Raw genomic sequence first — 72,089 nt, forward strand, 5'->3', positions numbered from 1 at the left:
CAATAAGGCAGAAAGTGTATGATACAATATTGTGACATAACAATGTTCTGAATGATTTACCAGAAACTAAGAAAATGCAAAGATAGACACTCAATAAACATAAACGGAGAGATAAGATTTCTTCTGTGCTAGACGTATATGAAAGTCCTTTAACTGTCTTGTAACTTAATGTATAGGATATGGTACAATATGGAGACGTATACTTTGTAATGATGTGTTTAGAGAATTATGACGTTGGTGTTTTCCGTTCAGCTTGCTAAATCTGCTCAAAAAACATCTGTGGCGGATCAAACAGACACCAATAACATATATTTTTAACAGTCCCTGCAACAGGGCGCTGCCACGTAATATGAGCGGCAGTCTCCCCAACAGTGAATGCATTTGAACTTGATATGAAATATCAAACCTGAAGAAAAGACATAATTTGCATTGCGTTTACATATTTTAACAAAAACTTCGCATAAAAAGCAGAGTTCTTACAATGAAATGGCTCAGACCTGCTACCCACCCCTTTTTTTTTATTATTTTTTGCCTGTTTGTAACTTTGTGTTTTTTTTGCTGCTGTTTTTTCTTTTTAAACCCATTGTTATGCTGAAAAAAAAAACGGTTTTGTGAAAGGCAGCGAACAAAATTATTTTCAATGTGTTTTTTGCTGCTTTTAATTTTTTTTTTCATTTTAATGATTTTTCTAAATTATTATTTTTTTACTCCTTTTTTTTGGTAAAAAGCATTTACAAAGTTCTAAAAACTAATAGTATAAAATGTCATTAAAATGTTTTTGTTTTTTTCTCCTTCCTGATTCGTGTTGCACACCTTATTTAAACCTCAATTGCCTTTGTTAAAACTCCTCTGCATTTTACATCATCAATAAATAATTCTGTTCATTTTTTTCATCCTCGTGTCCATCGTATTGCAATGTAATTTTTACCTTTGCTTTTATTTTTTTATTATTATTATTTTTTATTTTTTTTTTACAAAATGTATCATGGCTCAACATTGCAAGGAAATAATATTAATATCATATAAAAATGATTACACAGTAAAAATACCTAATTACATCCTCCCATCTCCTTTTTCAGAGCCCTCCCTATTCCCAACCCCCATATCTTCTTCTTGATATGAAATATTTTACAATTCAAGTAGTCTTCCCATTGTTTTTTTTTATGGTACAGACAAGACAGGAAAACATAAAACAACCAATAAAGTGGCAATGCCATCAAGTTGGTTGATTAGTTGACAACTGTGTAGATGACATCAATATATGGCAGATTCCAAAAACCAATAACAAAATTATAGTTTCTTGCCTTTCCCGGTTTTAGAAACACTCCACATGTGACCCTAATCTTTTGCCTAATCTTAAGCAAATTGTGGAAATCAACATTGCTGCTCTTACTAAAAAATGACATATCAAGGGTCAAACTTTCCGGCAACTTTATGTATTGGTGTATGCATGCCTTCCTGCAACTTTGACAAAAAAAACATGTTTTAATTTTAATTTGATTTTATTGTCCTATGGGTACAAAAGCCCTGAAGATAAAGATGTCATTATCAAAATATATTGGTCTGACAGACATAAAGGTTTTAAATTTGCTAGATGGCATTTATAAACCAATATATTAATATTGCCTGAAGGTGGTCTATGAGAGAAAACATGTGTTTAGAAAGATAAACTCAGTGGTTTGTTCAGCAGTTTAGCCAACCCGTTCAAGATCATCTAGGAAGAGATCCCTGAAAATTATTTGTAGCAAATATTTGCCCTGGATCTTTCTAGTTTAAACAAAATTGACAAAATTGTTCTCTGATATGACTACCACTATAAGGACCTTTAGAAAATAAAAGTAAATACACACAGATATTAACTGAGTTTGGCATTGGGATTAATACACCCTATTATTTATATAACCCGCCTATGTACCCATATATTGGAGTATATTTTTGTATGCCGCTACTTATTATATTAAACCATCTCACCCTCGCTTTCTCACCAATCTCAATCGCTCCTTTTCTGTCATACAGAGTAGGCATTCTGGTAGTTGAAGCGAGCACTAAAAGTTAAGCTGCTAAAAAAATTCTGTAATTTTTTTCCATCGTCCTGACTTTTGTAGGAATGATCAAGATCGGTTTAGCTAATTAGAACCGTACAGTTGCCCTTGGCCCTATCTTAATACGTAGACCTTACATATAGATCTGAATAGTAACAGTACTCCTTAATGAAAGTTAAAATCTAACATGGCAGTGACGTAGGGAGCTACAGACAACACTCAAAGGGTTTAATGCACCAGAAGATTGCCACCTACAGGCATTAGCTGCGACCATTGGTTCCACTACAAGCCACTATCACAAAGACCAGGGTGGTATTAACCAGAGCCAACATAGTCCGTAGGTGCCAATGAACGCCAACACAAATGGATGCCTTTACTTTCTGGTGGCAAACTAACTCTTTCATGTTGTATTGTGAATAGGGAAAAGCAAAATAATGATTTCCAATGGTTGAACATTTTTATTATAGACGGTTAAAGTCTATGACATCTATATTAGTTGTACAATAGATCATATGTCTTGAAGATGGTATTGAGGACTCGCTGTATTGTACATCTGACTGTAATGTCTTACACTTAGATTCTAAAAAAAATGCTTGCCTTTACTATTTCCATATCTGAGAACCTCCAGGAATATTTTTCCTACATGGGTGTGAGATTCAAGCAGCTCTTTAGGTTTAGTGGTTGTTAAATGAAAATACAGATGGAGCAGATCTAGTTTGTCATAAACCCATTGCAGTCTTGTGGTATCACCATATTGTGTGAAATGACAAACACAACTCTGCTATATCTGTCCAATCTAGTATATTACAGTAATATATGGTGATATAGTAAAGGCTTTATTCCACATAAGATAAGGTAGATGGAACTAAGTAATGACAAAGCCTCATTTGATCCTGGGATGTACAGTCTTTGGCTGTTCCCTAGTAAAGAACCCAATAATCCATGATGCTCAACTAGTTAGGTGCAAAAACTCGGCCATATATAACAGCTGTAAATTGCACCATCCCTTGCATGTAGGGTAAGGCCATGTTCAGACGCGGCGTAATTTTTCCGTAATTTATTACGTAACGAATCTGCACCAACATTTGCATATTTGACCGGTAATTCAGACGTTGCAGATATCACAGCGGACTTGCCACAGAGTTCAGTTTTTGCTTTGAAATCCCGCAGTGAAATTCCGCTTCTTCTCCACAATATAATGAGCATGCTGCGGAGGGGAAATTCTGCACCGCAGCCTAAATTCCGCAGTTATTTTCCACAACGTCTGAACTAAGTTTCCTAAGAATGAATAGAAACAAATGAAAAAAACGGCTGCTGCAGAATTCCACTGCGGACTGTCCACAGTGGAATTCAACCGCAATTCTGCCACGTCTGAATGTGTCCTTAGCAGCCATTTGATGATACAATCTTCTGTATGACAGTGACTCTTGCAATATAGGGGAACTCGACATCAGAGTTTATATATTAGTCAAGAACTTTCTTAGCTATGTCCCTCTTTCCTTGTAAAGGGATCGATTACGTCTTTTTGAAGGGTGGTTGAAATGGCTACAGCTACTGTATTCCATGTTGGTATCAAAAACACTTCAATCACCCACTGCCATGAACAATCCCATCCAAAAAGCTATTCTCAATAATGTCTTGGCAGAATTTTCAAGAATCAATGCTAAAGCGAGTATATAATGTGCAGTGCATTCAGCAATGCAGTGCTATAAACCGGATATCCAGTTAAACAGGATACCTATTTTGTTTTTTTTATGCGCAAGTGCTTAGCGGAAAGGTGGATGAAGTGAAGAATCCAATAAGGAGAGATGATTATTCCATTAATACTAGTGTGTACAATTTAGAAAAAAAAAATATTCGTTAAATAGGTGCTGATACTTTATATGTAAGTAAAGTTTAGTGGCTTTCTATATACCTGATTTAAAGTGTTGTCCAGAATTCAAAATTATTATTTTTTTCAGCGCCACTCTATTCCTTTGAATGGTGCTATCTGTAATACCAGACAGAACCTGGTACTATTTCTGGTTAAAAAAAAACCTGAAAAGATTCTAAATTTGGACAACCCCTTTAAGTAAATTCAGTTTTTTTTTACTCATTTTTTTTGTTTTAACTATAGCAATGTGACCACATAATATTTCTGTTTTCTCAAGTGAACTGTTTGATCTGTTTTGATTGAATCTGCATTATTTATGATACATTCTTTCCTGACTAAATGGGAATTTGGTTGGTTTAATGTAAGAATAACATATGGAAGGAGGATAATTTTTGTCATAAAAAAATTCAAAAATATTCAGTGCTGCATGTAATATAACCTAAGTCCATATGGCTATTTTGATCATTTGAGGTGGTAGCTCCATAAACGAAGTAGAATCAATAGTCTATAGTATGTACTAAAGAAATCAGTTCCGCATGGGTGTGACTAACTGCAAATATAATGATATAATGTTATTCCCTTTTCTCTAGGTACAGTCTATAAAGTGGCCACACAACAGCATTCCATATTCTCATGAATGTACGTGAATGGCTTCATTTTAAGTAACACCCTCTACACAAATCCGAGGATGGAAAAAGATACTTTTCTTAAAACGAAAAGCATTTTTTTTCAAGTTCAATACATAATCTATTATCTTCATTCTATGGCGAGGATTCATTCATCTATGGAAGCCAACACTGAATGATTTCCGTATTCTGTGAACCCTTGGCTAAATCTGACGTTTCAGTCCAGCTCTTCTCCTCATTATAACGTTAGCACCAAAGAAACATCATATTTAAAATAGCATGTCCCCTTCATTCATTGCTATACAAAAAATCCCATAAAAATAGTGCTTGACTTTTTTACCTTTTTGCAAAAAAAAAAGTAATAGAATATATAGATATATTATACATATATAAAATCATTGTAATCTGTGGCATATGTGCAAAGCAGACAGCGCTCCAACTCAAACTAAAAAAAGCATTCTGCCTACTTCTCCTTCGTTCTTTCTTTCTTCTCAATGATTAAAAAGGTGCAAATACATTTGGAATCTTGCGCTCGGCCCCCAGGAAATCAAAGACTGCAACACACCGCCATGTATAATGTTGCAAAGTTCGGTAACACAAAGGAGTCAAGTAAAAAAGAAACCCCAAAAACCTTGCATGCCCTGGAATTTGAGGCATAAAAAAGGTGCAAAAATTTTTTTGGACACTGACATTAAATGCTACAGGAAAATAAAGAAGACATTAAGTAGTGTAGAAACCAGGCAAAAGAAACGGATGAAAAGGTTCCCTTTCAGCACTGATTTTCCTCTTTCCAACCCTAACAGAATTATCAGGATGGAAATTTTACAATACCTCCACTAGTAGAACATTTTTGTTCCTCTCCTTTGTGGCACATTAGGCCTTGATGTGCCACAACAAAGATATTTTTTGCATATTTGTGTGCGTGTATAGACAACTGCTTTTGCGTCTTTGCATATATGTTCACATACACACACATAAGGCTCTAGTTTGAAATGCTGTAAAACAAAAATAAACATAGAAAAGGACACAAAAATCCACAGAAATTTTTCCCACCAAAAACAATGTTGTTCCTGCTTTGGCGTCTCTCGTTTTGCTCATTTTTTCTCTTTTGAGAGGAGTCACATGGAGTTTTTAGGCTTCTCTTCTGTTATTAAGTTTGTTCTCCCTCATTCAGAGATATCAGAAGAAAAACAATCAAATTCTAGAAACAGAAACTGAAGGCAGTGGAATGTTCTTTAGTAGTGAGCTCCGGCTCAATTGTGGGATGGATCTGAGCCTTGATGAATGAGGTGAGGCTGCTTCACAGGTAATATAGTTAGTGGCCGATGTGATATAACCTGCTGAGATTCTTCAATTTGCTGCACCCGCCACCGGTACTGGCGAGCACGAACAATGGCAGGGACCCCTCTTCGTAGACGTTGAGTGGATTTTCTTTGCCAAATGTCATACTTGGAGTACTTGTGAGAATGCTTGTGATAAATGTCCTACAAGATATAAGACATACCACAATTATTATCATCCTTTAGCAATAATAGTTGTCGGAACAACAAAATATCAATAAACGAAGAACAGGAATGAGTAAAAATAGGGAATCACTAGGAACAAAAAAATAAAAAGCTAAATGTCTTCAAATCAAGTACAGAGTCTATATAAACAAAAAATGTATTACTTATTACATAAACTTGAAGGTCGAGTGCTGACTTGTTCATGAACTTCTAAAAAGACGATCTTTAGTCAAAAACTACGATTTTAGCTTTGACTGAAGATTTGCCCTTCCTACTTCCCTTTCTTAGCCTCCCTTACTTAGGGTATCTGTATTTCTAGGATAGGATTGTGGATTTTTCTGGCCTTTGCAGGTAAGGCAGTAGTTGTATCATTAGTGAGAATAGCTACTGATGTGCCATACAAAGCCTCCTGTAGTCCAAGTCCATCAATAATGAATGATTATTTCGTTCTGTGTCCCCTTCACCCAAACTTGGAAATAAAAGAGGCTGTTAAATGGACTTGGGCCTAGAGTTTAGGGAGGGTGAATCAAACGTCTTAAATTTTCTGTTTTTGGCTATAGACTGTCTTTAAGGTACAATAAAAAGCGTTACTGAATTAGTAAATGCTTATTGAACCAAAAGAAAAATCTGAGATTTGATTTCCAGACCAAAATTAAATACTTGTTAACAAGAATGCTAAATTATTATCTGAATTTCTTTATTAACATTTTAAAACATCTGACCAAGGCGGACTAAGAGTGGTCTGGGCCCCCGGGCAATAATGGTCATGGGCACCTTAACAACCACTAGCTATAATATACTTATTTGGGGTAACGCATTTAAGAAGCACATCCTTTTTTATTTATTTTTTGTTTTTTTGCAGGCCATGCACTTGACCAAGGGACTGTGGTTCCCTTCTGGCCATGGGCCCTTGGGCACTATCCTATGCCCAAATTAGGGGATGTAGAGGTAGAAGTTGCACCTGGAGCCTGATGTCTGAGGGGGCTTCTGCCACATGAAATACATCTGTATTATAAATGACACATGGTAGGTGGGGGGCTGTTAGAGAATCTGCATTGAGACCTAGGAAAGTTATTCCTTTGACCTCAGTCCGTCCCTGCATCTAGCTTATAAAAGTTCTGCAATTACTTGAATAGTTAATAAACTTTTATCCAGATGACTAAACCCTCATTGTCTTCACAATTTCCCAGGACTCAGTACTCCATTTTACTCTTTCTTTTTACTCAGCAGATTTCTTGATCAGATTGAGATAACAGAATCCCTGACACCTGCACTCTCACCTTGTTCAGAGATGGCATCGCTGTGGCAGGTGCAGTGGATAGATCTCTCTCATTTTTCTGGGGCTTCGCACAGTATGTCTCCAATAAATCTAGGTCACAACTTCGGAAGCAGCATTCCTCAACAATCCCTCTGCTAGGCCTGCGACTGGAGCGTACAATATTTTTTTCTGGGGGAAGACATAAATGTTTTATTAACATTTTGTTAAACTGATTTGGAATTAACAACCATCAGGAAATAATTTTGGTCTCATTCTGGAATGCTTCCAGGTTCTATTATAAAGTGGAGAGACAAATACAATAGCTATAAACTGTGAAACAGTCATTTCAGAATGTTAAACGTTTTGTCCAATTTGCACAATCAATTTGTGTTAGAATGGTTCCCTGGATTTAAGCTGATTATAGGTTGTCCCGTTGTTGGGGACCCTAGAAATCAGCTGTAATATGTTGGTGGAACCCAGCAGCAAATGCTCATTTTCCCTAGAGTGCCACCACAGGAGAAATGAAGCATTACATTGAAATCAATGGGCTGTCTATACAATGCATGGACATGCTGGTTCCAGCAACGCGATGTGGGTAGATTATACAATATAACTAAAGTCACCACTTTTCCAAACTTATAGATACACATTGGGAAGTGTAAAGGTTCTCTTAACAACAGGTTACCTATTTTCATTCTTGTAAATTGGTGTATTAGAGAAATAAAAGACTATAACTGTTTCATATTGTCAATGTTAATTAAACGGGTCTTCTGGGCTTTTTAATTTAATGCACAGTCCTTAGAATAGGCCATTAATGTATGATCGGTAGGGATCCAGGTGTCACATCAGTAGAAATAAGGGGCAACTCCTCTTACTTCATTGTTTATCCAGAGTCATTGACATCCATATGAGTATGGAGCTGTGCCCGGTGCTGCAGATCAGCAGGGCTGAGCGGTTCTGAGCTGCAGTATCAGGTACAGCCACTCTTGTGTGGATGTTACTGTGCCTGGATAAATATTTAAGGGCACAATCTTCATGAATAATCTTGCTGCTGAGGCAACATCCGGGAAACCCACCACAAACCAACTTACCTATTCTAAGAATAGGTCATGAATTGAAAAACCTATAAAACCCCTTTAAGTTTTCAGAAGTAAACCGCAAAAAGGAGTCCGTCTCTTCTAAGGTTTCTTATAGGTATAGGTCCATCTTCTTCCATATGTTTATTTCCAAGGTGAAAAATGCCATGACAGGTCCTCTTTCAAAGGGACATCATGACACACAATATATGTCATTTAGTTTATTAAAGTCCAACACCTTCTCTTAAAGAGGCTCTGTCACCACATTATGTACATAAGGAGATCGGCGCTATAATGTAGGTGACAGCAGTGCTTTTTATTTACACTTCGTTAATGTTTCTGTGGTAGTTACAGCAGAGCAAGCGTTATCCCACAAAATTACGCTGTAGATGACAGGTTTCAATGAGATTACGCTTGCTCTGCTGTAACTACCACAGAAACAGTAACGAAGTGCAGAGATTGTTAATAGACATCCCGTGGAATGTCTATTCACTGTCTAAACACTTCAGTATCATTAATGTGTTAGTATAATACAGCACATACTGATCTAAAAGGATCCCTATGCGCTGTGTAAATGAATGGAGAGAAGTGTATGCCGCTGATTGGTCAGCGTCATACACTCCCCTGTACAACACCCACTTGGTCAATAGTAAAACACGCCCAGTTGTCTATTGAGAAACTCATTAGCATAAAGCTAAAATCGTTAATAAAGTGGTGAACATAGATCATTTTTGAAAATAAAAAGCACTGCTGTCACCTACATTATAGCGCCCATCTCCTTATGTATGTATAGGCACTTATAATGTGGTGACAGAGCCTCTTTAAAGAGGTTCTGTACTTTTTACATGACTAGTTATGACAACAGCCTTGCATGCCTATGGAGATTTTATTGCTTTTATTATACAGCAACAAAAAAACTGGATGAGATCCGTATACCTTTCATCTATAGAAAACACTTTTCTAACGTAATGGACCAGATTTTAGTTGGTCAGGACTAACATGACTCTTACACTAGCATTTATATCAGCTGAATAGTCCTTTGGTTCTGTGATCTTGGTTTTACAGTCTGGACTGCTCTTGCCTCTTGGAGCATTTCAACTCTTGTAGGGACAAGATTCCTGGAATCGCAGACACCAGCAGTTTTTGGTCTCATGCCAGTGCACCAGAATCTCTTTCTTCTTCTTTTTTTTTTGCGTGCTCAGGCAATGCTAAAACAAATCTTAATGTATTTTAAAGTTAAAGTCTAACATTTGACCAGCTAAACAACTATACTTGAATACACCCAGATTACTTTGAATCCCATGACACATAGCCATATAGGTGTTTTATCCTTATGTAATCCTCTAATAATGCGTTACGGAGATTTAATTCCTCTGTACACTTATCCTCCTATTCCTAAACGGGCCTGAAGATGTCAGCTCAAATACCAGCAGAGTTAGCCATGTAAACAAGAGTCTTGGATTTCACTTCTGGATAGGGGGTGTCACGCTAAGCTCGTTCAGCTCTTTTGCATTAAATTCTGCCTTAGCATTTTAACCCTCCTATGATTCATAAGTTATACTAGGGATTCACCGTTGGGTCAACAAAAAATAATGTATCTGATTAAAGAGCAAAACCATAAATCTTAACAACGCTAATGAGAATGTTCAAACTATGTAGCGCTAAACCATAGGTCTGCCCATTGTAAAAAATTCTTTTATTGAGATAATTGATTTCAGAAAGAATAAACATTGCCGTTTCCACATCAAAGGCAACTAACCTGGCCATTCACATAAGACAAAACTCGGCCAAACCCACTAATTTCATCGTGATCGGTTGGCAATCCCATATATATGGCGGCCTCTGGTTGGCAATTAACATAGTTCTGTAATTTGCTGATATAATTCCATCTGATCCAGCAGAAGACAAGTATTGTGGTTTCTTTTTGATATATTCTTTTTACAATCTAGGCAGATTTATGCGACAATGTCTCAAGGACAGATTATTACAAAAGCAGAAATAGCCTTGCAAATAATTAAGAATGGATCCTGTGGCTTGTTATAGCCTATGGCCTACAAAACGCAAAAGGGGCCTCATAGCAAACATCAAAATAGACACCATGTTAGTGCTAATTCTTACCATTATAACCCATGATCCAAGGACAGGATGGCCAATACTTGCTGCCACCTCCTGCTCCCAATTCCCATCCCTTGCTGGGGAGAAGGATTAATTTACTCTGTGTTTACCCTCTTTTTTGCTCCAGTTTGTGTAGTGGTTTAAACAGCCATAGGGAAGAGGATGGAGCTAACCATGGGCCCCATATGAGATGCATAGGCTGCACTTAATGTGCTGTATGTAAACACTTCCTTGCTTGTTTTCTTTACAAAAGTATATTTTTTTCTCTTTTAACATGAAAATTAAAAATCAAAGAGAATATGAACAGCATAAACCAATCATAGTTTCTTCACTTGGTCAGTACAGGTCTTGGAAAAGACATAGTAAAATAAACAATTTAGACAATGGATATCCCGTTGCATATAAACCAATTTACTGTCTTCCTGCCAGCACCTATTGCATACATTTATAAAGCAGTTGCCAGAAGAGCAACATGGTTACACATCTCAAAGTCATTTCTTAATGCTTTAAAAACATATATAAGTGACCCATCGGGGGGGGGGGGGTTATTTCCATTGTTTGATATGGTTAAAGTTGACTGGCCACAGAGGCAGAATGCTTCATTTAACAGGATCACAAATTTCCATTACAGATATGGGCCAGGCCTGGAGAAGAGATCTCCAAAACTTTTGGTGCTCGGAATACTCTTTAATTTGCTTCAGTACACAGACCTGCATAATGGAGTAAATGGCTGCTACATATCTCGGACACCTGGTCTCTGGGTGAAATCATAAGCTGGGAAAATCCAAATCTAGTCAATCTATTTTTTCCCCAAGAGATGGAAACTCAAGGGTTTGACCCATCAGACATTGTCAGATGGTGTGTGTATTGGACAAAACAGGAGTTATATGACCAAATAGTCATATCGAATACAGTGTAACGTCTTTGAGACAACCATCCAAAGTTGCAGAGACAAGAGGTCTTCTAGAGGAGTGGTCTCCTCAAAGAAGAGGGCCAATATACATAGGTAAAAGGTAATGTAAAAATCCGGTCTTTGTCAGAGGAGGTTTCTCAAAGAGTTGGTCAGGGCTACTGCTGTGGATATTACAATGATATGACCAGCTAATGAAGCAGCCAAGCTAAAGATAAAAATGAAAAGTGAATTGTTCTTGAACACTTTGAAGATTGAGTGGAAGTGTTGTGTCTATACAGATGTGTCCCACGTCAATGTCGGAGTGTATATAAACACATAGTGTTTTCCTGTAGAACCCCTATAGTTACAGGACTCAATGTACTGTCCATATATGTGCAGGCTTGAAATGTTGATTCAGCCTGTACCCTACAGATGTTCCATGTCATTACACATAACAGAAAGAATCCATGTCCATTTGGTTCACTGTTTACTTCACCATAGTTGCTTAAAAAGATCCCTAACTTCTAAATAGTTGGTAGAACTACAGCTGTGGTGTTTGCCCTACCTTATGATGTGGCCAAGTACCAAGTGATCAAGAGATATATTTATACATACAGATTTTTTTTTAGCATTTTCTCATAATGTTAATTATGCATATATTTATTCTAAAATCATTTTCCCTCTATAATTACAAACTACCAAAGAACAGGCCAGGAGAATAATATATAATTAACATAAAAAGTGAAAGCATTGTTTGGAAAAAGCTGTCTGACTTATAGTTGCTTGTTTGATGACTGTTTTTCATGGAACTCGGATAAGTAAAAATAGAATATAGGACACTGAGTCGCCATTTTACCTTGAGCAATTGTACATATATAGACAGTATAATAGGCGTTCTGTATTATAATGCTTTGCGGCAAGGGGCAACATTCAAGCTTCTCCTAGAATGATCATGGTCGGACCTTCTGCTCAAACTGGGAGAACGTATTGATCCTATGCTCAGATCTGCCATACATACTACATAACCATTTAAAGAGGTTTCCCCATTGGCATATCTGTTGTATGTACCATAAATGTCTGAGTGGTTAAGGTTAGACCCCCTGGGACCCCCAATGATCTTGAGAACTCCAGTTCATTTGCATTGGAGATGTCTTCATTCTAGTGAAAGGAAGGTAAATGTTTGTAGTGGGGAAAACCCTTTAAGAATCCACCCATCTTATACCAAGCTGTACTTGGACCTTGAAGCACAAAGTCCCTATGGGTACATATTATGGATCTAAAGGCACTCTGTGATGCCATATGGTGTTTTCATGAATCACTGAGTAATACAGCATGCAATGGAGCATGCTACAATTCTTTTTGTCATGGAGTCTGTATGTATCTATGAAAGAAAAAACCTCCATGTACCCCCACATAGAATTGGAGGCATACAGAAGTACCGTGAGGCCCATTATACGCTACGGGAGTAATATTTCCAATCTGTATTATATTTTATTAATCATGAAATAGTTTTATTCTGTTCTTCAGAAGTGATGACTTTAGAATGAATTTCAGATACTCAGGTGGGTGCCAACAAACATGTCCACATTCAACAGTGCAGGCTACAATCCAGGCCCGCTCAACACACAATAATCTTGAGACAGATTTCTTGGTTCCAAACAGAGAAAAAGTCCTGTTAGCAATAAAAACTTCACTTGACTGTAAAACATTAAAACAGCAGAAATTGAGTGTACTTTGTAAAGCTGTTCTGGCAACAATGATGTCACACGGTTTAGGAGCTTATTTTAAAAGGAAGAAAAAAACAGAACATTTTTTGGGGTGGAAAGTCTCTGCCTCCACAAACTAAAACAATAACTCCCAGTGATTAAGACTGGTCATTCTACAAAACAGAGACATAAAAGCTAAAATTAAAGCGGACATTGCGGACATTTTTACCTTCTATTTAAAGTGAGGCTCCACCTTCCAGTCACTTTAGTGATAACATTTAGAAATCAAGATAAGAATCGCTACCATGAAGACAAGACCTTTCCATATGCCCTATTAGGGCTTAACAAGGTCCCTAGCTTGGGATCACCTCTATGAGTCAGAGCGGAGACCTGTAGCAAGAATGACTCACGCTCTGACAGACCCAACCCATCTATCTATCAAATTGTCGGCTATTCATTTGAAAATTAAAAAATAAGCTCAATCGACAGCAACATAAAAAAGTTATGTCTCTCAGAATATGGCAACTCAAAATATATATATATTTTTTTAAAGTGTAGCTAAACGTTTGACAAACTTCTGACATGTCATAGTGACATGTCAGAAGTTTGGATTGGTGGGGTCCAAGCACTGAGACCCCCACCAATGCTGGAACGAAGCAGCTGAAACGCTTGTGTGATCGCTCAGCCGCTTCGTATCTGTATGGCATTTTCCGGAAAGCCGATGTATCGGAGTACAGGCTCATAGACTTTCTATTGAGTCCGTACACCGATATATTTATTTCCGGAAAAAGTCGAACAGACACGAAGCGGCTGAGCGCTCACATGAGCACTTCAGCTGCTTCGTTCTAGTGATTGGTGGTGGTCTCAGTGCTCGGACCCCCACCTATCCAAACTTCTGACATGTCACTATGACGTTTCGCTACACTTTAACAAATAGTTTTTCAGTTGTAAAAGTGGTAAAATATAAAACAATATAAATTTGGTATCGCTGTAATCGATCCTTAGAATAAAGTTAACATGTCATTTTTACTGCACAATGGATATGTATAGATCAGCAGCACAGGATAAATTATCAAGAGGGTGCACGTCTCCTGGGTCACAGTCCGAGTGACCCCTCAGTCAAGATAAAGAAGAAATGGAGACAGCACTACCAAATTTTCAAAGTGAAGATCCTTTTATTCCACGGTGCAACGTTTCAGCTCAATACGAGCCTTTCTCAAGCATAATAATGTGACATACAAAACGCATATATATGCAATACAGGGTCATTAAACCAATTACATACATATAATAAACTTGTGCAATAATGCTACAACAGGTATACAAAATTTTTATATCAATAGGATCCCCTGTGAATGTGCTAATACATGAATAGAAAAATAAATAAAAACATTACATATACATAGTATAAATCGTGCATTCACTGTAATAAGGCCAATCAATCAGATGGGCTACATGTGTATAATGACATGTGATAGTGTAAGAAAACAGGTGTATAAAATAAAGTTAAAAACATCTTACCCTCACTGGATCGGCTGATAGCGTTGTGCACTTCCTTACTACATGGAAACTAAGCATTGCGTAATCCTAGCACCTGTGTGTATGAATCATCGCATGATACGTCATTATACGCATGCGCATTGTCTACCAGAGGCGCTAGTCGCCATATTGAAAAAGGGCTATATACCCATAGATGTTTCTCATGAATGACGTCGGATCCTGTCCGTCTCAACTATGAGTCATTAGACATATCGTAGATTCACATCTGCGCAATGCCCATAAAAGATCGTCGGACCCATTTTGAAAAAGGGCAACATCACTCCATATGTTGCCCATACATCCCATCCACTATAGAATCTAATTGGTCAAATATAAAACGATGTGAACTATGTATACTATCTCTGTAGACTGAGATTAAATGTCTCAGACCAATAATCCCTATACTTCATCTATAATGATGAGGATTTTAGGAGCGCATATGCGTATATATAAAGCTCATAATATACAGAGATTTATACATCGTTTTAGAAATACTGTGGACGGAAGACATGAATAATGTATATGAGAAAACTTTTCAAAAAATAGGATGCATATAGTCAAGTATAAGGGTAGTGCAAATATACAGCCTCAACCGATCCTTGAGGCAAATCTTGAGAATAATATCTAGGATAAAAAGAAAAAGGAGAAAAATATATAAAATAGTTTATAGGACATTGATAATATATATCAGACCTAAATATTGTAAATAGCATACAGAATATAATTATAATATAGATATAGTCAAATTATTTCCTATTCTCCTAATGCACAGAGGAGGGGGAGGAACAAGGGGAAGATGATAAATGCACGGGCAGATGTTCAAATCAGAATGTACCACTGGATTATCTAGAGAAACTTGGAAAGATTTTGAAGTCTATATTAAGACCTCTAGGGGATAAGGTGTCTAATTTAAAAATCCATTCCAACTCCAATCTTTTCAGTTTGGAGATCCTATCTCCACCTCGTCTATGGCGCGGTACATGATCAACAATATATAACTTAAAGTCATTCTCACCATGGTTATTTTCCACAAAATGTTTGGGTAATGGTAGGTCAATTTTCTTGGTACGAATGGTGGACTTATGATTGTTTATACGCTTTCTACAATCAAGAGAGGTTTCACCTACATACAATAATTTGCAAGGACATTGAATAATATATATTACATGATCCGATTTACATGTGAGGTGATATTTAATTTTATAAGTAGAGCCTTTAATAGGATGGGTGAACACCTCGCTCCTAACCATATTCCTACAATTATTGCAACCCAAACACGGGAAACAACCAAATTTTTGGGGGGCTAATAAAGACTGATAATTCTTAGTCAAAGAGCCCACATCAGCATGAACTAAACGATCTCTCAAATTTTTGGTCCTGCGATACGCTATGCGTGGTGGGACCTCAAATTCTGGAATTTTATCAAAAGAACTCCTAAGTATCCCCCATTCTTTTTTAATGATGTTGGCAATATCATTGCTCTTATGAGAGTATGTAGACACCAATGTTAGTCTATGGGAGGGCGATTGTTTGCGATTTTGCAGAAGATCACATCTCGAAATCCCCTCCACTTTAGATTTTTTATTGTCCAATAGTTTTTTAGGGTACCCCCGATTCCTGAATTTCTGAGACATATCGCTCAACCTGACGTCGAGAGTTGAAGGATCCTGCACAATCCTTTTCACCCTCAACATCTGGCTGTAGGGAAGAGATGCGATCATAGGATGGGGGTGGCAGCTTTCAAACCTCAATAAATTGTTACGATCTGTAGGTTTACTATACAAATCTGTGGTAAGTTTGTGTTCCTGAATATATATTCTAGTGTCAAGAAAATTTAGAGATGTTGTTGAAGAATCCATAGTGAAATTAATGTCATCATCTATATTATTCAAAAAGCTAAAAAAACATTCCAACTCCACTTGAGTGCCTCAAGTGGAGTTGGAATGTTTTTTTAGCTTTTTGAATAATATAGATGATGACATTAAATTCACTATGGATTCTTCAACAACATCTCTAAATTTTCTTGACACTAGAATATATATTCAGGAACACAAACTTACCACAGATTTGTATAGTAAACCTACAGATCGTAACAATTTATTGAGGTTTGAAAGCTGCCACCCCCATCCTATGATCGCATCTCTTCCCTACAGCCAGATGTTGAGGGTGAAAAGGATTGTGCAGGATCCTTCAACTCTCGACGTCAGGTTGAGCGATATGTCTCAGAAATTCAGGAATCGGGGGTACCCTAAAAAACTATTGGACAATAAAAAATCTAAAGTGGAGGGGATTTCGAGATGTGATCTTCTGCAAAATCGCAAACAATCGCCCTCCCATAGACTAACATTGGTGTCTACATACTCTCATAAGAGCAATGATATTGCCAACATCATTAAAAAAGAATGGGGGATACTTAGGAGTTCTTTTGATAAAATTCCAGAATTTGAGGTCCCACCACGCATAGCGTATCGCAGGACCAAAAATTTGAGAGATCGTTTAGTTCATGCTGATGTGGGCTCTTTGACTAAGAATTATCAGTCTTTATTAGCCCCCCAAAAATTTGGTTGTTTCCCGTGTTTGGGTTGCAATAATTGTAGGAATATGGTTAGGAGCGAGGTGTTCACCCATCCTATTAAAGGCTCTACTTATAAAATTAAATATCACCTCACATGTAAATCGGATCATGTAATATATATTATTCAATGTCCTTGCAAATTATTGTATGTAGGTGAAACCTCTCTTGATTGTAGAAAGCGTATAAACAATCATAAGTCCACCATTCGTACCAAGAAAATTGACCTACCATTACCCAAACATTTTGTGGAAAATAACCATGGTGAGAATGACTTTAAGTTATATATTGTTGATCATGTACCGCGCCATAGACGAGGTGGAGATAGGATCTCCAAACTGAAAAGATTGGAGTTGGAATGGATTTTTAAATTAGACACCTTATCCCCTAGAGGTCTTAATATAGACTTCAAAATCTTTCCAAGTTTCTCTAGATAATCCAGTGGTACATTCTGATTTGAACATCTGCCCGTGCATTTATCATCTTCCCCTTGTTCCTCCCCCTCCTCTGTGCATTAGGAGAATAGGAAATAATTTGACTATATCTATATTATAATTATATTCTGTATGCTATTTACAATATTTAGGTCTGATATATATTATCAATGTCCTATAAACTATTTTATATATTTTTCTCCTTTTTCTTTTTATCCTAGATATTATTCTCAAGATTTGCCTCAAGGATCGGTTGAGGCTGTATATTTGCACTACCCTTATACTTGACTATATGCATCCTATTTTTTGAAAAGTTTTCTCATATACATTATTCATGTCTTCCGTCCACAGTATTTCTAAAACGATGTATAAATCTCTGTATATTATGAGCTTTATATATACGCATATGCGCTCCTAAAATCCTCATCATTATAGATGAAGTATAGGGATTATTGGTCTGAGACATTTAATCTCAGTCTACAGAGATAGTATACATAGTTCACATCGTTTTATATTTGACCAATTAGATTCTATAGTGGATGGGATGTATGGGCAACATATGGAGTGATGTTGCCCTTTTTCAAAATGGGTCCGACGATCTTTTATGGGCATTGCGCAGATGTGAATCTACGATATGTCTAATGACTCATAGTTGAGACGGACAGGATCCGACGTCATTCATGAGAAACATCTATGGGTGTATAGCCCTTTTTCAATATGGCGACTAGCGCCTCTGGTAGACAATGCGCATGCGTATAATGACGTATCATGCGATGATTCATACACACAGGTGCTAGGATTACGCAATGCTTAGTTTCCATGTAGTAAGGAAGTGCACAACGCTATCAGCCGATCCAGTGAGGGTAAGATGTTTTTAACTTTATTTTATACACCTGTTTTCTTACACTATCACATGTCATTATACACATGTAGCCCATCTGATTGATTGGCCTTATTACAGTGAATGCACGATTTATACTATGTATATGTAATGTTTTTATTGATTTTTCTATTCATGTATTAGCACATTCATAGGGGATCCTATTGATATAAAAATTTTGTATACCTGTTGTAGCATTATTGCACAAGTTTATTATATGTATGTAATTGGTTTAATGACCCTGTATTGCATATATATGCGTTTTGTATGTCACATTATTATGCTTGAGAAAGGCTCGTATTGAGCTGAAACGTTGCACCGTGGAATAAAAGGATCTTCACTTTGAAAATTTGGTAGTGCTGTCTCCATTTCTTCTTTATCTTTACTGCACAATGAATGCCGCAAAAACGAAACCTAAAATACAATGGCCAAATGGCTGTTTTTTGCCCATTTCACCCAACAAATAATTGTTTTTCAGTTTCCCAGTATATTATATGGTACTGGTGGCGTGAAAAACTAGAACTTGTACCCCAAAAAACAGACTGTCGACGCAAAAATAATAAAGTAACGGCTTTTGGAAGGAGTGGAACATAAACTAAAATGAAAAACCAAAAATTAGCTGCGTCTCCAAGGGGTTAAGGATTTGCTAATAAAGCAATTCCATAATTTGAATGTTATAGTAGTCCTAAGGTGGAAGAAGCGTCCAATACTGGAAAGATTTCACAATATAATGTGTGTAATGGACATTATTGAACTGGAACACGGAACTAACAGCTCTAAATGAAGCACCGTAGTGAGCCTATCCATTCTGAAGAACCTATTGCCATCATGGAGCACATGGATGAATGTCTGTTTAGTAGTAATAGCAGTGGTAGCAATAATAACACTACTATAAACAAAGCAAAACCTGTAATAATATGAATAATAATAATAATGTGATGTATTCAGGATTGCAAACTAACTTGGTACTTCCAAAATTTGATGAGCAAAGACAGTGATCACCAAAATATAACACTGGTTATGGTCCCTTCTGACACATAGACAACCCAGCTGAGATTTTAAATCACACAAGAGCCCATTAGCCAGCAAGACATGATCGGCCTTTTGGGCCATGCAGATTTCCTGCATTTTTTCTCTCATGACATATGTGCTGTAAATATGCTGGAAATTTCCTTTCAGCATCCTTCCCTTGTCCCTCTCTTACCTCAAACACCCTCCCTCCCTTCTTACCAAATCAATCAAACTGAGTTAAACGGGAATTTGAAGTAAACAATCACCCTCCTCCCCCCATCTACTTTCCCGGAGGAATGCAGGAAGCAACAAAGAGGGTCTTTGTGGGACCTAACTCACTGTACCGCTGTCCCCCCCATTCTGCCTCCTGCCTGGATCTTCCTTTTCTCCCCTGCCAACTTTACCGAGAAGGACACATAGGCCAAGAATGTGCATAGTCAGCACAAGTTACAGGGAACAAACTCTTATCAGCTGTTTAGAGAGAAGCACTTTCTCCTCTCATGGTCTATTGTACTATAGACAGCTGTCAAGGAATTAAGCAAATGACACTATGAAGAGTGACATCACATCAAGTCAAGACTCTATTAGCACGTTTCTTAATGCACAATTCAAGATCTAAGCAAGCTAACACACATATATATATATATATATATATATATATATATATATATATGTATGTGTATATATATATATATATATATATATATATATATATAGAGAGAGAGAGAGAGAGAGAGGACAAAAGAAGTTGAGGCAGCACACCAAGGTAGTGAGTGAAAAAAAGGGGATACGTCTATTCACCCCACAGGCCTAGGAGGAGTTGCACCCACTACTGGAGCCGTGCTGCTTTCCTTTTTGTCTACATATATATGTGTCTACATATATGTGTGTACAGTCATGACAAAAAGTAAGGACACCCCATGTAAAGTGGTAAATTCTGTCCCCACCCCTAATCCAGTCAAGGAGATGAAAATATGTGTTATGCTAATGAAGAAGCCCTCTTATCCAATCAGAAGCACCCACAAATATAATGCGTCAACTCCATTTTTGAATGGTTTTATATAATCAGAAGGAGCCAAAAGGTGAGACCCTTTGGTGTTTAATGATGGGTCAACCGGGTTCAGACCCCTTCCTTAACACACATGTAAACTTTCACCCCCCTGATCGAAGGATTGTTGTTGTTGTTGTTGTTGTTGTTTAGAAACCAACCCTCCACAGCCAAGTTGTATCACAAATAATGAGAACATGACATTGTTAAGGGTTTGATGCCCATACTCCGGTGTCAATATTTCACCCTTCTCTGGCACTTAATGTGTTAAGTGGTAATTGAAGGAAAATATGGAAACACTTCCCCAGCAATGTACTTGAGTATGTTTTTGATCCCCTCTGGCGACAACAGTCCTGGATCCCAATAGGGAGCAAAGCTCGGAAACACTACACCAGCAGCAGTTGTTGGTTAATGACATTGCTCACATTTTTCTATCTGTTTTTGTTCTATGCGGCTCTGAATTTATGATTCTACGTACAATTTCTATAGAAACAAGTTCCTTACTAGGTAAATAATATTATACATGAGACTAAAGGATTTATATAAGAGGAAAATATTTTATTTACCAAAATAGAAGCCCCGATCTCCACAAACAAACTGCAGCGTATCCACCAACTCTCCACCGCAGAGTGTCTCGGCCAGGCTGAAAGCTCCGGATGATTCTGCTGTGTATGCTATGAAGGTGTAGAGGATGATCAGGACATGTCGGTTGATTGATATTCCCGGCAGCTAGAGAAATTATGAAACAGTCAATGTTAATGGCTGCAATACCCATACGTAGTTATATTTTTATTTGTACAGAAACACAGATGGAAAACTAGTATGATTCTATCAGATCAATTCTTATTCCATGCCATTGGTATGAGACCTGTGGTTGGAGGATTTTGCCATACCACCCGTCCATCAAGCGCAGATTGCTCAAGAGGCAGAATTCAGACAGATTGACGCTGATGTCAGGGTAGGAGGCCATGAACCATACCGGCACCAAAAGGAGGTTTCCATATTGACATTGATAACATAATACCACTATTAGAAGCCCAATGGAAAACTACAGATAACATGTCATGGCATCAATGGGTAAGACGATTGCAATATAGTCTGATGAATGTACCATCAATAAGAAATCACAATATTCATAAAAAGGAGAATATTATGTGCTTGCAACAAACATGCAGATAAATCCTTAAAGGGTGGCTACAAAATGATACTGCAACACTGCAAGCGAAATGCGTTATTACACAGTGCCTATTCAAATGAATGGCCTCGGCAAGTAGAGGGGGTCTTAATATGGGATAGCATATGAAAAGTGGTTTTCGTGTTAAGACAAGTACTTTAAGTTACATAAAGTCCCTGCTGATCATTAGAGTTAAGATCCAAGATTTTCTCAGTGTTGTTCTTATCCGAAGATAGGAATAAAATGGAAATAATATAAGGGCAGAATCAAATTTTTTGCCGTCAATCTTCTATGTTTCTGTTTATGTTTCCAGTGTGCCAATGCAATGTTAGAATGAAAATTAATGAGTTGTATGAGACTGGAAACACATGACTGCTCTTTTCCAGAACCAGCGCCTCCATTGTGCATAGGCTGTGTCTGGTATTGCAGCTCAGCCCCATTTGAGGAGCTGCCATACCATATATAGCCTGTATATGCGAGAGGCGCTGTCTCTGGAAGAAAATAGCCACTTTTTTTAATCTCATGCAACCCCTTTAGCAAAACAAAATAAACCTTATCTGTAAATTGTACCATTCATTCAGGGATGTGCTTGCCGGGAAGGAGTAGTCCCTAATTTGGAAAGGTAATACTGACTTCAAACGCATCAGTGCCATAGATGGCCATCAAAATGTGGCCATTTATTTCCATCCCTATTTAGTTACCTCATGTTAAGTCTACCTCAGCAGGGCTGTATACATAAAGTACTAAAAAGGGTCTTATTCAAAGTGACTGATGTTCCTCCAACAAACAAATATGTCATTAGACCAATGCACAGTGGGAATGGAATGATTTCACTGGAAATAATCCCCTTACTTTATATTATACAATTGAAGATGTTTTTATTCTGGTAATTTGGTAATTATCATCTATAAAGTCAAACAGTCGTAACTCACCAGCAATGTGAGCCGTGTGGAAACAGGAAACATGGCGGCTAGCGCGTCTCCTGTGTATAAGTTTCATTGTTCCTTTATTTATTGTATTGGCTTCACGAGCTAATCTGCAAAATTCTGCGCCCAGTTGCTCAGAGAGATAAATTTAGCTCATAACTTGCCATTCTATTAATACCCATAGACAATGCAAATCTCCCCAAGTACTTGAGCAAACATTTACATTGTAGTCAAACCATAAATCTAAGATGTCAACCTGCAAGTAACTATTGTGATTCATTTCTATTCCCGTGTAACCTTCTGGAAGTCTTGTAAACGGCCAAGTACACATGATCACATAAATACAGTTGTCCTCAAGATGTAATAGTTGTGGCCAAAAGCCAAAATATAGTTCTACATATGAATTACATTTGCTTTGCTACCTCATATTTGCATACTGACATAGACAATTGTTTAGTTGGAGCATACACAGTGATTTATAGGTGTCTGGATTTAAAGACGTTATATAATATAATATAAATAAAAAGTAATGGTGGTTCTGGAAAAAACAAAAAAACGTATGTAATAATAACCACTAAGATTTGCCCACAATGTTTACACTGCTGAGAAGTTCAATGTAGGCGGGATTGCAGTGTGGCTGACAGCTGAGCTCAAAATACATCTTATGAGACATTCCTTGAGGAAGTGAAGAGACAAATAGGATAAATAAAACTTCAGTATGCCCTCTCTGTCCATGGATATCTCCATTCATACAATGTAATTGATTTTTAACATTAAAATGGAAGTGGGGCCTGCTCTCCACTGGTTGCCAGTTAGAACAGCCCATTCTCGGGATCGGTGAAGTCCCAGTGTCCAGGAGACCACCTATCAATGTTGCCATAAAATACTTTTGCAAGAAAACATTTTTAAAAGCCAAGTGACTAGGGATGCGGTGCAATTCCAGGCACAACCCATGGGCAATAGTGGCGCTATTTCTGAAAAAAAGCAAACCTTTTTCCTAACCTCATACAATCCTTTTACTGTTTGTTTTTTTTTTTAGTATTGGTCGGGGCTCTTTTTCCAACTGACATGCAGTAGAAGAAGCCTTTTATTGCAATACAGTAATCCTGTGCATCTCATTCATAAGGCCATTGGCTGCCTTAAAAGCCCCACAAATATGGAAGGTTGACTCCGACTACTGTAAAGTATACAGAATCGTCCCATATAGACACAGAAATGGGGGGAAAAATTACTAGTAAGTTGAACCCTAGGACAATTTTAGGCCATGTTTACATTGCGTTTAGGGGCTACGTTCAGCGCATACACTGAACATGTGCACAGAACATGGTATGAACAGAGCCTTAACGATCCAAATACTAATGTATAAGTCATACAAAATGCAAATAGAAGAAAATCAAAATACATCTGTGTTCTTCATCATTGCAATTCTGTAACCTATTGCTAGCTCCCATGGATTCTATTACAAGCAAGGATATCCCTGTTTAATCACAGATTAATTTATATAGCAGATAGTCACTGATTAGGCCATTTGAGCATATGCAGAATGGCCTCACCATGCTCTGTGCCCTAAGTGAACCTTAACTGAGTGCTGCAAGCTTTCCGTATTTTTCAACAAAATTACTATACCTGAAAAAAGTGGATAATTTTTGTAAACTACAATTACTGTACATGTTCCTTCCACCATATGTTTAATGCAAGCTTCACAGAGATAAGTATCGATGTAACTATGTAATTATAAGTACTACGGTATACAGTACATGCATACTGAGAATTCAAAGTAACCTTAAAGAGGCTCTGTCACCAGATTATAAGTGCCCTGTCTCCTACATAATCTGATCGGCGCTGTAATGTAGATAACAGCAGTGGTTTTTATTTTGAAACACAATAATTTTTGAGCAAGTTATGAGCAATTTTTAGATTTATGCTAATTAGTTTCTTAATAGACAACTGGGTGTTTTTTAACTTTTGACCAAGTGGGCGTTGCAAAGAGAAGTGTATGACGCTGACCAATCAGTGCCCAATCAGCGTCATACACTTCTCTCCATTCATGTCCATTTGTACTCAGCACAGCGTTAACTTTACTGAAGTGTCTTGAGAGTGAATAGACATTGCCTCCAGGCAGGACGCAATGTCTATTCACAATCCCGACACTTCGGTAAAGTTTGTGTGGGACTTAATCACAGCACTGTGAATTCTGTGCAGTGAATACAAATGGACATGAATGGAGAGAGGTGTATGACGCTGATTGGTCAGCGTCATACACTTCTCTGTACAACGTCCAGTTGGTATAAAGGTAAAAATGCCCAGTTGTCTATTAAGAAACTAATTAGCATATATCTAAAATTGCTCATAACTTGCTCAAATATGATTGTTTTTCAAAATAAAAACCACTACATCGCAGCACCGATCTGATTATGTAGGAGATAGGGCACTTATAATATGGTGACAGAGCCTCTTTAAAGGAATTGTCCTAGATTAAATGAAAAACAAAAACAGAAAAAAGAAAATCAGGCATACTATAGTGCATAATAATCTCTTTCTAACAAAGCTAGAACCAATCCCTTTATCTTACATGGATCCAGAGATCTCACCATTCATTGCTCCAATTGTTCTGCTAGATTCTCTTAAGGCTGGCAGCTCAGGGGCATGTCCTTTCTGCTGCAGCTCCTCCCCCTCCCTGTCATAGCTTGAATAGGCAGATTGTTCTGTTTCACTGCCCCTGCCTCCTCTCTGGGCGAAGCTTTACAAATGTCCCCCATTACATGTCTATAGATAAAGGAAGAGCCCAGCCCTATGTAACTCAAGAAGAGGGAGAGCCTGAAGCTTACACACAGTGAGGGGATGATGAGCAGAGGGGAGAGCTCCATGCTGTATGGAGGCTTTCTCTGCTGGCTCTCCTGTGTGTTTATTACTGCGTAAGTCTCCATCCACACTACAAGCTGTGTTTCTGGATGTAAGCTTCTTCTTTACTGACAAGCAGAGGAGGCATTTTCTATTGGCTGGTGGCAGTTGGAGATTGGAACTGAGTATGTGCGTCCTACCTCATTCAGCTCAGCAGGAGAAGGTTTACACTACCATACAGAGTAAACACCAGGTGGCGCCATTATAATGAAGTAAAGGGAATATCTTGCAACTGGATCATTTTTATAAAATTAGGCAAATTACAAAACAAATTTATTTTTAATGCTGGACTATATTGCAATAACATTTATTACTGGGACATCCCCTTCAACTAATTATTTATTGGCCTAGCATTTGCAATAGTTTCCCTGTGCCCTCCAATTATAAAGATTCAGCTGTACTATTTCTGACATTGGTAACATTACTTTGGCTTGGGCTGCTCTTATCACCCTAGCGTTATGGCTTCCACTTATATAACAGAGCCATCACAGTTACTGAATGCTGGATCCGTTTTTGAAATCCTAACAGACCCCAATGACTTTAATATGTTCGGTCAGGTATTTTTGACAGCAACAATAGCTATACTGACTGCACTATTCTTGCTGTCAAAAATACTGGAAAGCCCATCGGAAAAGTTTGATCTTGACAAAATAATAGGATATTCTTCGGATAAGCAGGACATTTTATGTACACAACTGTTCCATTTAGTATAACATGAACTTTCTTAAGGATAATTTAACCATAAATGGTGGTGGTTATAGTATTAGCAGGTGTGAATATTCTTCCTGTACTTCCTTAATGTGAAGTTGAAGTAGAGATCCACATCAATCACTGCTGGCCACTGCCCAAGAATTTGAGTACAAGTTTCAGGATTTCAGGATAGTTAAGCTTGCTGTTAAGGCTATTTACTAACATCGCACTTAGGTGTAAATTTGTATTACACTATAGCATCTTATATTTGCTTTTAAAGGCTATTGCCGTGTAAGCAAATAAAGCCTCATTCCTGAATAGTTGCTATGGATTAGTGAAAATGTTCCCATGAAGGCAATTTGTGACTACAAAATTCCATTTTCTATAGTTCGTAAAATAGCTTCATTATATTGTGGTAATAGGTTGGATTTTCGAATAGAACCAGCTAAGGCATTAGACTAACTGATTTAAGGGGTTTATGGTTTAGAAAATCCATCTTCTAGTACTGTATTAGGGAAATATGAGTTAACCGAAGTGGATTCCACTTTCAGGACCCTCATCTATTAGGCAAAGCAGAGGTCAACTATAAAGAGCGTCTATCACTCTGGAGGACCCAGCATACCCATGAATTATATGAATAGTCCATTGATTTAAATAAGAACTGTGTAATGCTTCATTTCACCTGCGCTGGTGCTGCAGGGGAATTAATTACTTTACGTTTCCCCAAAGATTAAAGCTGACAGCTGGGGTTCCCAGCAGCGGGAGACCGTGTATTCAGAATTGCATCAGGGGAGCCCTTTTAACAAAAATCAATTTTCCAAAGCGGGCAACCCCTTTAAACTGAATCTCTATACAAGCTAAATTGATTGATTGATTGATTAATTGATTGTTTTCTAACAGCACATTACAGTAACCTCTCTGCGCAATCTATGAATGGATTGCTCAGAGAGGTTACTGTAACGTGTTGTTAGGTAACAGCCTCCCTGGGCATTCCATAGGCAGAATACTTTCTGATGTATGTGGCACTGGTAAACTGCTGACATACCGTGCATGGCACAGCTGGGAATATGAAATCTGGAAAGCCCTTAAGAGTCGTCATGGGGTTGATAATAAAGAATAAACAGCATGTCCTGTTGTAAAGGATCTCTACTTTAAAGTTACCCCTGATATCATATTGCGACCAGGTCACAGTAAAACTGCCCCTAAGGGTAGAATGGTGGGTCAGTGGTTAGCACTGTTTTCTTGAAGTACTGGTGTGATTCTGACCAAGGGCAACATTTACATGGAGTTTGCATGTTCTCCACATGTTTGTGTGGGATTCCTCCACACTAAAAGCGTACTGATAGGTTAATTGTATCTGGCCTTTGGGTGCTATTACATGACCCGACATAGGCCGTAAAGACGAGTTCCAATCAACAAGACAGCTCGTTGATCGTCCCTCGTTTGCTCCTTTCACAAGGAGCAATGCTGGTTATGCATGGGGACGAGCGATCGTTACTACCATTGTTCGTCCACATACATTTCCATCATGTCGGCAGCCCGTCACCTTGTTTACACAGGGAGATGTGCTGCCGACAACGATAATATTTAATGCTGCATAAACTAGCAGATCAGCTGCGTTCATCGACTATTTATTGCCCTGTTTACTCAGGGCAAAGATCGGGAACAAGTGTTTATATGAATGCATGTTTGCCCGATAATTGGCCCGTGTAAAAGGACCTTTAGGCCGAATTCAGACGACCGTAGTATACGTCTGTGTGACGGCCGTTAAAACAACTGCCGTCACATGGACGCATGCATTTCAACAGGGTGTGTTAATGGTCAGTGAAAAAATAAGACATATTCTATTTCTTGCGTTTCCACGCATCCCTCCATAGACTCTAGTATATGAGGGATCCGTGATAACGCGTCCCGCACGGGTGAACCTCAGATGTGAAAAACTTACATTTTTCACGTCCGAGGTTGCTCACGCTCGTCCGAATGTAGCCTTAGTGTGTGTGTGTGTGTGTGTGTGTGTGTGTGTGTGTCTAAGATAGGAAAAATAAGATTATGAGGCCCATTTGAGACAGTGTATGATGACAATCTTTATACAATTGCTGGTGCTATATAATAAATGGGGAAAAAAAAAAGATAAGAGAACCGAACAATGATGTCAACTGTTTTAAGTTCTATACAATACCTTTTTATGTGCTTCAAAGTTACAATATGCCGGTAGTAAGTTGTGTAGTACTAGTCTACAGATAAAACTATATAACAAACAGAAGTGTCACATATGTATACAAAAATATTCAGACACATTCTGTAATAAACATATAAAATAAATAATGTATCCCGGCATAAAAACAGCATAGATGAAAACAACACGCAGACTAAACCATTATCTTTGTGTTGAAGTGCTGAAATGTACGTAGGCAGCATAGAGATGTTTTTCCCAAGAAAACATCTGCTAGCGTGCACTTATATATTGAGTATGCACCTTTAAGCACTTAGAAGCATTATTCAGTTCTCAGTAGAAGTGAGTGACTGCAGGTTTAAATAAACAGAACCATGTCCCACTAGGATAGGGAGGCCTGAAATTACTTCCTTACATCAATATCTATGATGCAAAATAAAACCTATTGAGGATTCCAAAATAATATATGTGACCTTGGAAAAATGTAAATAAACTCATTTAAAATATTGCTCAAGCTAAGTAAATGACCTCTAGGACTTCTGAAGTACATGTTTGCAAATGGCATAGTTAAACATTGCAGTAATAATGTACATAAGACTAAAATCTTAGTTCAGATCAAGTTGTCTCCAATCGATTTAAAGACGTGACCACCTTTTTTTTTTTTACCGCTTTACAACTGTTGGTCCAGTGTATATGAGTCAGGGATGGGATCTTCATAGCTATTATCTGAACATGAAGAAAAGAAGGGTCATCTGCTTTAAGGGTACCATATTACTGATGAACTAGTGGGCACAACTACACTAGATCAGTATTTCTCAATGTTCTAGCCAAGTACATCCTACTAAAGGATATTACACCAAAGTAACCCCAAGGTTACAATTAAACACTGTGCTGCCATTAAAAGTACAGCATGATCACAGTGCGAGTACCTCCTAGAGAACTGGCTACCTACCAGACGCTTAGAACCTAGAGTCTAGATGACCTTGAAAAAAGGACACGACATACAGTAGTCATTTACGTTGGTCTCCCTTCCCCTGTCTCATATTTCCTAGAACATGGACCAGGAGACAGGAAACCTTGTAAGCTGCTCAGTGGTGCCGATGGCCTTCCAGTAGGGAGAGGGGGACACTACATATGCCAATTAATAATGCTGTTAACTGGAACTGTGCGAACTGTTGAGCTGACGCAATGAGGTCTTCCAGTCTATGGTTAATAACATATAAAAATGCTTGTGACATGTTACATTTATGATATAGCTAGAGAAGAGAAAACCGGTTGAAAGTACTCGACTTAGAAGAAAGGTTGAATTTGACTGTATGACCCTAAATCCACTCGTTGCACACATTATTGCAACAGTCACTTTAAGGAATTCCCCTAGCTTCTGTAAGTGTCCACTTGATGAGTTTAGTTGGCCAAGAGGTCAAGTGATTTGCACCGAATCTCTTTAATGCTCATCTAATACCCTCTTGTTAGTTAGTTATCAAAAGTTTTACAATTGTGATTAGAACAAACTAACTTTGCTCCCTTGGTGTACATTATGATTTGAGCAAAGTTTTATGCCGGGCACCAATTAGATAAGCAAATACACTATAATTTAATATTTTCTATTTCTGGTGTGTTTGAATGAGTATTTATAGAAAAATAAAATTATTATCTTTGAAAGAATAGACTTAGTTAATATTATTATGGCACTAGTATTAGTCGGACATGTAGGTGGTCACCCCACTGGCAGGTCTAGTTAGCCTCGCCATTAACCATGAAAAGCCAGCGATAATTAAGGTCACAAAACTATTGAGTTCAAACAAGGTTATACTTCAATCCTGCCCTAACCTCCGTGACTTTTCTGTTTGAGGAGCCTGGAATTTACTTTTAGCACTAAGATTTAAGAACAAACAAAGTAGCTTTTAAGAGGTCTCCACTGCCACCTTAAAGTCGTATGGGTTTCTGATAATTACAACAATCAAATCCTGTCAAAAGTGAAAGGGTATGGAGTCAGTTTCCTCATAGATGTTGTTTTTGCAAATTCCATAATTGGCTGGTTTTAAATTATATTAAAGAAAAGCAAAACGTCCAGATTGGGACTCCAGAGGGGTTTTATTCTCTGAAATGATAAGAATTTTAGGTCAGGGCAACTGCAAACAATTAGTCATAACCTACAGTTTTACCATTCTCATGAATGAATGTCTGTGAAGACGACTGATTTATTATTTTATGCGTTATTTTTGAATGGATTAGGTATGGCTTGAGATTTACTTGACTATAGATACTGAGGCTAAAGAACGTGTTGGGTGATCATGAGTTATATAAAGGTGATCTATATACCAAAATATGTTGATACTTATGTGAATCAATTAGACTACTGCTTTTAGTGTTTAAAATTCACTTCATAGACCCTATGGTCATAAATACGTAGACCTGTATGGTAGAACTTGAGTTTTCTGTAGCACATGTTTGCACGAAGAAGCTGGAGACGACTGCATTTCTTCAGTAAGAGCTTTGAGTAGCACTAAGCAGTTCTTGAAATGCTTCCATACAACACACTAAGCAGACCAGTTATGATACACTCCTGCTGTTGGGTCCAGAGTGTCAGGATAAAAGTTCATCATGTGGCCATGAGATCCAGCTGGTTTAGTCGAACACTTTGAACCTTTTCTTGCATCACATTGCTGCGATAGTCTACTTGGAAGAAGACTGTACACATAGGCCAACAGAGGTCATCCATGGTCCTCTTCTGGCAACAGTCACTAACCTACCTGATAATGATCCTATTGATTTTACGTGAGTTAATGTCATACAAGGCGGTATTTTGGAGATAAATATGCTGCAGTATTGGACCTTGTCTTACAAGGTTCCATGTATCTCATCTATTGCTGGCACATATGGTAATATTTAAGGAGAACTAATGGTTATGGTGTTAAATTGCAGATTACATCAACATGGAACATCATCCAAGTTTATAAGGATGTAATGCTTCCTTTTTGTATTTACATTCTGTGATCTCTTCAGAAGTCATACCCTAGTCATCCTCCGCATGTCCATGACCATGTGGAAGTGACTGTCATTACTTCGACTTTCTTAAAAGCATGTCAAAGCACCCAAGATTTTGAATCATATTGATGCCGTTTTTACTTGTTTATGTATTAGACACGTGACGTAAAGAGTCTGCTAAAATGTGAGTGTTTGCATAAACATGCTCTTTTGTAAGCAGCTTAACATAACTAGCGTTCTTAACCCTTCAATGGCACATGGAACAGTAGCTTTTGATAGTTAAAGAGGACCTGTCACTAGGTCACATAAGTTGAACTAGTTTACTGACCTGAATAGCGCTGTTTCCCTGGGTCCAGCACTGTTTTACTTTTTTTTCCTGGACCCCCCTGTTCCAGAGATATGGCCCATTGCTGTGTTGGCTCCCTCTATGCTATTTTGCTGTAGTTAGCCAACAGGGCATGAACAACCCTCATGCTGCCTCACACTGATTGGTCAGCATCAGAGGCAGGGCAGCTAGCTCTACCCAGTTGGCTAACTGCAGCAAATTAGCAAATAGGGAGTCAACACAACAGTGGGACACATCTCTGGAACAGTTTGGGTCCAGGAAAAAAAGAAAAACAGTGCTGGAATTAGGGAGAAAGCGCTGTTCAGGTCAATTAGCCAATTCAACTTAATTTACCTAGTGACAGATCCTCCTTTAATATCAAAGAAGCATTGGACACAGTTACTATAGATAGAGAGATATGAATACAGAGGGAAATTCTACAGAGGTTATACAGTCTTTCTAAAAAGTTTGGTCTAGTGCCATACAGGTGTCATTAAAGTATATATAGGGGTCGGGGAGTTATAAAAACTAGTGTGGATCCGGTAGATCATTATCAACCATGTTGGTGAAAGCCTCCACCTGACCTCATAATCAGTTTACAGTGTAGGCCACTGGTCCGCTGTTGTGAACTACAACTCCTAGCATGCCCAAACAGCCTCAGGTTGCAGACCACTGGTGTAAACAAAGATAAGTCATTGAATGACACGTGAGAGATTGCTCCCTTGCGTAGCTTGAATTGGATCCAGATTAAAAGTTATGGCGTGGCGAACTGTCAAGTTCTGCCATATATGATAATGTAATGCTATGTAGAATCTATATACACTATGGAAACAAGATGATATTTGTATAGTGACATAGCTCCATCTAGTGTGATCACATCACTGTGCAATTAGTAAGAAATTTAATTTAGTGTGTGCCCCCCTTTTATATCTTCCCTGTTCTCTTAAATTGTAGGAGAGCTTATTGGCCCCAGGAGCAACCAGTATTACAATTCAACCTCAACTTGCCAGATTTGCCCTGTGCCTACTTGACAGGACACGGAACAGTATTCTCAGACCTTAGTCCCCCGTCCCTGTAACAACATCCGAAAAAAAATTACAGATCCAGTAAAATGCGAGAGGGGACAGGCAGTGAACGGGTGTGAAGCTTGCTTCATTGCTTCACCGCACCCAGCTGAGGAGGAAGATGAAATCACAGCCCATCCACTAAAGCGGTTATTAAGATTATAGTTCTGGGTCATTTACAGCTTAATGACAATTAGTGGAGAAGAAGAGGGAAAAAACACACAAGTCATGCAGGTTATGGTGGCAAAAGAGAAGTCTCTGACGTCAAAAAATCTCCTTTAATTATAGAGCCCCGTGTAAATGCTCCTTCTCTCGTCATATGTTTAATCATATAATGGCATTAAAAATGCAATGAAAGGAGTGTCCTTTATCGTCAGGAGAATCCACTGAGAAATTAATGTGTCCTTGGTTCCCAGCATACCTCATAACTCTATCTGCCCTTATACCCAGCAACCGAAATTCATTTTTGTTAGCAGGGGACCCCCCAATGATGCCCATATGCCCAAAAATGGCATATCCAAGGACTTATGAGACTTATGAATTTACTAATATATTTTATTTTTGCACTTGTTTTGTATATTTTATCTAGTAAGTGTTTCTTGTGAAGTACTTAATGCTTCTATTTGCTTGAGTGGAAATAATCTAAATTAAGCTTATCTAGAATGGAGAGGCAGTCATTTGTGAAACAGAATTTCATGTGTTCCCTTCTGTGCATGCAGCTACATTGGTAGTCACCCAAACAAACAAGTAGTTGCCAGGCAATCTAAACTAACAAATCCTGCAAAATACACTGAAAGAGGATCCATGAATAGAAATAAACATTGTCTTTTACAAAGGTATGTAACACTAGATTTACAATATGTTTAAAGTTACTGCAGTAGGTTTAGGTTTTAAAGGAGTTAAAGGGATTTCATAGTAATAAAATGGTGTCCATGGGGCAGCAATCAGGACTGGGTGCAGTTTCTAATGGAAACTCCATGATGATTTTGCTTCCATGCACCAATCATAGGATTTGGTGGTGAAGCTATAGAAGTGCACATAAAAGAGCCACCAGCAGTTGCCAACCCTACCATATTCTTATGACTTGTGCTGTAGATTTCTACAATAAAATTTCCACCATGAAATCAATGGTGATGGAAACGGAAACCTATGGTCCATTCTGACGGAAAGCTCAGACAGAACGTCAGAACGGAGCCCTGACCCAGATGTGAAAGAAGCCTAAAATTGTTCTAACACACGGTGGTGTAAGGCAACACAATGGAGAAGACAACCCCTATTCATCTCAAACTATAAACCCAGCACAGTGCAAACATTAGTGTAGCTTGTACATCAGTTCACTAAGTCGTGTACACAAGGGAAACTTTTTGGCCACTGTTGCTTCTGCACATATCAAAAGGTTTTATACTTCCTTTTTAAAGGGTTGTTTTGACATTTCATGACATCAATGTGTGATTGGCGGGATCTGATTGTTAGGACCCCCAGCAAACACTGGAACACACCGTCTTGCAGCACTTTCCGAGAGTGGTGCACCATAATATAGTACGTATGTACATGTGCTATGAGTATAAAACACCAGTGGCCATTTATATGTCAGGTTTAAAGGGGTTGTCTCATTGAGGACCCCTCTCTATAAGCAGACTAATATGAAAGGGGCTGTATGTAATGGAAAAAAAACCTTTAAATCTGTGTAAAAATCCACACTCCCCATGCAAAACAATATTAGTAATTTAGGTAAGGAGGAACCACTCATAATGACAATGCTTTTCTCTTCTACAAGGAATGGCATGGGTGGAAAAAGTTTTAAGGGCACACAAGGGTCTGGGCCCTTGTTAGGAAAGTGCCAGGATTGGGAAGTAGTATATGGTGTCCCCTCTTATCTATGTATGTAATTGCGATTAAATCTCTTGACACATTATAACCATTGTATACATGATTTTTCTAACTTTAACAAACGATGTACTATGTGGTTTTCATTTACATTGCTGACTTTACTATTGCAAAAGATCTTCTGTTCCTCAAAAGACAAAACTGAAAGGCCAAAAATCCAACATAGCCATTTTTATACAGGAAGGACATGTAATGATGTTCACCCATTACTAAAGTCCATACTTCTGTGCATTTTAAGAGTAAAGAGAGACAAAGAATTTCCTTTATGTGCATCACAAGCTGAAATCTTACAAATAAAGCAAAAAAGGAAAATAAGTAAAATCTAAAAAAATCTAAGGTTTTTTCTTATGACACTGACAGCTTCGGCAGTGACCTCTTTGATAGAGACACCGGGGATGCTTGTGGAATCAGTTGGATACTTATGGTGTTTTAGAGGGGTTGTCCACCTTCTGACAACTAATAACCTATCCACCTATTTACTTGCATACAGAACTGCAGCTCGGCCGCTATTCCGTAGCCGGAGCTAACTGCTTCCGGCATGTACTTCCAATGCACGGAGGCACCGGACCAGCTGATCTGTGTGGGGTTCAGGTGTCGGACCCCCACAGATCATGTACTGATGATCTATTAAAACATTTTTATTTACTTTTTCAGATACAGCTTCTATGTATCCTAGATACATAGAAGTTGTAGCTTGAGCTCAAACCCGAATCCGTCAGGTCAGCTGGACTGACGGCTTTGGTGACAGCGGACACCGCTGTTATCGATCACATCTAAGTTCATAACTTAGATGTGATCAATAATAGGTGGATGCTGCATGTCTGAAACAAAGAGGACCTGCTGTGACCGAAGCAGTCAGTCCTGCTGACCTGATGGATTCGGCCCTGAACGCAAGATACAGCTTCTATGTATCCAGGATACATAGAAGTTGTATCTGAAGAAGTAAAAAAAAAAAAAAAAATATAAAAACCAATTACAAAATTGCTTAAAAAACCATCATACATTGTTTTATTTAAAAAAAAAATTGTCCAACGGTTTACATAGCCTTGCAAGTTCTTCCCAGAGTGTTCTTTTCATTCAGTTTTTTACAATCATATACATAGCCTCTTTAGAAATGTTGCTGGTTGTTCTTGGAAACAGAAAGCGATTTAACGCCACACCACTGTCTGACATGTGACCTAACAGCTTGTGTTCCCACAATGCACTGCTCTTTGGAAACAGGAACCAGCAGAAATCTGGAAGTAGCTTTTGATGTGAGTGGAGAGGAAAACTTTTTGTAGCTAGAAATCAATACAAGATAAGTGATGCAACATTGTTACAAAGTCGATCAACTTTTTTAAGTGGCTTTTATGTAGGAAATGTTGTAAATTGTTGTTTCCGACTGAATTGTAAACCTATTGTGTCTATGTGGCCACGTCGGAGATACCGTTGTTGCCTCAGTGATGTGTCATTTATAGTGACGTCACTGTGGCAGTGGTCTGCAATTGTCTCGTGATGAGGCACTATATGGTATAAAAGTAGCATGGGACCCTCTGATGGCATCAAATTATAAAGGTAAGTATATTCAAAAATTTTATTTTGAGAAGAGTTTCAGACTGTAGGAATCAGAATACCCCTTTAAACTGATTTCAAAGTGGAGCACCAATTTGTAAAATTAACATCTTCTCGTACAAGAGACATAGGAGATCTTTGCTTTATTATCAACTTAATAATACATAACATCTTATTGGGTCTATATCTGGTTTATAGAAATACATCCAGGCTGCCAATGCCAGAAGCTGTTTCTTATAAGTTTTTCCATCAGTCATTTTCCTTACTACCTGCGAACAATACAGTTGCATTCAGCTGACAAAGCCATGCACATCATCAGTTTTTCTCCAACATTTTTACCTCCTAGCAGTCCTGGCTCTAAAATCCTAAACTTTCTCTGGATCAAATCATGCCGTCTGTGTTTTGTTTCACAATTAGGCCGACAAGAGAAAAAAAAATTAAAGGTGTAGAGCAAAAAATTGGAGGGGGAGTCGGCAACATCTGCTCTCTTGCTGCTACTCCTGCATGTTAAAGGTTCCCTCATATGCCCCCTATTCCCTGTTGCTCAACAATGCAGAAGCCTTTCCAACTCTGCTCGCTCTCTCTCTCCTTCTCCAAACAATCACTGCAGAGAGAAGGCAACTGGGAGAGAAAGAGGAAGAAAAACAGAATGAAACAAGCAAACAACAGACTTTTTCAGCTGGCGACGCGCCATCACTTAGCTCGCTATTCTGGCCGCTTTCACTTGTTTTGCCTGAATATACTCTCCTTGGGGACACTAATATGATGAAGGGGTGTTTTGTTTCCAACATAGCATTTATGGTTTGTCTCCCCTTTCGTTTATTTTTATATACTCTTCATTGCTCCATCCGTTCCCCTAAAAGCTAAAGAACGTACTGTACCTTCTAAAGTAACACACAAGTAGAACCCATCTTGAAATATTAATTTAAACGTCGTTTTCTTAAATCTAAATTTGCTCGACTGCCAGAAGGTTAACTTAGGGCTGCAAACTTCAGTTTTGTACATTTTCCTTGATGTGATGTGGAAAATGGCGACATTTTTACATTTAGGATGCAACATGAACTGTAGCGAAGCATGTTCAGCAGGTCCACCCTGTGATATGTGAGCGCCATTTAACATAATGAGCTGAGACATAGTGTAACTAATGAAGGAATTAATTTTTTTATCATGGGCAGATTGATACATGACCAGGCTGGCAGGGCTTTTGGGACGCACAGTTTCACAACAGCTGAAGAGATGTTGGCTGCCTACCACAACATTATTGCAGGCTGACTACATTGTGAAGTTTTTGAAAAAACAAAGTACTGTACTGTGCAATGATAACACATACAGTATAGTGAATAATTGGCAAGTTATAATCTCTCTTGGAAAGTAAAGGGTTAAATACAATATCTGCGTATAATTGGTTCTTAATCCCTGTGCCGTTCTACTCTGGAACAGAACAGGCCTTGCCTCCTCCATTTATAAGGTATGTGCTGCTCTAGAAGACATAGAACTCTCTGTGATTAGTGATGAATTTCTCCCTCCAGTGACATATATCTATTACAATTCTCCGGATACCAAAAAAAAAAAAAAAAAAGATCCTGACCAACTAACTTATATATATTTTTTTGCTAATTAAAACCAGGTAGTGAAATATATTCTTTCTTTCTAATCTGTTTTTATTTTCTGATTGTAGAATTTGAATTCTATTTTCTGTACATGCATATTGGTCGACCATCTTTGCTCTTCTCAGTTGACAGCATTTAGAGATGTGCTATACAGTCATAGAAAACAATAGTCTGGAAAAGACCCATTAATTTCTATAGGAGAGTTTTCTAGGCATTCTCGGTGACCTGTGCAGAGGTCCATGTGCAGGGAGGCAGAAGAGGGGAGCTGTGTCCAGGGCCTATTATCAATGGTGGACCCTGTATAATCTATATAGAGGTGTTAAATTTCATTGTAATCCTGCCTCTGATGATAATGAAATGACTGTTGAGAAGTGATCGCTACAGAACAGGAAGGGTCAATCTATTGTGAGGATCAGTGGTCAGAGCAAAAACTGCAAGATTTCATGATTATTTCTTTTTTTTTAATATAATGACATGGAAAATAAATAAAAAGAAAATCATGAAAAATTCCTAAAAAAGTATGTTTAACATTGATTAAGTTGATTTTACCAATAGGTCATTTTCTGATGATACATTCTGCTCCTCATAGCCAAGATCCGAGGGCCTCAGTTCTTCCCTATGTTCTAGGATGTACCTTTGATTGGGTTACTAGGGATGTCCTCGGTTCTACCAAAGCTCATAGGTCTAATCATCCTTCTGTGCTTTTTCTGCATGTAGACTGAACCCTCCTACAACAAGTTCACCAGGGAGTATAGAATCTGGCGGGATATTGGTTACACAGACTTCTGAAACATGTTATTCGGTCAGAAATTTGGGTTACCTACTTATTTTATCCAGTTTTCAGGGTTATCTGACTTACTTGTGAACATGGAAACCCCATGTTTGACTGTTCCTTAACTAGGAACACAAAATATTCCAGTCTTTGAAAAAGGGGTACTGTAGAACGAATTGTTTTCTCAGTGAGTCCCAATCATGCTCAATGAGTTTTCACTAAAATCAATAGCCTCTGTTATTGAGTGATATTTCAGAGACTATAAATTAAGGAAACCTCTAGCCAGAATTGCCGTCGTTAACCATGCAGAGCTGTGGAGAGTTGTCCACGTTGGCTCAAAGTATAATTCTCCAGAGCTTCTTTGTTGGACGCTAGTAAATAGGAGTTAAGACCCATCTGAATGTGTTAAAATGTAAGGCCAGGATCACACACACAGTTTTGATGCAGTTTTTGGCTCAGTTTTTTGAGCCAAAGCCAGAAGAGGATCCAAAAGGAAGGAAGGAAAGATATAAATAAAAGACTAATGCATCTCCTTTCTTTTGTGTCCACTTCTTTGTTTGGCTGGAAAAAAATGAACACAAAACTGCACCAAAACTCCTTTAAAATTGCGTGAGTGTGATCTTGACTTTAAGGCCAGGATTACGCATACAGTTTTGAAGCAGTTTTTGGCTCATTTTTTTTAGCCAAACTCATGAGTGGGCACCCAAGAAGGGAGATGCATCAGTCTTTACTGTTTACCTGTCCTTGCTTTTGGATCAACTTCTGGCTTTCGCTCAAGAAACGAGTCAGAAACTGCCCCAAAAATTGTATCAAAACTGTGTGTGTAATCCCGGCTTAAAGAAGTTTTCCACTTTCTGTTGACTTCTGACAAACCATTCAGACACATTAAATTATATCATTAAAGGGTAACTAAACTTTTTAAAAACTTTTGACATGTTATAGTGACATGTCAGAAGTTTTAATCGGTGGGGGTCCAAGCACTGTGTCCCCCACTGGTCGTTAAAAGTAAGCGGCAGAAGCGCTCGAGTGAGCGATGCGCTACTTTCTTTCCTTGTAAAGTCGAGCGAACGGTGTACGGACACATACACTTTCTATTGAGCCCGTACACAGCTCTGAGGAAAGTCGATCAGAAACGGAGCGGCACAGTGCTCACTCGATCAGGGGGGTTTCAGTGCTCGGACCCCCACCCATCAAAACTATGACATGGAAAAAGTTTAAAAAAAGTTTAGTTACACTTTAATAGGAAGGTCCATGAGCTTAGAGTCCCACCGGTTCCCACAATGTAGTGGCGGAGGAGATCGGTGTTGCTCAGCTTCAGAAATTTTTAAGGAGTACCACTGTTGAGTCACTGGAACTTTTATGGATTCACTGTATTAGATGAGCACACAAGGGCCATTATCAAGATTTGATGAAGGAGATTTGAAGGATTTGGAGAAGGTTTTTAGTCTAGATCATAGACAAATACATACAAAATGTCCATGCCTATTCTTCTGAATGTCTCCAGAAACCTGGATACAGATGAACTACCTGTCGGACAGAGTTATGAGAACATATAAATATGTGCCTCCCCTCAATCTTCTCAATACACAATATATAAACAAGCTAAAAAAGGCCATCTCATAAAAGTGTTCATTTTTGCCAAAGTAGAAACAAATCCAACCTTTGTGGATATTCTATCTTCAGGACATTTGTGAATCTACATTCCAACACACCCATTACCCTGACAAAGCTAAAGTGAATATGACTAGGTACGGGATTGCATTTCATTAAAGGAGTCTGTGTAAGCAAGAAAGTATGCACATACCGCACATGATCTTACTTATGTGCCAAAATAATAACCCGGGCAAGTCTGCTGTGATTGCTATGTTGGGCTCATAATGTAATACTTAGAGTGTTTGGCAACCAAGCGCATGTTGTAAATTGTAATGTAAAGGACGGGAACTCCGTGTTATTCTGAGCGCCTACCTAAGTGGTAAAACAAACTACAACCTCCGTAAGGAGACAGCTATATTACCAAACCATTAGAGTATATTGTCAATGGAATGAAGATCCCTAACAACATACACAGTAGCACCATATAACAATAAAAAGGACCACACCGGCAACATAATACTAAATAGCAGCACAGTAATGATGAATTTACTGGCTGCACTCCTAACAGACATTACTCATAACTCACAATCATATATAGGACAAGTCCCCTGATTTATTACCATTGTTTCTATTCCCGGGTAACCCTTACTCCTAAAGAGGGTTGGTATAGGGGTGTGATTTGTTGACTGGTTTGCAGCCCCAATGCCAAACATCTATGAGGCTTCTAAAATCAGTTTCCCAACCCTACTGTAAAAAATGTCAGCTTCAGCTGAACTAATCAAATATTAGGGGTCAGCGACCTTCAGGAATCCAGCTGTTGAGAAACTACAATTCCCAGCATGCCCTGACAGCCTTTGACTGAAATAATAAAGCCTTTTGCTGTCACTGCATTCTGGGAGTTGTAGTTTCACAACAGCTGGAGTGCCAAAGTTTGCTGACTCCTGTAATAGTAAAATACTTTGTAGCAAATCCCATCGGAGTCTAAAATAATTATTAGCTGGTAAAAGGTAGACATAGACAATAATATATTTTGGAGTCAGGGGCAGATTGAGAGTGGTCTAGGGCCTTGGACAGTTATGTTATGGAGCAGTAGGAAGTGAGACGATTGATATATTTTGTAGCTATAGATTCAGTATAACTTGGCTTTTATTCATTTAAACCTGTGCTCATGCCGGGCTTAGGAGTCCAGTGGGCAGTCCTACTCAGTGATTGACAGCCTTTCCTATATAATTTTCCTTCAGAGATCACTATCAATTAGTGGTTAGGACCACCCACTGGACTCCTAAGCCCGTAATGAGCAGAGGTTTAAATGAATAAATTACATGTTATCCTTAATCTATAGCTACAAAAAATATATCAATCAGTTCAGCTCCTCTTGCTCTGTAACATGCTACCCACAGATTCGACTTCATTTTCCATGTGACAGGTTCCCTTTAACACAATGCCATTGAGAAGTATTTATCTCATGTATTTTAAGACCCTTTCACGTATGTGATCAAGGGGATGTGGACCCCTTCCCATAGGCACTACCCTACTGCCCAAATGGTTTGTCCACCCCTGGTTGGAGAAACCGCTGCCCCATGTATGATGACAAAAATATTTCAGTTCTGACCAATGAAATTGGTAAATCAAAATGATTTTTCTTGGACAAATTGCTTCCATCATAGCAAAAGATCTTTGCACCCTTTAATAGAAGGGATATCTGAACTTGGCCAAATCCTTGCGTCTATGGCCACCTTAAGATTCAAATGTCTTCTGATGTAAAACTACACGTCTCAGCAACCCTAGTCACCAAAACGTATATCGGACTCATTCCTTTTTATTCCCTTCTATTTTATCTGGTTTCTCATCACGTAAAGACCACCTACGAACCGGTCTACGAAGCAAAACACAAGATGTGGGGTTGTAATAACTCCCTGGTTCGAATTCCCAAACATTTCCCAGAAAGCAGAAGAAAAATTATTTACATTTACGTTAGCTTCTTTGCTGTTAGTGTGTGAAAGACAGTATTGCAATATTTGGCAGGCCATTGGTTAAACAATGGCTGCCGGCAGGGTATATAACCCATAGACAGATCTGTGCCATGTGTTCAATGTCTGTGTGGGAAGAGCTCCATACTAGGAATCTTGAGTCAGCAGTTAGTAGAATCTGTACGTGCATGTTTTATCTGTGACACTCAACACTGTATCAAGCATGCTCTGTAAGACACGTCACAAGAGCTCACAATCCTTATACAAAGCACCACTTCAAAGGGCAGCGAATACAAGCGTTTTCCTAGAAATGAATTAGCCAAGGGGCCCTGAATACACACACAGACTCGCAGATCATCTGCAGTTCACGTTACACACAGCCTCGGGGATGTAGACAGAGTAAGCAGAGGTTCATTTACAGGGGAAGAGGTGGAGAACACATTTCCTATATACCTATGTGTCCCTTATACATCCATTCTAAGGTATAGCTGGACATTAACCGAGCGTTCGATAAACGCAACGATATTACTGATACCGATTGATCATTCACTGCAATCCCGCCAACAATATGTTCACGACTCGCTAGATGCACAACAAATCCATGTTAGAATTTTAGAAACATGACCAATATATTTTCCGAAAGACTCAACATTTTTCAATTTATCGCGTCCACTCGCTTTGGTACCATAGACGTAAAAATTATATATAGCGATTGTCGCTATGTGGCGAAAACCAATATCATCTATGTCCAGCTTATAAGGGTTTTTCTCAGGATAGAAATTGGTGGCACACCGCTAGTAAGAAGTGGCAGAGGTTCTAGGAAAGCACAGTGCCATTTTGTCTCTGCTCGGCTTCCTTCGGTTGCATAGTTGGCCCATTATAGTGGATGGCCAACTATGAAAACTCTAAAAAAGCTGAGTGGAGCTCATAGGAGACAAAGTAGCACCGCACTTTCCTAGCACCGCTGGCGCTGCCACTTTGTTCTAGTAATCGGCAGGACTCCCGCTGGTTGGGCATTGGTGGCATATACCTATGCCACAAATCTCTATCCAGAGACAACCTTTTTCATTCTCAGGACACCTAATATAATAATATATAATAAATAATATATAAACGCAATGTAGAATCTATGTATAGTGTTAAATTTACAATGACATAACATTGTGAGAATATATGAAGCATATTTATTCATGTATTATAGCGAATCATTATTTTCATTAATCAATTAACATGATGAAACTTTTCTCTGCCAGAAATCCAAATGCATTGATATATATGTATATATATATATATATATATATATATATATATATATATATATATATATATATACATACAGTCAAGGGATAAAATTGCGCAGGTTCCGTATGATACGCCATGTTGAGTTAGCAGTTACCTGTAGGGTTCATTTACTCATTCACTTCATTTAAACTGATAGAAACTATTTTGTAAGCTCTGCAATAAAACTAAGTCAGACTTAGCCTAAATGCCCTTTACTCTGACTCCCTCTAGTGACAATACAAGGTAGTAATTATAATCAGATTTTGCACTTTTTTCTCCAATCTTCTTCTCAAGGTTTAGGTCACAAATGTAATGCTTCTCTCAATCCAGTAACAATCCACTTTCTTCATTCTCAGACACAGCTAGAACAGCACCTGACATAACAAACCATCACTGTCAGCACAAAGGTAGTTATTTACTACACCACTAATTAACAAGTGGCAAAGGGAGCCAGAAAACAACATCCTCAGAGCAATCTGCCAGCTACCTTTAACCCCCACCACCAAAGCACCAACAGGCACCCATCACTACCACTAATTTGCCAAAAACCTTCTTTCTGCAACTGCAGTGGAACTACAACTCCCAGCAAACCTATCACATCAGCACCTTGAAACCCTAGTCTCCTTACAAACAACATAGCATTAGTAACACCCACAAAAGGGTTAACCGACCACAATAAATATAAACATGCACTGGTTGATTCATAATGAGTGTAAATTAGACATGACGTCACTGCTTACGTTTCATGATGCAAAAATCATTAACTGTATGACCTTTAACAATGGCAATTAAATGTGATTTGATTTAATCCATCAGCCATGCACTTGCAATTATCCATAATTTATACATCTCCTGCTCTTACTGTACATGGGGGCTGCTATGACGTCACAGTTTAGGGGGTGACGTCACATGAACTTAAACATCTACTGCTCTTCTAGATCAGCCCATTAATCCCTTGCTCCTTGCAGACTGACACTTCCTGGTACAGAATGAGCAGCAACTTGTATCTTGTCAGCTGCTGCTAGGACTGCACTGTAATCACTTATCATTATTATGTATGGAGCAATAATAACTTCATTACCCCCCTCCACCCCACCATAGACCCCCATGGAGTTACCTGTAGACCCCTCCAGGACTGGGCTGTGCAGCTTCTGTTCTTGCATCTTAGTTGCTCCATGTCTTTTCTTTTTGTAATAGACTTATCAGCTCCTGTAGACTTGGAAGGTGCAATAACTTCTTCTTCCTTGTATATAATTGTATAAGATGCTGTATGTGATGTCTCCAGGCTGCTACTGGTGCTGCTGGTATATGCTGGTTTATTGAAGTTACAGGATGGGATGGAGAGAGGAGACTCAGATGGTTAAATACATTGAGAAGTCTTCTCACTCAGGCTACAATAATATTCTTGTTAGCTGCTCCAGTCCTAGGGAGACAGACTGAGGAGGCAGCCTGCCCTTTCTTTTATACACCCTACCTCCCCCTCTTCTCCCCCTCCAGTGGGCATGTTCCTGTGTATCCACACCCCTCCCCCCCCCCCCCCACCTCCACCCCAAAAAGAGAATAAGTGAAAGTGTTTAATCAAGAGCACAAAGCCTGGGAGTCATTGTTCAGAGTCATTTCATTCACAAGTTTACTTGATACTGTTGTACTGGGAGAGGTAACAGCACCATTGCTCTATACTGTAATTCACTGATCTGTCAGCTCCTGGGCAGTTCCATATGTCTGTGACCCTCACAACAGTCCCTTGTGTCCGACTCTACTGTCATTACCAGGCACCAGAAGAAACCATGGCAGGTTAAATGATTAATAGAATCATAACAGCCTGTTGTAATAGCATTATTATTATTATTATTATTATTATTATTATTATTATTATTATTATTAAGACTAGAAACATATTGTAACTGTCTTCAGTCTATCTATATATTTATATTTCACTCTATTTTCTGTATCAATTTATTATATCTTTCTATCTATCGCTTTGTTTTCTATTTCTATCAATACATTCTATCTATCTATCTATCTATCTATCTATCTATCTATCTATCTATCTATCTATCTATCTATCTATCTATCTATCATCTATCTATCTATCTATCTATCTATCTATCTATCTATCTATCTATCTATCTATCTATCTATCTATCTATCATCTATCTATCTATCTATCTATCTATCTATCTATCTATCTATCTATCTATCTATCTATCATCTGTCTGTCTATCTGTCAGTCTATCTATCTATCTATCTATCTATCTATCTATCTATCTATCTATCTATCTATCTATCTATCATCTGTCTGTCTATCTATCTATCTATCTATCTATCTATCTATCTATCTATCTATCTATCTATCTATCTATCTATCTATCATCTATCTATCTATCTATCTATCTATCTATCTATCTATCTATCTATCTCATATCTATCTATCTATCTATCTATCTATCTATCTATCTATCTATCTATCTATCTATCTATCTATCTATCTATCTATCTATCTATCTATCTATTTAATATCTGTTTATCTATGATTGCTATACTGTACTTGTCTGTTTAACTATCTTGCTTTCTATCTCGTTCTATATATCTGTCTAATATCTGTCTATCACTATTCCATACATAAAATGAAAAAACTCAAATGGAGGTGCAAGATACAAAACATTGCAAGGTACACAATTAAAAAAACAATATTGTAAAGGAACAGATTTTAAATATTTAGAAATATTGAGTGACACAAAAATATTTACAAAAAAAATAATTAAGGGTAAAATTATTAATATTGACAGTTTTAGTCATTTCTTTTACTAATCATTGAATAAAAATGTAATGAAGTCTATATTGAAAATTAAAAAGAAAAGATTTACAATAACTGTTTTAGCTTTTTTTTTTTACTTTCTAGTTTTATCAAGACATACGTGTGTTAGCAGAGATAAATATTTTTTTTTAGAAATAAAATAGAGTTAACAAATTATCTGAATATAATAAAATGAACAAGTAAATCGTTTTAATACATGACTATTACATTTGTCCTTTTTGCGTCACCTTCCCAGTGCCAATCACAGGCAGTAAATCATGTAACCTACGCTTCTTACTTTTTATTTACTGATTTACGAGACCTCCTAAGAAAGAGCAGGCGTTCACATGTCTCAAGGCTGTAGGATATTTAAAAAAAATGTTGAAAAACAATTAAAACAATTACTGAGTTTTATTGGTTGTTTTTGGTCACAGGTAAGTGAATATGGCATACACAGCGTATAAAAGAAGCCAGAAAAGTAATGTAAATGTAGGGTAATTATATGATGTAGCAAGGGCTTGTTCTGTAGTTGACAAATATTTTTTATATATAAAAAAAATTCCCTTTGTTTTCCCTATCAACTCTAAAAATTTAATATTTCGTGTATTTTTCCCTTAAATTATTTATTTCTTAGTATTACCCATTTAGTTTACCTTATAATATATGATACTCCTGGTAAGCATAAGTTATTTTTAAACCACCAGCTTTAAGACTTAAAAAAATTATATTTATATATATATATATATATATATATATATATATATATATATATATATATATATATATATAATTCTATGAACTCATAGCCGTCTATTTAGTAGTCAGTTTCATTATGTTTTATAATTGGGTTGCCGCCACTGTTATATCACAGTCACGTACATTTGTGTACTCTGTAGCCTATATGACTAATAATGATATGTTTATGGCACCAAAACAATCAAATTTGACCAATTCAACCCCTTTTATTCATTTAAAAAAAATTGTCAGATGTTGTTTCATTTTTTTATACATTTTTATAGGTCATTTATAATACACAAAATTAGGGAAAATTGGGAAAAGCCATGATAAATGATAATTCCTTGGAAAGCACTGAACAGACTAGAGTAGACTATCAAGTGTGTATTAAATGAGTGTGTGTATTATGAGTAATCATATCATCCATCTGACACTGACTTAGCTTGACATGATTGTACGTAGCTCAAACAAATATTGAATTAGTTATTATTATAGGAAAAAATTATACAGCTGTATTCAGCTTTACTGTATCTTAACACTAACCTCTAGAAAGGTATATTCTGGGCCACATCAACACAGACATCAAAGTATCAAAAATCATGAATAATCCTAGACATGTCACATACCTAAAGAGAGAACTTTTAAAAATATGAATATTTTACAAAATACTTTTGAATGTTTAAGGTCCATAACTTTACAAGTATGAGAAAAAAAATATCTAAATATAGTATATGTGTGTGTATGTATATATATATATATATATATATATGTACACATGTATGTATATATATATATATATATATATATATATACACATGTATGTATATATATATATATATATATATATATATATATATATATATACATAATGTAGTTAGCAAAATAACTCCATTAATCTATATATTTTTTATTTTTCCATAAATAAAAATATCACTTATCCTCCCGGGTTGCTAATTTTTCATTTTCTTAAAACAGGTACATTTAAGACAACAAAATCAAATAATGTTGCAAATGTTTCATATGTTTCTTTGTCTGTGAACACATTTTTTTATATACATTCAAGCTTATTATTTATACATTTCGATTTTCATGTATTTTTTTATATTTTAACACAAAACAATAAAAATTACAAAATTAAATAATGATCAGCTTATTTATAATAAATTTATTTTTAAGAACCACATGTAAAGGATACATATCAAACAAACACATTATTATATTTATTATTATTTTTAGAAATGTATAATATATACATGTATATATATATATATATATATATATATGTATATATATATATATATATATATATATATATATATAATATATTCATTGTTAAAATAAAATGGTTGGCCGTGGCTATCTGGGTCATCATTGGGGTGTAAAATTGTGGTCGCAAGTGTGAATAATAATAGCGATGACGGTGACTATGTCTCATCGTGTTGAATTTTCCTGGCAATAGACGTAATATACATAGTTAACAAACCGATGGTTTTATGATCATTTATGATCATTATCATGATTTTGTCTATGGTTCTGAAAATTATCGATTGCGACGGTAATGGTGTCTTCCCCACTTGTTGAAATACATTATTTATGTTTAAAAATGCATCCTGGTTGTTAGTGGCAAATTATAGGATTATAGGATTTACTTTATTACACTTAGGCTCTGTTCACACTTCATTTCAGCCTTGCAACAAAGGTATAAATTGGTATATATTGGTATACGTTGCGAGGATCCCGACATATACCTTCAGTGGAAGGCTGCGACATATGCCAGGCATATTTGTGTAGGCATACAGGGGCATAAATTAACCATAGGACCCCACAGTATACATCTTTTTACTGTATGCTTGTGCATAGAATTGCGTAGTCTTCTACATTATTTCATATAGCAAAATAGAAGGTATGCTGATGCATACCGGCCTGGTGTATGCCGAAAAGACATCCTTTTGGCATATGCTGGGTGAATGGGGCCCTTTTTATACGTTCGAGAGCTTTACCGCCACAGATACAAAAGAAGTGCCAAAAGAGCGTTAGAAAAAGATCATATTGGGCAATGGAAAGGCACAATGTTATCTAGGGAAAAATGTGTTCATATTGTAGGAAAAACTGGTTTGTAAATTGCTCTTTTCAAAAAACATTCCGATTGGAACAAAAAATACATTTGAATACTTGTATAGGGGGGGATCTTTACATCTCTGGCCAGGTTTCCATCTGGTCTTTTGATTGGTCATATAAGTTGTCACTCTCCGTACTTTTTTTTCCTTATGTAAAATAAATTAATAAATGGCATTAAATGATATATCACATGAACATTTTTGGTGTTACATATTACAAAAGCATAACTTGGATTTCCTCAGTCACGTGTAACACTTCCAAAAACTTTTTATTCCTATTGTCTGTGAATGGTTTCCCTGCTTTATAATTTGAATAATTCTAAAAAAAAAATAAAGAAAAAAAAAGTGATGAGTAATTCATATGTTTATATTACTTGATATGAATCAGAATGTATTACTTGTGGCTTGTCAGCCTGTTGATTGAGTCACAAAATAATTCCTGAAAGGTCCAGAATTTCCATAAAATTGCAGCCAAATGCTCTGTGGATCATAGTTCATGTAGTGAATGTTTAGCCAGTGCAATAACATACAAAAATAATATGTTTACTACAATTTTCTGCTTTCTTAATAACAACATTTTTTGTTTTTTATTTATAACAAGGTCTACAAAGAATTCATAGATTAATTATTCACTTATACGTGTATCTCCTTTACAAATAAATGGACATGGGAGAAGAAATGTAGATATGTTAGGCAAGTGGATTTGAAAAAAAATCTTCAGTCCCCCATATTCAGGTGTTCATATAATCTGATTATTAGAAATGAATAGGAAAAAATATTTTCACTCAATCTGAACATACACTATATAGACAAAGTTATTGGGACACCTACACGTTACACATTTATGACATCCCATTCTAAATCCATAGGTATTAATATGGAGCTGGTCCCCCCTTTGCCGCTAAAAAAGCTTCCACTCCTCTGGGAAGTCTTTCTACAGGATTTTGGAATGTGTCTACGCAAATTTTTGCCTATTAGTCCAGAAGAGCATTTGTAAGGTTGGACACTGATGTTGGACGAGAGGGCTTGGCTCGCAATCTCTGTTCTAGTTCATCTCAAAGGGGGTTCGATGGGGTTGAGGTCAGGATTCTGATCGGACCAGTCAAGTTCTTCCACATCAAACTCACCCAATAATGTCTTTATGGAACAAACTGTTCCAACAAAGTTGGAAACATACAATTGTCCAAAATGTCTTGGTATGAAGAAGCATTCAAATTTCCCTTCACTGGAACTAAGGGGCCTAGGCCAACCTCTGAAAAACAACCCCATAGGTTATCCCTCCTCCAAACTTAAAGGGGTTTTCCACGTTCTGACAACTGATGACCAATCCACCGGATAGGTCATCAGTATACGATCGCCTGATCAGCTGATCTGGATGCCTCTGGGTACTGGATGTTTTGAACGATATGCAGTAGATGGAGCCGGAAGCAGATGGCTCCGACCACTGCATAGCGGCCTTTCAGCAGAACTGCGGCTTTGCTCCTATTCACTTGAATAGGAACAGAGCTGCAGTACTGTTTCCGGCAATATCGACAGATGCCCGGAGGCAGCCGTAGCAGCTGATCGGAGTGGGGTCCAGGTGTCGGACCCGCATTGATCATATACTGATGACCTATCTGGTGGATGGGTCATCAGTTGTCAGAACGTGGAAAACCACTTTAACAGTTGGCATAATGCAAAAGCACAGAATATGCAATCGGGCACTTGCACTTTTCAGCAAATTTTATTCAGACCGAATCTAACTGAACAGCTAATTCGATCGGCCCTGAAACTAACTTATGGAAATTTGCTCATCTCTAGTGCTAAGGATTCTGTTCTCCTGATAGTTGGGGCTCCAAAGGTGGGATATCAACTGTCAGCCATTTATGAAATCTCTTGTGCAAATGTCATGAATTTCTAAGATGGGAACAACTTTTTTAGGAAAGGGGAACCCTTGGCAGGGTTAGGGTCTATTCACACTGCTTTTACAGTGTACATCAGAGCTATAAGTCCGGAGGATTTACCGACGTATACCTCCAATGTAAGCCTCTGACCCATAGGTTGCCACTGTAAAAAAAAAAAAAAAGGAGACGATATACTGCATAGTATATGTTTTTTACTGGATTCCTCTTTATGGAAAAGCATAGTCAACTACGCCATTCCATACAGTAGAAAAACGTATACCAGCCCGACGGGTGCCAAAAGGAAACTCTTTTGGCACAGGTCAGGTTAATGGGGCCATATTGTACGATCAGCGGACTGGACATTGTAGACCAAGTGTGAATAGACCCCTAGATCTCATGACTGCAGTTAACTGAGAATGAACATAGTCCTAACATAAAAATAAAATAGCATTGTATTGTACAATATTTGCTACCAAGGTATTCAAGTAACCTTGTATTTACTGATGGGCAAACATCACTATCATACATATATTGAGCGAGGACATGGTGTCTGAGGCACAGTTGAGTTTTTTTTTACTCAGATGCTTTTCTCTCTCTTACCACATACAACCAAACTCTATGATACGTGCCAAACCTAATTTCTCTAATTCTTTCCAATTCCTTATTATTATTTCATTTTGACGATAGAAACAACAACAACAGGTAAGTGTTACTGGATGTGGTGGACAATCGAGTTGGAGCATAGGATTTTCGGGTGGGAGTGGTCGAGTGGTGGATATTCGAGTTGAGGCGTAGGATTTTCGGTGGGAGCGGTCGAGTGGTGGATATTCGAGTAGGAGTGGTCGAGTAGTGGATATTCAAGTAGGAGTGGTGGGAGTGGTCGAGTGGTGGATAAGAGCGGGAGGGGGGAGAGCCAGAGGTGGTGAAGAGGGGGAAAGCCTGAAGAGGCTAATAAACGCCCAAAGAAGCTAATAAACGCATGAAGAGGCTAATAAAAGACCAAAGAGGCTAATAAATACCCAAAGAGGCTAATAAAAGCCCGAAGATGCTAAAAAACACCCAAAGAGGCGTAACGACTTTAAGTGGCGTAACTGCTCTAAGGAGCGAAACAACCTTAAAAGGCATAATTGTTTTAAAGGGTGTAATTGCACTAAGAAAATGCCGCCAAAAAGAACACATTTTTCCGAAGACGACATAATCGCTAAAAGACAAAGGAAAACAGAAGCTCAGAGAATAAGAATAGCAACTACGAGTGCAGAGGAACGCCAGGAACAACGAAAAACCAATTCCCAAAACAAAGCGTTAACCCCTTAACGACCAAGGACGAAAATGTACGTCATGGTCGGCTGCTAGTTCCCGCACCATGACGTACATTTTCGTCCGCATTTCAAACTGTCACTCTGTGTAAACACAGAGTGACAGACCCGCGCTGACAGTTGTCCCCGACAGCTGAGACATCAGTCTTGCCGGACAGCGGACCATCGCCGCTGATTTCGGCAGTTAACCCCTTAAGTGCGGCGACGGATTGCCGTCGCCGCATTTAAGTGGTTTGAAGCACATCAGCAGCCTCCACGAAGTGATCGTGGGGGCTACCGATGCTTGTCACGGCAATCGGAGGTCAGATAATGACCTCCGGGTTGCCATGCACGGAAGCCTCGGAGGAACAGCCTCCGGCCGTTCCTCCTCTGCTTCCTGTCAGTGTGACAGTCACGTCACAATGACAGTTAGAGTACATTACACTACGTGTGTAGTGTAATGTACTCTAGCAGCGATCAAAGCTGCAAGACTAAGTGTCCCCTAGTGGGACAAGTTAAAAAAGTAAAAAAAAGTAATAAAAATGTTTTAAAAAAAGTGTAAAAATAAAAGTTATAAGTTCTATAAACACTAAATGCTTTTTTTCCTATAATAAGACTTTTATTATAGAAAAAAAATGAACACGTTAAAAAAGTACACATATTTGGTATCACCGCGTTCGTAACGAACCCAACTATAAAACTATAATGTTATTTTTCCCGCACGATGAACACCCCAAAAAAAATCAATAAAAAACTACGACAGAATCGCAATTTTTTGGGTCACCACCGCTCCCAAAATAAAGAATAAAAAGTGATCAAAAAGTCGCATGTACCCGAAAATAGTACCAATAAAAACTTCTATCCGTCCCGCAAAAAACAAGCCCTTACACAGCTTTTTTGACTAAAAAATTTAAAAATTATGGCTCTCAGAATATGGTGACACAGAATTTTTTTTTTTTATAAATAAGTCATTTTATTGCGCAAACGCAAAAAAAAAGGACCAAACTTATATACATATGGTATCGCCGTAATCGTACCAACCCGCAGAATAAATAAAAAATGTCATTTATTGCGTACGGTGAGCGCCGCAAAAAAAAACCTAAAAAAACGGTGTCAGAATTCCTGTTTTTTGCTCAGGATTGCAAAAAAATTGAATACAAAGTGATAAAAAAAAATCGCATGTACCCCAAAATGGTACCAATGAAAACGACAGATTGTCCCGCAACAAATAAGCCCTCACACCACTCTATTGATGGAAAAATAAAAAAGTTATGGCTCTTGGAAAGCGGGGAGTGAAAATCTAAAATATGAAAGCAAAAAATGGATCAGTCCTGAAAGGGTTAATTCATTTCTAATGAAAAAACGTATGACCACATGTGGGGTATTTCCGTACTCGGGAGAAATTGCTTTATAAAAAAATGGTTGTTTTTTTCCTCCTTTATCCCTTGAGAAAATGCAACATTTTAGTGGAAAAAATTTTGATATTAATTTTCGCGCCCTAATTCTAATAAACTCTGCAAAAGACCCGTGGGGTGTAAATGCTCACTATACCCCTAGAAAAATTCCTTGAAGGTTTTTCCAAAATGGGGTCACTTTTGGTGGGTTTCCACTGTTTTGGTCCCTCCAGTGCATTGCAAATGTGACATGGCACCGAAAACCATTCCAGCAAAATCATAAATCCCAATGGCGCTCCTTCCCTTCTGAGCCCTGCTGTGGGTCCAAACAGCAGTTTATTACCACATATGGGGTATTGTCGTAATCGGGAGACATTGCTTTACAAATGTTGGGGTGCATTTTCTTCGTTATTCCTTGTAAATAATAAAAATTTCTATGTTGTTTCAGAAAAAAAGTACATTTTAATTCTTACAGACTAATTTCAATATATTTAGCGAAAAACCTGTGTGGTCAAAATGCTAACTATACCCCTAGATAAATACCTTAAGGGGTCTAGTTTTCGAAATGGAGTCGTTTATGGGGAGTTTCTATCATTCTGGCAGCTCAAAGCTTCTCCAAATGTACATTGGGGCCTAAAACATCTTCAAGCAAAATATGAGTCCTGAAAGCCTCCGGGTGTTCCCTTCCTTTGGGGCCCTGCCGTGTGTCCAAACAACGCATTAGGGCCACAATGTGGGTATTTTTGAAAACAGGAGAAAGAGGGTGATAGATTTTGGGGTGTGTTTCTTCATTTTCATGGTCGCTTTACAAAGAAATCGGTCTTCAAACAAATACTTTTATGAAAAAAGTGAAATTATTATTTTTTTCACCTGATATGCATTAAATTTAGCAAAGAACTGTGGGGTCAAAATAATTACTATACCCCTAAATAAATACCTTATGGGGTCTAGTTTTCTAAATGGGGTCGTTTATGGGGAGTTTCTATCGTTCTGGCAGCTCAAAGCCTCTCCAAATGTACAGTGGGGCCTAAAACATTTTCAAGCAAAATATGAGTCCTGAAAGCCTCCGGGTGCTCCCTTCATTTTGGGTCCTGCCGTGTGTCCAGGCAGCGCATTAGGGTCACAATGGGGGCATTTTTGAAAACAGGAGAGAGAGGGTGATAGATTTTGGGGTGTGTTTCTTCATTCTCATGGTCGCTTTACAAATAAATTGGTCTTCAAACTGATACTTTTATGAAAAAAAGTGAAATTATTTTTTTTTTCACCTGCTATGTATTAAATTTAGCAAAAAACTGTGGGGTCAAAATACTTATTATACCCTTAGGTAAATACCTTAAGGGGTCTAGTTTTCTAAATGGGGTCATTTGTGGGGGTTTCCATCACTCTGAGACCTATGAGCCTCTGAAAACCTGGCTTGGTGCCGGAAAACAAAATGTACTTCAAAATTTATAAAATTATTATTCAATTTGTAAGTCCTCTAAATTGCTGAAAATTTATTTTATTTTTTCAAAAGTGCTGCCAAAATGGAGTAAAGAGATAGAAATATATATTTAATTAAAAAAATTGTGCAGTATGTGTGTACATATGTGACATATTGCAGTTAAAAATAGGGGAAAATGGTAATTTTTACAAAATTTCTTCCATTTTTCTATTTTTTAATTAATTTCCGCAAATCGTATCAGTCTACTTTTACCACTAAAATAAAGTACAACATGTGACGAAAAAACAATGTCAGAATTACTTGAATATTCAAAACTTTCACAGAGTTATTCTCTGATAAAGTCACACATACCAGATTTGACAAATCTGGCTTGGTCATTAAGGTACAAACATGCCCGGTCATTAAGGGGTTAAGAAGGCAAAACCCTGAAGTAAGACAAGCCTGTAATGAACAATGTCGTTCTCTAAGAGCACAATTTTAAATACTTATTATTCCCTTTGCTAGCAAACCCATGTAACGGGTTTTCTATACTAGTGAAATATATTTATTTCCATGTACTGACCCGATTCCTTATCACTTATGTAAATTCCCTCTTTGTTCCAACAGTTATTTTAATAAATTAATAAGGAGACTCCCATTTACACAAAGAACACAAGTGCACAGAACAAATAAGAAATAGAAATGATTAAATCAGTTCATTCAATTAGAACAATTGCATTTTAAGACGAGGTGATGTCAAAGGGTTTATCTCAACATGACAACCCTTTTCTATAATGACGTGTCCAGCTCCATAGACTGGCCAGGTCATATCCACCAGAGCAAGACGTGGTCTTTGTTAGTGGCTCTCCACACTTTCTCATAGAGGGAGTTGCAGATCCATGGACTTCTCGCTATGACACCCATATAGACAGTGGTTCTCTTTTTTTCAGTCAAATTCTACATTTTATCATTAATTGAAAGCAGTCCATTATAGCCATAATTGTAAATGATCAAACTGAATAAGGTCCATTTGTTCTGCCCTGGATCTAAGCAGCCAAGGTAAAACCGTCCAGAGTTCCAGAAGTTGTTGTAGCTAGACAATTTCTGAATACACCACCCGATGTAGGTCTTCTACATTTGTCTTTCTACAACATCCACCAAAATGTGGCAGGTGTCCCACTTGTTTCTTAAATCACAGTTTGATTTTGAGATGCGAAAAATTCTTCAGAAATCCAAAAGTGGGTACACTACATGGAATATGGGAAAAACTTTTCTTGAGAAAAATGAAAATATATTTGAAGTATTACATTGGATTAAAGTAATGAATCTAGAAGAAAATCTAAAACCTTGTAGATGACAAAAAATGAATTTGGATAGAAGAGCAAATATATACAGTACATAGTGTAGTGGAAAAGATTGAATGTTAGGCTTCGTTCACATCTGCGTCAGGGCTCCGTTCTGACCTTCCGTCTGAGCTTTCCATCAGAACGGAACCCTGACTGAAACAAATGGAAACCATAGGTGATTTTGACGGAAGCAATACCAAAGTCGACTATGGTATTGAATCCGTCAAAACGACGGAGCCCTTGGACAACAGAGACAAACGGAAACCATTTGCACCGGATCTGTCACCATTGAAGTCAATGGTGATGCAAAAGGAAACCTTTGGTTTCCGTTTGTTTCAGTCAGGGTTCCGTTCTGACAGAAAGCTTAGACGGAACGCCAGAATGGAGGCCTAACGCAGAGGTGGACGAAGTTTTATAGTGTTATGAGCTTCACGCCTCTTTCTTCCTCATAATCGACCTTCACTTCTTTATCAATGGAGATTAATTTATCTGCTTTACTTTATCAATGTCGGTACCCAATGGATAGAAAGGGTGGGTGAAGCAATTTTATGAAAGGTCTTCAGAAGATAGTTATTTGTATGTATATCAGATACCCCTTGGCAGCTGCACAGGGGCCCAGTAGGTAGGGGGGCCCACTGCCACCTTAAAATCAGTTTTTTACTGTCTATTCGATTGCATGTATGGACTTGGCTATTGACAATGATTCAGAATTATTGATGAATTGTTAGAGAGACTTGACGGCAGGGTGTTCTTTCATGAACTAATGGAGAGTAAAGGGTTCACATACTGTTCTTGCCCAGGGGCCCGCTGCTTTCTATGTCCACCACTGGTCCATATGATAGCTTTGGCTTGGACAATCCTACTTTAACATGGATGACGTACACCTCACTACAATGTTAGTATACAAGGGAGGGGGTAACATGCCATAGAATCACACGTCTCTTATGTATTACAAGGTTACACCTTATAAAGAATGGTGAGCCCTAACTGGATTTTGATTGTTATTGGGTATGTATGTCTCAAACTTTTTGTGACAGCCACAAGTGTGCTTGTGACCTCGTTTCCTATAAGGTAACGTTGAGTTGTGGTCATGATTTTACCATGACTCGCATGTGATGAAATGTTGCTTTGTAGCCTTAGTATAATAGTTTGTGGCTTAAAAATGTAAAAGGGTTGTCTTTTTTTTTTTACACAGCCCTTTCTTGAATACATTCTTCAATATTGCTATTATTTCTCTATAGATGATTGGATTTTGTAGCATAAAAACTAAAACCCTATTTACACTGAATAATTTGTTGTTTGAAAATTATTATTTTTTGAATCCGATGGACATTTTCCATTGGAAAACATCAGGGATGTTTTTATCTTTCCCAACTGGCAGCGTCTGTGTTGCCTTGTGATAGCTCTCATGCAAATTGTGCCATAGGCATTGTAAATATTGATATGAGCATCATTTAAAGGGGTTATCCGGGTTACCCATACTTACCCCAGCGATCCAGCGCTGGCACTTCAGCTGCACTCCCAGTTATAGTTTACATTCTCGTAGCATGTAACTACTGAAGCCAATCAGAGGGCTCAGTGGGGCTCAACACTGACGAATTGTATTTCTGGCATAATGGCAGAAATACATTCATGAACGTTGAGCCCTCTGATTGGCTGCAGTGGTGACATGCTACCGATGACAATCATCGGTAGTGCCGGTGGAGCTTCAACGGTGGACCGCCAGAGGAAAGGATAGGTTAGTACTACTTTTTTTGTTAATTTATCTGACTTGCAGCCATTACAAAAAAAATTGAGAACCTGGATAACCCCTTTATGATCAATGATAAATTATAGTTTTATAAATAAAGAAGACATCGAGTGGAAACACAACCTTCCATCAATTTTCACCCTGCTTTCTCTTTCGCTGTGGTATGCTGTTAATCCTATGATGCCTCAGCACAGTATCATAAGAGCAGCTAGAGCCAGTACCAACTCTGCCTACCTAGAGGACAGTGTGATTATTCTGGTCTCAAAATTTTCCTATATAAACTAGGAGATTATAAGTATAGAGTCAGGGAGGCTGAGCACTGATTTTCTACATTATAGCTGTGTGACAGGAGCTGCATAATCCTCAGCACTAAGGAGTTTGTGGAGAGACTGTGTGGAACAGTCCATGTAATTACATCATACAGGAAGTTCTGGTGCCTGTATGAGTGACACAGGTTTATTCTCATTGACTCAAGTCACCCAAGCCTGATTCAGACTGTTTCTATGCAACAGTTCGGGTGTGATATTTACTGATAGATGCAGCTAGAAAAAGAATAGATAAGAGACCGACATATGGAGTTTCTTACCCTATCATGAGTGACGAATATATCTGTCGATAGTGGGTGCTTAATCTCAACGATGGATATATCTCACCCAGTGTACCCACAGGACCTCGGCAGAAGCACGGCTGTGGCAAACAGCTGGGCTTCTGTCGCAACTGCCGGTATTAGAGATAACTCCAATCCCGGAAGTTAAACCCCTAAGATACCACAGTCAATGGCACAGCATCTGTGGTTGACAAAGGGAGGGGGCTCCTGCTATCAGCCCATTTGTGCCCCGCATCCCCAATGGGTTACCATGGCATTTGGGGGCCCTGACAAAGATCCACAAGTGTGCCATATACATCTTTCTTTATGGTAATGCCAGAGGCATGGCTTAGTGGATTGCCTGGCAGTGTAACACTAACAGAAAAAAATGCTTCGGAATATTAAAGGAAACCTCTCTGAGGGCAGTATAGTGTAGTGACAGACATACTGATATTACCTGTCACTTATTTGCTTAAAAAGGCTGTCACTAGTTTATTAATTCCCTATCTCCTAACTAATCTAATAGGCACTTTGCTACTTATTACTACAGTGTGGTTTGTTTTTTAAAAAATATATTATTTGCAAAGTTATGAGCAGTTTTCTAAATATGCTAATGTGGCTCTAATAGCCAAAGAGGAGGTGACTCTTTCAGGATGAAGCTGCTTCACACAATATGAGAGAGTGAGGCTGCAAGTAAGGGGAATCACTTCAATCAGTCATATCTCGGCAAGTGGACCACCTAGAACAGTGGCTTATGAAAGAGGAAATTCACATTTTTCAAATGACACCAGGATTGCAGTTCTATCTGTGAAACAACCGGAGGTATCGCCAGTTGGGAATGGAAGCTGTATACTACATGATCACACTGTGTTTCTGGGAAGGGAGAGAAGCTGTATGCTGATTGGACAGCGTCATACAGAAAACATTACACTGCCCAGAGTGAAAAGAAAGAGTCACCTCCTATTTGGCTATTAGAGCCAAATTAGCATATTTAGAAAAAAATGCTCATAACTTTGCAAACAATAAAAGTTTTTTAAAACAAATCACACTGAAGTTATCAGCATCCTAGCACCTATTAAATTAATTAGGAGATAGGGAATTAATAAACTGATGACAGATCCTCTTTAAGTGAAGCTGCTTCTGAGAACTTGAATGAAGAGCCTGAGCAGCGTCGGTAGAGATGAGTTCAGAATATTCATGAGCTGTTGCTAGGTCTGCACACCCTCCACAGATTGACAGATGTCTCCACATGCAAAGAAATAGGTAGACATCTGTCAATCAGCGAAGAGAGGGCAGAGCCAGCAGAGTGGGCGGAGCTAGCAGCACATGAATACTCAGACTCATCCTTGCTGATGCTGCGCGGCTCTTCATGTAAGTTCCTCAGAAATGGCTTCACATTAGCAGATAACTGACGGACCGCTGAAATCAGCATGTCTTTTACTACAATATGCTGTTCTCAGAGAGGGAAGCATAATGTGCATGACAGTTTCCCTTTAAGTATTCCACAGCATTATTATTGCAAACAGAGCTAAAAGTCGTCTGGTGGGACAAAAAAAAGTTAAATTAAGTAATGTTAATGAAAGATAAAGTCTCCTCAAAAAATAATATATACCGCTTTTTAGTTACAATTATTTTACTGTTTAAAAATTGTAAACAATAACATAAAAATACATATATGGTATCGCTGCAATCGTAATGACCAGTAAAATAAGGAAAACATATTATTTACACCACCCTCCGGATGACGTAAATGTAAAAATGAGTAAAAATATGTTGGATTTGCTATTTTTCCCCATTCCCTCTCCAAAAAATGAATAAAAGCTAATCCAAAAATTCTATGTACTTCAAAATGGTACAGATAAAACTACATATAGGACCGCAAAAAACAAGCCCTGATATGACCACATCGACAGACAAAATAAAAAAGTTATTGCTCTTGGAACCTGTCCACACAAATATAACTTTTTCCCCCTAAAACTTGCTCTTATTGTATAAAAGTACTAAAGCATAAAAAAATCTATACATATTTTGTTTCTTCCTAATTTACTGACCCGTAGAATAAAGTTAACAATTTTTCTTATACTGCATAGTAAACAGTGTAAAAAAATAATTCAAAAATCAATGGTGGAATTGCTCTTCCCCCCGCCCCCAAAAAAAAGAACAAACAAAAACACATTTATTTTATATCAGTTAATCAACAAACTATCTGTGCTTAAAAATAATGGCAATGAAAAATACAACTCGACTGGCAAAAATCTAGCCCTCCCACAGCTAAAGCCCAGTCATAAATGCCAGTCCTTAAGGGCTCGTTCACACGTTGCGGAATTACTGTTTAATTTCAATCCGAAATTGCGGATGGAAAATACGCAGCAGAATACAGTAGCAGTAAAGTGGGTGAGATTTACCAAATCTCATCCACACGCTGCGTAAAGTTTCCGACCAGAAATTGAACTGTGGTGCGTATTTTTCGTCAATTCCTGCTGCGGAAAGTGGACTGAATTGCTGCATTTTTCTGAGATGTCACCATCTCCCAACATTGAGAAAAACGCAACAAAATCCGCACCATTTTCTGCAGTTAAAAATGCCGGAAATGGTGAATTTTTTTGCAACGGAATTTCTGCTACTTTCTGCGTAATTGCTGCAGAAATTTTCTGCAGCACTTCCGTTACATGTGGACAAGCCCTAAGGGGTTATTGGAATACATGGAAAACTTAGATTTGTTTGGAATTTCCCTTTAAATTTTTGCGCATTTACATTGGGCAATTATTATTACAATAATGCTAAAATGAATTAATCCTTCCAACTGAACTTGTAAAAGTTGAATATCAAAATAATTCGTTCTGTGGTCCAAGCCTGTTCAGATTCACACTGTCATCCAATACATTGAAATCTGCTATCTGTGGCACCAATCATCCGCAATAATGGTCACTTTGGAGAGTTGGAGTAAAACTTGCCTGTACAGGAATGAAATTTGCAGAGTTAGGGCATGACCACACATGGCGGAATTCCTCCGCAACTGTCCGCATCAATGCCGCACCTAATCCGGGTTGCGGATTACGGCTGCGGATCTGCACAAAATGTGCAGAAAATTGATGCGGACTGGCCGCTGCGGACTGCAGGAAAAGTGCTTCCCTTCTCCCTATCAGTGCAGGATAGAGAGAAGGGACAGCACTTTCCCTAGTGAAAGTAAAAGAAATTCATACTTACCGCCCGTTGTCTTGATGACGCGTCCCTCCTTCGGCATCCAGCCCGACCTCCCTGGATGACGCGCCAGTCCATGTGACCGCTGCAGCCTGTGCTTGGCCTGTGATTGGCTGCAGCCGTCACTTCCACTGAAACGTCATCCTGGGAGGCCGGACTGGAGACAGAAACAGGGAGTTCTCGGTAAGTATGAACTTATATGTTTTTTTACAGATACATGTATATTGAGATCGGTAGTCACTGTCCCGGGTGCAGAAACAGTTACTGCCGATCGCTTAACTCTTTCAGCACCCTGGACAGTGACTATTTACTGACGTCTCCTAGCAACGCTCCCGTCATTACGGGAGCCCCATTGACTTCCTCAGTCTGGCTGTAGACCTAGAAATACATAGGTCCAGCCAGAATGAAGAAATGTCATGTTAAAAAACCAATACGCTCCGCACCACACATAACATGTGCATGACAGCTGCGGACTTCATTGCGGAACTTAGAATCTCCATTGAAGTCAATGGAGAAATTCCGCCATGAGTCCGCAACCAGTCCGCCACTGCTCCGCAACAGACAGAGCATGCTGCGGACACCACATTCCGCTCCGCAGCCTATGCTCCGCAGCGGAATTGTACGCATCGTGTAAACGAACACTGCGAAATTAAAGTGAAAGTCAATGGAGAAACGGCTCCGCTGCGGATTAACGCTGCGGAGTGTCCGCAGCGGAATTTAAGTGAAAATCCGCCATGTGTGAACCCGCCCTTATGGTTGCTAAAAATGCTTAGCAAAGTAAAATGTTTTTGTGGAGATGTGACTTGAGGTGTCCAGTACAGGAATTTTTTTTTTCTATCAGTCAATTCCAAAGTTCAAGTTAACAAACCACGGTTAATGTTGTTAAATATTTCCTGAAAAGCAGCAGCAGTGAGTTCAGAAGAAGGGTTTAGTTTCTGCACAAGCTCACGGGGTCATACATTTTATTTTTGACATCTGCTTACAAATACAGATGAATTACATGTATATATTTGTTTAGAGAAAATTTTGCTAATATTAACATGCATTTAAAAGACATATATATTCCGAAATAATTTAAAAATTCCCATATATCTCAAACCTTTCCTGGGGGAAATTTTACTTCTAAACATATTGGCTGCACACAGTCAAAATTAATGTGCCAAAGTGAATGTTGTTTTTTTTAAATAACAGACTAGAAAGAGTTAAAAAAAAATTTAAAAAAATTGGATCATAGGCGATAGGTGATCAAAAATGGCAGTAAGTAAACCATAATTTATCAAGCAAAGAAGGACTTTATACATTTCCCACAGAAAATATAATAAAAGCTTTTATGAAATTGAGCAATTGAAGCAAAGTATATTAGACAGTTGCAGAACTTTTCACAACTGTTCACAATACAATTATAATCCCTTTAATAACCCCTTAAATTTCATGTTCATTTGTTTACCAAAGAACCTTTAACACCTTCGGGACAAAGCCATTTTTTGATTTTTCATTTTCGTTTTTCACTCCCCGCATTCCAAGAGCCATAACTTTTATATTTTTGTGTCAATATAGTGGTGGGAGGGCTTATTTTTTGCGAGCTATTTATAGTTCCATATAATGTACTGGGAAACTGAAAAAAAATTCTTTGCGGGGTGGAGTTGGAAAAAAATGGGATTCCTTAATTGTTTTTTGGGTTTCGATTTTACGGCTTTCACCGTGCAGTAAAACCGACAACTTATCTTTATTTTGTGGCTTAATACAATTACGGTGATACCAAATTTATATAGGTTTTTTTTTATATTTTACTACTTTTAATGATAATAAATTTTTTGTTAAAAGAAATAAAAATGTTTTGTGTCGCCACATTCTGAGAGCCATAACTTTTTTATTTTTTCACCGATTGAGCCATGTGAAGGCTTATTTTTTGCGGGGCGAGCTGTAGTTTTTATCTGTTCCATTTTTTGGTACTTAGAACTTTTTGATCACTTTTTAGTACATTTTTTTTTAGCGCTAAGGCGACCAAAAAACAGCGATTTTGGAGTTTTACATGTTTTATTTTTTACGGCATTCACCGTGCGCATTAAATAATGCTATATTGTAATAGTTCAGACTTTTACGGACGCAGCAATACCAATTTTGTTTACTTTTATATTTATTTTTTACTTTTAATATTTTTTTATTGTTTTTTCACTACTAAAAACTGTTTTTCACTTTTTTTTTTACACACTTTATTAGCTTCCTAGGGGACTTGAACCAGTGATTGTAATTTTTACAGGCACCTGTTAAGCCTGCCACAGGCAGGGCTTAACAGAGGTAGAGTGAATGAAGTCCTGGGGGGAGCCTTCATTAGGCCTCTGGGCTGCCATAACAACACCCCCTGATCTCACTGCGGGGGGGGGGTGATGAGCTGTCGGAAGGGGCCGCCCCCCTCTTTTCATATAAATATATTACAATATCCTCAAATCATTGGTACTAAATTAAAGTAAAGATCATACATTGTATAGTAGAACGTTACATTGATAGAACATTGCCTCCTATACAAGCAGGATTTAGGAAAGGAAGGATAACAAAATATTGTTGACAAGCCTCAGAATACAATGAGTTCAGGGGTCAATTCTATGGATAAATTGGTATGGAAGAAGGAGAAGTTAAGGCAATTTACACGAGCCAATAATCGGACAAACAAGCGTTCATGTTCACGCTCGTTCTCGATCATTGCCCTGTGTAAACAGGTCAACGATCAGCCGATGAACAGGGAAACGTTAAATCATTTATCTGATCGCATTATGCAGAACAGAATATTATCGATACTTGCAATGAAAAACTCAAGCACTCCTTCGGTTGAAATATGCAAAATAGGTTTATTTTAAATAAGGCAATATTAGAGAAAAGGTGTAACGTTTCGGCCACTATCCAGCCTTTATCAAACTCTATTGCCGCTGGTCAATAGAAAAAACCTAATAGGAAACGACACTGTGAAGATGGGTAGCTTGTACCCACGCCTACGGATTTATTTACCTATTTTGATGTTTTTATTAATTGTTACTTCTGTGAGTATGGATTAAACTTAGCGTGAAGCGAACAGTTTTTAGAGGGTGTTGCACTATGTGTCTTTTTTTCATCTATTAGAAATATAGGATCTTTTTGCTACCAGGAGCTTTTGAACGTCGAGAGACAATACGGAGCTCTGTGGAACTACAGGGATAAGAATTACCATCTATTCCCTCACTGAATCGCGGACTGTCTACTGCATTTTACTGGGAGAGAACGTCCATACTGTTTTATTATTAGACCATTTAACCATTGCCGTCTGAGTTGTAAACTATGCTGTAGAGCAATTTTATAACTTGCACTCTGGGGAATTGCTCAACTAGTGATTACGTTACAACAACTATAACTGGCATTAGACAGGTACTAGAAGAAGGCTTAAAGTGAATGTCCATCTTTTAACACCATCTCCTTTTTACGTCCAACATTCTGTACTAATTTATTTGAAACAGTGATCTAATACCCCTGCATATCCATAGCGTTTAATGATAAAATTAGGGGGAGCTTACTGCATACAGTTGAGTTCAATGTATAAACTGTCTACAGTCAGCTCCTAAGATCCCTCTAGTGGTGGCTGCAGGCAGACAGATTTTTTTTTTCATGTCTCTTTATGCCTATGCAGGAGATTTAGGACTCTGTATGAGACAAACGAGCTCAACTGATATAAAGATATAATACTAAATCAGTCAGCACATTATTTTAAACATATTTAAATAAAAAAAAACAAAATGGTATTCAAGGACATTCAGTTCAACTTAAACTAGCCAAGCAGCCCTGCGCACTGTGCAGCCCAGCAAGGTCTACCTCCCAGTGCCTAAAGCACAGTGTGGTGGTGGTGCTGGTAGTGGGGCCCTATAGTACGGTGCAGAAGCAAGAACCTGTAAATTCCTCACGTGTCTTTATAAACCTAATCATGATCCTGTCTATATACTATATGGCAATACACTTCTTTTGTTGCCGTCATATTGGTATATAGTCCTTTATGTTCCTAAAACATTTTTATAAACTTTAACTATAAATTGTACATTTATAACTTAAAGAGGCTTTGTCACCACATTATAAGTGCCCTATCGTCTACATAATGTGATCGGCGCTGTAATGTAGATAACAACAGTGTTTTTTATTTTGAAAAATGATCATTTTTGATGGAGTTATGACCTATTTTAGCTTTATGCTAATGACTTTCTTAATGGACAACTGGGCCTGTTTTACTTTTTGACCAAGTGGGCGTTGTGGAGAGAAGTGTATGATGCTGACCATTCAGTGACCAATCAGCGTCATACACTTCTCCCCATTCATTTACACATCACATAGTGATCTAGCTAGATCACTATGTGCAGCCACATACACACACATTAAAACTGTCATTTAAAACGGGATTACGCACTGCCACCGGATGGCGCAGGAACGGGATCATGTGAGTATGATAAGTTTTAGTTTTTTTCAAATAAAACTGTGATTGGCATTATCTACAGGGGCGCTCTATCTACAGGGGGGTCTATATGTGGGCATGTGGAGGACTATCTACAGGGGGAGCTATATGTATGGCACTATCGACAGGGGTGGGCTATATGTGGAGCACCATCTATAGGGGGAGATATTTGTAGGGCACTATCTACAGGGGTGGGCTATATGTGGGACCCTATATTCAGGGGTGGAGTACATGTGGGGCACTATCTACAGGGGGGTCTATATGAAGGGCACTGTCTACAGGGGTGGGCTATATGTGGGACACTATATACAGGGGGAGCTATATGTGAGGCACTAGCTACAGAGGTGGGCTATATGTGGAGCACTATCTGTAGGGGGAGCTATATGTAGGGACGCACGGAGGCTCAGTGGTTAGCACAATTGACTTGCAGCGCTGGAGTCCATATGTCAGCACTATCTACAGGGGGCTGTATGTGGGGCACTATCTACAGGGGTTTCTATGTAGGGCACTATCTACAGCGGCTTCTATGTAGGGCACTATGTACAGAGGCTCAATGGGGGTCACTATCTATAGGGGGTTATGGGGGCATTATCTACAGAGGGCACGGTGTGTGTATGTGTGTGTGGGACACAGTGTATGGTACTATTATAATCAGGGACATAGTGTATGGCGCTATTATAATTAGAGGTGCAGTGAATAGCGCTATTATAATTAGGGGCGTTGAGAATTATATCTTCGTTTACAGATGCAGAAATGTTTTAAAAGTGAAAAGCTGAAGACATCTGAGTGACAAACTGCAGAAATGGGTTGTGGCCAGGAGAAGTCATCACAGAGGTCCGGACCGGATGGAGAAGAAAAGTGAAATAGAACTAGAATCTGAGACGTCACCGGTGAGTCACTTAATGTAAATGTTTGTTCTGCCTGTAATAGTAATGTAGTCGCTGTCTGATTGATCTGCAGTGAGATAATGAGTGGTTTGATTATTATATGATTTTTTTTTTGGTGAAAAGGCATCTCCCAGCATATCCTTACCCTTGTTCGCACCATGCTCGGAACTGTAGTTTTATGCCATACAAACCTATACGGCAGGGGTTGCACTAAATTGAGCTGTATTTGTGCTTGTGCTGTATATATGTACGGAGCTTGGTTCTGTTGCTGTATATTTGTGATGTATATATGTACTGAGCTTTGTTCTGGTGCTGTATATATGTACTGAGCTTTGTTCTGGTGCTGTATATATATGTACTGAGCTTTGTTCTGGTGTTGTATAAATGTACTTAGCTTGCTTCTGGTGCTGTATATATGTATGAGCTTTGTTATGGTGCTGTATATATGTACTGAGCTTTGTTCTGGTGTTGTATATATGTATTGAGCTTGGTTTTGGTGTTTTATTTATTTACTGATCTTTGTTCTGGGGCTGTATATATGTATTAACTTTGTTCTGGTGCTGTATATGTAATGGCCACACCTCCCGTTACCTGCTGACGGCCGCGACCGCAGAACTCCCTCCTGTGCCCGACGTCTCCTTCCCCGGAGACGTCAGCGCATCCGGCCGCTCTGTCCCGTAATGTCCGCTGGGGGCGCGCACTCGTTCCCTGTCTTAAAGGGCCAGCGCGCATATGTAATTAATTAATTATTTTCCCTGATCACCCTGGACTATAAAAAGAGCCCTGCCCTTTCACTCCTTGCCTGAGCATTGTTGTTGTCTACCCATGTTCGTATTGCAAATGGTCCCTTTGTTGTATCCTGCTCCCAGTGTTATTATACCCTGCTACCTGTATCCTGTATCCCATACTGTGTTTGTCCCTGAGCCTTTCTAGTGTCGGAATCGTGTTGTGTAGTTGCCACGCCTGCTGTTATACACCACGTCTGGTGTCACCTGCCACGCTTGCTGTTACACCATGTGTGGTGCCATCTGGCACTGCTGGTATCATCCACCACGTCTGGCACTACCTGCCCTGTCAAGTCCCTTCCATGCCAAAGCGTCTGCTACCTTCTGGACTATCTCAGGTACCCTTGTGCTATGAACTTTGTATAGACTTTGCATAGACTGTTACTTTGGTCAGCTGCCACTCCGCTATGGCGGAGCGGCCTAGTGGGTCCACATACCCCTGGGTCGTGACAGTATATATGTATTGAGCTTGGTTCTAGTTCTGTATTTATGTACTGAGCTTTGGTCTGGTATTGCATATATGTACTGAGCTTGGTTCTGGTGTTGTATATATGTACTGGGCTTGGTTCTGGTGCTGTACATATGTACCGAGCTTGGTTCTGGTTCTGTATTTGTGTACTGAGCTTGGTTCTGCTGTTGTATATATGTACTGAGCTTTGTTCTGGTGCTGTATATATGTACTGAGCTTTGTCTGGTGTTGTATATATGTCTGAGCTTGGTTCTATTCTTGTATATGTACTGAGCTTTGTTCTGGTGCTGTATTTATGTATGAGCTTGGTTTTGGTGCTGTAATTATATAGGATATATTTATAATAATAAAATTGCAGGGCAGATGGAATTGTTTTCATTTCATTGTATATTTCATGGGAACCTGTCTGGTAGTTTTAACCCCTTGATCCGCCACCATGCAGTAATACATGACCTGACAATATTTCCAAATGTATGTTTTTTCAGATGCAGCAAAATCTATAAAATCAACTTCTAAAATGGTGCACACGATATGCTAATTACTCATTAAAGGGTCATGACGTAGTGCCGCTATCCTGAAGAGTCACATAGTCCTGTCCCCAAACCCAACTTTCCATGTTTGATTGACATCCCCCTAGCTGATACAACTTTCTCGGATGCGCCATTGCCTTGTACGACTTGGGCACACACCGTGCTGTGAGGTGTACTCTGCCTCTACTCTTTGTTCATACCAGAGCCAAGCTTCCGTTATTACTAAAGCCCTAACAGTTGGCTATGTTCACAAGTTGCAATTTGGTGCATGTTTTGATGAAGATTTTTGAGCCAAAGCCAGAAGTGGTTTCAAAGGGAATGGGAAATGTAAAGGAAATATACTTTTCTTTCCTTCTTGATCCACTTCTGGCTTTGGTTCAAAAATCTGCATCAAGATCTACAACAAATCCCAATGTTTGATCATAGCCTTATGGTGGTTCCTGACAGATCGCATTACCTTATAATGTTTTCATTTGTCTCAGGAATGAATAGTGCAACAGACTGTGCTTATCTGGCCACCAAAAAGCAACGGAAACTGGTGGACTTTAACAGTACAGGGTGGGCCATTTATATGGATACACCTAAATAAAATGGGAATGGTTGGTGATATTAACTTCCTGTTTGTGGCACATTAGTATATGGGAGGGGGGAAACTTTTCAAGCTGGGTGTTGACCAGATTTGATTGACATCCCCCTGGCTGATACAACTTTCTCGGATGCACCATTGCCTTGTACGACTTGGGCACACACCGTGCAGTGAGGTGTACTCTGCCTGTACTCTTTGTTCATACCAGACGGACATTTTGTATCCAGTCGGACATTTTGTATCCAACTTTAGTTTTTTCAATGGGAAGAGGGTCATGTGACATCAAACTTATCGAGAAATTCTCAAGAAAAACAATGGTGTGCTTGGTTTTAACATTACTTTATTCTTTCATGAGTTATTTACAAGCTTCTCTTTGTTTACAGCGATTGACATGTCGCAGAGGTTAACACGTGAGGAGCGGATAGAAATTGTGTTGATGTCTGGTGAACGCAGTACCCGGGTCATTGCAGCAGATTTCAATACAAGACACCCTACAAGACCACCCATCTCCCATGCTACAGTTTGCAAACTGCTTGCCAAGTTTCGTGAAACTGGTTCAGTGTTGGATTTGCCTAAATGTGGACGCATGAAAACTGTCACTAATGAAGAAACATCAGTGGCTGTCCTAGCTTCATTCAGCAAGAGCCCACAGCGTAGCACTCGCCGCATGTCACTGGAGAGTGGCATCAGTCGAACATCCCTTCGGCGGATATTAGCTACTCACAAATGGCACCCTTACAAACTCCAGCTGCTGCAGCATCTCAACGAGGATGACCCAGATCGGCGCACTGAATTTGCAGAATGGGCAAAACAAAAATTGGAACAGGACACTCAGTTTACACAGAACATTTTGTTCAGTGATGAGGCAAACTTTTATGTGAATGGTGAAGTTAACAAACAAAACCACCGCTATTGGTCTGACACTAACCCACATTGGATAGATCCCTCCAAGACTGTTGGAACACAAAAATTGATGGTATGGTGTGGTATATGGGGTACAAAGATAGTGGGGCCATTCTTCATCAATGGAAACCTCAAGGCCACGGGATATCTGAAATTTCTACATGATGAAGTGTTTCCCTCTTTATGCACTGAAGCTGGCACGTTCCCTGAGTTTTTCCAGCAAGATGGTGCACCACCACATTATGGGTGTCAGGTCCGAGCATTCCTAGATGAACAGTTTCCTGGAAAGTGGATTGGTCGTCGTGGGCCAGTTGAATGGCCCCCTAGGTCTCCCGATCTGACCCCCTTAGACTTTTATCTTTGGGGTCATCTGAAGGCAATTGTCTATGCTGTGAAGATACGAGATGTGCAGCAACTGAAACTACGGATACTGGAAGCCTGTGCTAGCATTTCTTCTGCGGTGTTGCTATCAGTGTGTGAAGAGTGGGAGAAGAGGGTTGCATTGACAATCCAACACAATGGGCAGCACTTTGAACACATTTTATAAGTGGTCAGAAACTTGTAAATAACTCATGAAAGAATAAAGTAACGTTAAAACCAAGCACACCATTGTTTTTCTTGTGAAATTCTCGATAAGTTTGATGTGTCACATGACCCTCTTCCCATTGAAAAAACTAAAGTTGGATACAAAATGGCCGACTTCAAAATGGTCAACACCCAGCTTGAAAAGTTTCCCCCCTACTAATGTGCCACAAACAGGAAGTTAATATCACCAACCATTCCCATTTTATTTAGGTGTATCCATATAAATGGCCCACCCTGTAGTATGAACAGTGTCATAAGGCCTATTTACATAGGCCAATAAAAGGCCAAGCAAGCGTTCTTACAAATGTTCATTCCCGATTATTAGGAAAAGGGCTTCAATCAGCCTGGCAAATGAGCAAATGCTCATTCGTTCACTAATCCAATAGTTTATGCAGGCTATAAAATCATAGTCGTCGGCAGCACATCTCCCTGTGTAAACAGGGGATGTGCTACCGGCAATGTTGCAAAAATGGTGAGGACTAAATCCACAATCGTTAACACAATCTTTCACCCCTTTCAGAAAGCTCATCAAAATCGGCAGTCATTATGGGCAAAAATTTGCCCGTGTAATCCACTTGAATTTAGCCATCTAGCATTTGCAGATCATAGCATGACTTTTTCTGTTTTGGCTTCCATTGACTGTTCATAGTCTTTTGATTGTAGAATCGAAGAAGCCCTATCATCAGTTATTTTGTTCTGCACATAGAGCTACGTAGCTTCAGTGTGAATGGGAGGCAACCCAGTCTATGCAGAAAAGCTGACCCTTTTAATCTGTTTCTTCTGTCATCTAAATGCTTCACAGTGCACAAAAAAAAATTCTTGGACATGATGATTGGCCATCTTTAAAAAATAGTGCATGGTAACAATAGTAAT

At 38.4% G+C, this 72,089-nt stretch overlaps 1 protein-coding gene across 1 annotated transcript; it reads right to left on the reverse strand.

The window, feature by feature from the left end:
* Nucleotides 1-3,107: 3,107 nt before the first annotated feature.
* On the reverse strand, nucleotides 3,108-44,905 carry IGF2 (insulin like growth factor 2). The gene is made up of 4 exons (XM_075837618.1): nucleotides 44,600-44,905; nucleotides 21,144-21,306; nucleotides 7,327-7,493; nucleotides 3,108-6,025 (listed from the first exon to the last, which is right to left on the reverse strand). The coding sequence occupies exons 1-4, from the start codon at nucleotides 44,657-44,659 to the stop codon at nucleotides 5,795-5,797; spliced, it is 621 nt and encodes a 206-aa protein (XP_075693733.1). The 5' UTR covers nucleotides 44,660-44,905; the 3' UTR covers nucleotides 3,108-5,794.
* Nucleotides 44,906-72,089: the final 27,184 nt, after the last annotated feature.

Source organism: Rhinoderma darwinii, chromosome 9 (genome assembly GCF_050947455.1).
Source record: "Rhinoderma darwinii isolate aRhiDar2 chromosome 9, aRhiDar2.hap1, whole genome shotgun sequence".
Classification (NCBI taxonomy): Eukaryota; Metazoa; Chordata; class Amphibia; order Anura; family Rhinodermatidae; genus Rhinoderma; species Rhinoderma darwinii.

Coding starts and splice junctions, on each gene's coding strand:
- IGF2 (XM_075837618.1), bottom strand. CDS start 44,659: ATGGAGCAACTAAGATGCAAGAACAGAAGCTGCACAGCCCAGTCCTGG. Junction 7,494..21,143: donor AGATCGGGGCTTCTATTTTG/GTAAATAAAATA, acceptor GTCTTCCCCCAG/AAAAAAATATTGTACGCTCC. Junction 6,026..7,326: donor CGATGCCATCTCTGAACAAG/GTGAGAGTGCAG, acceptor TATATCTTGTAG/GACATTTATCACAAGCATTC.